Source organism: Uloborus diversus, unplaced genomic scaffold (assembly GCF_026930045.1).
Source record: "Uloborus diversus isolate 005 unplaced genomic scaffold, Udiv.v.3.1 scaffold_125, whole genome shotgun sequence".
Taxonomy (NCBI): domain Eukaryota; kingdom Metazoa; phylum Arthropoda; class Arachnida; order Araneae; family Uloboridae; genus Uloborus; species Uloborus diversus.
Window position 1 is genome coordinate 60268 of NW_026557932.1, and position 72089 is coordinate 132356.

General features: G+C 33.2%; 1 protein-coding gene and 1 long non-coding RNA gene across 2 annotated transcripts; one reads left to right on the forward strand and one right to left on the reverse strand.

Moving 5' to 3' along the window:
• Positions 1 to 8373: 8373 nt before the first annotated feature.
• LOC129232536 (uncharacterized) lies at positions 8374 to 31543 on the forward strand. The gene is made up of 3 exons (XR_008581363.1): positions 8374 to 8458; positions 12387 to 12524; positions 30541 to 31543. It is a non-coding gene; the product is annotated as an uncharacterized LOC129232536 (long non-coding RNA).
• A 29546-nt stretch (positions 31544 to 61089) lies between these two features.
• On the reverse strand, positions 61090 to 62591 carry LOC129232538 (uncharacterized). The gene is given in 2 exon segments (XM_054866674.1): positions 61090 to 61284; positions 61287 to 62591. Coding segments are annotated over 2 exon segments (1398 nt in total). The 3' UTR covers positions 61090 to 61191.
• Between the last annotated feature and the right edge of the window lie 9498 nt (positions 62592 to 72089).

Sequence of the window (72089 nt, forward strand, 5' to 3'; positions counted from 1 at the left end):
TTGATATATCACTTGTGAATGTTAGTTTGGTGTAATAAATATTACAACATGTTAAAACCCTGATTGAACACCCTGTATTATGTATAAAATATATTTTTGTTCCCAACTGTATCGGATGATAAATAACTGATCAAAAGCATCAAAAGTTTATGAAAGTTGTGTTTTTTTTTTTTTTTTTTTTACAAATGTCTAGTGAAATTTGAAACAGGGTTATTTTGTGTTCACATTATTATAATCTAGTAATAAAAATTAGAAATGGTGATATTTTTTAGAAGCATTATGTAGAAAACTAAAATCCATAAATAAATTGCCGATCTGTTGAAAAGTCAATGTATTTTCACAGAGGGATCAAGTATCCCCCCCCCTGAAGAGATCATTTATCCCTTGATGTGGGGATACATGATCCCTTTATGAAATTTTTAAAAAAAATTATTTTACCAAAACTACCCGTTTAATTTCAACTAAAAAAATACTGTCAGATACAGGAAAAAATTACCTTTGTTCACGTACTTTTGAAAAAAAATGATAATTTGCAGCAGAGAAAGAAATTGAAAACTAAAGTGGGGATCAAGTATCCCCAGTCTTCCTTACCTTGCTTAATCATTCAAAAAAGAAAAAAAAAGAAAGGAAATTAATAATACAAGGCCTGTTTTTTTTTTCAACTTCCGATCGTGCCGATAGATGGCAGAGCGAGCATCGGCCAGCAATGCACGGCAGTCGACTGCGCACCTCTCCCAATACAACCTCACTCTTTTTCGGGCGTCCGACGGCAATACCAGTTTATCTAGCGACACATAAACATGGCTACCATGATAGGATCTCCCGCCAAGTGTGAGTTGCGAAGTGTCATTCACTTCTTGCAAGCTAAAGGGTTATCCGCAGCAGAAATTCACCGTAGAATGAAAAGAGTATACGGTGAAAACTTTATGAGTGACAGTGCAGGATTGGTATAGGAAATTTAAAGATGGAACGAAGACCTCGTTGATCAAGTTGACCAAACTAAGAAGTAATCGGAGGTTTACCATTATGGACCTATCTGATTGGTTTCCTGAGATTTCAAGGTCAGCCCAATACACTATCGTACGGTTACAAGTGAGGTGACAAGTTAGGCTTCAAAAAACGCCATGAAAACCCATCTCAAATCACTGGCGGTAAACTTCTATGAAGAAGGTATTAAGAAGCTTGTACCCAGGTATGAAAAAGGCCTCAATTTAAATGGCGATTATGTTGAAATATAACTAATAATGTACCTCACTTTTGATAATAAATTTATTTAATTACTCTCACTAGTTTTCTTTTTATACCACATCGGAAGTTGATAAAAAAACAGCTCTCGTAAAAATATGAAACCGTCATCAAATTACGCAATTAAAGTAAAAAGATTGCACGTAGACATTTTTTAGTCATCAAATTAAACAAAAAGAGAAACAGATAAATTACAATATTAAATCATAATAGGAATATTTTTATACTTAAATAAAATTTACGAATTGAAAAGTTTGCATTTTTCATAAAAGCTATAACAGTGACATAACTTTTTTGCTGAAAAAAGAAACAGCCATGAACAGAGCAAGGTTCTCAATACGCAGCTACAATAAACAAACTCGATATTATACCAAATTAATAATAACTGAATACATATATTGTTTGATCTGATGTTTGCACACATAATATTGAACAATTTGATTGTTTAATCTTTTATGAAGCACTATGAACAAGTTCAAATTAAATTTTTCAATTTAGCAATAACTTTCTGAAATTAAAAAAAAAATTGCATAACAGAAAATCCTCGAAACTTTTTATAATATATTACTAAAAATATGATGAAAACAAAAATAACTTATTCATTGATTTTATAAAATTACATAAAAATAGTTACTTACAATAGAAAAAATCAATCGCTATAAATGATGCAAAAAATATGGCGCATTATGAAATATAGGTGAAAGAAGTATGAGAAATACAACATTAAATGATTTCTTGAGCAAATTAAATAATCGCAAAATATTTAAAAAAATGCTTGAAACGACGAGGGAAGGGTAAGGATCACCCACTGATTTTGGAGCAACTCGCAACATTAAACTTCAGCCTCATTTTTTTAGTAATCTACTTCAGCACTTCCGAAGAAAAAATTCAAAAGTCTCTTTGATTTCCGAATTATGTCACCACTCAAAGTGTCTTTAATCAATTTTTTACATTAATGCTCTAAATTCTTCCGAAATAATAGATTAAGTTTGAAACTTGTTTTTCTAATTTTATGAATGGTGTTAGTTTTAAACAACTCGGAAGTACAACAAGAATTTTATTTCAGAAATAGATGGAGGGGGGGGGGCACCAGGGTTGGCCGAATTGGACCCAATTGGGTTGGACTCAATGGGTTTTTTTGAAAAAACGCCTTTAAAAAAAAACATTATTTTGCCCACTTTTGGGTTTTTTTAATTTTCTGAGAATTTTTTTAAAAAAAATAATTAATTTAAATACTTTCACAATTTAAACTTCTTTCTTATTTGTTCTTCACTGCAGACAATGAACATAAAAAAATGAATTTTGAATTTGAATAGTATTTCTTAACTCTTAACGGCATTAAAAAAATACTTCAAAGATTTTAAATAAATGTATTTAACTTTTTTCATTAACTGGTCAATAAATAACTCAAATTATCTCGACCAAGTCCTGTCACGTCTGATTTTTTCAATATGTGTACAGAGGAAATGAATCTAGTTAAAAGGCTTTCATGTGAATTATTTTCTGCTAACCAACACATCACAAATCTCGAATAAACACAAGGTATATTTTTTTAGAAATAAACAGATTTTTCAAACGGTCAACAGAAAACAGAACAGGTAAAGTATTTTCATTATCTTACGAAAAAGTTGAATATTTCTAACTCTGTACACAGAAATAGAAAAACAGGCAGCATAAAATTCAAAGAAATGTCTTGATTAAGCTGGAATACATAAAAAGGGATTTAAACTATTTGAGGTTCTACAGTAGTTTTGCATAACAAAATGAAATACAATGAAATAAAATGCAAAAAAAAAACGCAGTAATTAAAAACCAACATTAGATTTTATCACTCGAGAAGTAACTTTGCCTTAACTGTTGGTAATAATGAAAATTCAAAAACCTGAAACTTCACCATACTTAAGTTTTTTTGTCTTTCATACTTTTCTTCAGAAAATGCTGAATTTTAACTAGTTTTCCAGCTTTTTTCCCCTGAAGACAATTTTTGCACTTTGTCCATATACTTACGCTACAATATGCTACAAGTACCCCACATTTTCCCTAAAAAGACAAAAAAACCCACATTTCTTTTAAAAAACCCAACTTTAGTTGGGTTTTTTTGGGTTTTATTTAAAAAAACCCAAAAACCCTGGGTCCATGGGTTTTTTTAAAAAAAACCCGGGTTTTTGCCAACCCTGGTGGGCAAATGCTCTCGGAAATACAAAAAATAGTCGTAAAAAATAGAGTTCAAAACAATCATAAACATTGAGCAGAAAAACCCTTTTAAAACTTGCACCCGAGTTTGTTTTGAAGTGCAGTGGCAGATTTAAAATATATGTAAAGTTGCAATTTCGCGAGAGGCCCCATAACCATAGGGGAACCGTAGGAATTACCAAAATGTTTACGATAAATGTTTTACAACTTCCGTGAAAGAGAAATAGGGCCCAAAAATGTTTTTCGACGGGCCCCAAACTTGTAACTCCCCTAAAGCGATACAGAAAAGACTGCATTACTCTGATTCATATTACAAATATCGAAAAATTAAAAAATTACTGTCGGTTCAACAGGAATTTAAAAAAAAAAATGATACGAAAACTGGTTTTGCCATCTCATATTTGTTTCCAAGTTCGTCTCTGATTCAGCAACATATCACCAAATGATCGCCAGTCTGAGAAGCTTTATTAGATTTGCATTGAAATATGTAATTAATAGCCACAAAAAAAATAGTAAATAGGCTTTTTAGAACACCCGATCGAAAACAAAAAGGGAAGTGCAGAACTGGAACGTACGCACACCCCACATGCGAAATTTTAACCTTTTACAGCTTACGATTTTTGAGTTATGACTTATGAGAAATACATACATCCAACCGCAAAAAAAAACGCAATAATTAACTTGTTTGCTACCTGAATGCAGCATTAAAAACTATTTCAGGAGTGACTAAAATAGAAACTCATACCGAAATTTATGTAAACAATTTTATATGAAAACAATAACTCCCTTTACTTTGTATTAAAAAATAAAACAGTAAAGGTCCTTTTTTTCCGAAAACATCGGCCAATTCCACCGGCTTTTTGATGTTTTTTAAGGCCGATGTTTCCTGCAAGCTAGCATCGGCCGCCGATGCCGATGGCTAAATTGTTGAACCATTGGGGTTGATGCATCGGTCGAGTCCTATCATAGACAAACGTAGGTAAAATTCATGGAACAGGAAAGCATCTGGAAGGTAAAGATTCACACAAGCCTCTAACCTTAAAACCTCACTCCATCGTTCACTTATCCACAGGAATCTGATAAGAATATATATCAGAATGCTTTTAGCATTATTTTTAGAACCAAGCAAAAATAAGCTTTTGAATATTTCAAAAATAATAACTACGTAAAACACTTGGACTTTGTGTGCACCTAGTGTGTGCTACGTCAAAGTACTCTGTCTTACGTGAAGTACGTCACTCTCCTAAGAAAATTTTTCAAAATTGAAAGCCTATAAACGTACTTCTACGCTATGTTAAGTGACGTAAAGAGAAGTATTCTGGGGCTTTCCTGGGAACTTTTTCGACATCACGGCTTCAAAAAAGTATAGGGAAAGTGATGAGAGATTCAGGAACTCTCCTTTCTCAATAAAAATTTTAGATTCAGTTTATCCTAGTTTAGACTTGCTTTTCCATATGAGATTCTGAGACTAAAGTACTCCCAAGCGATAATTTACTATAGACCAAGGAAATCTCCTGCCTACTTACAGCATTTAGTTGAATCTGTCACAACCAGCTGAGCTGAGTGCATGGCGAATGTTACGGTTGTCTTTTACCGATTGGGCCAACACAATACAGGATATCGACCTCTCGTATTTGTCGCACAATTTATTAAGAAAACTAGAAATTAGAGTGTCCTATAGTTACAGATGCTTTTTATTTTACAAATAATATTCAAGGTCGAGAAACACAGTTACGAATGTGAATACGAAATTGTGCTTCCATTACCTCTAGTTACTTCAGACACATGGTTTTCCATTGCAAGTATCAAGTTATTCCTGTGTCGAAAGATATTGGCTTCCAGTTTCGTATAATCTTGGTTCCCCATGTTGCATACGTTTTGCAATAGATTTAAGTTTGAACTAACCGAGGGTCACTCAATGACAGTGATTTTATTCATGTTGAAGAGAAAATTTGTTGAGTTGGGATTAGTGATGTAAAATACCCGAGCATTTATTTCTAGGGGTACATACCCAGGGTATATATCCAGGTAAATACCCAAAATGGGTATTTATTTGAAAATTTATATTCAACTAAAATACTTTTCAGCATATATTCCACTATGTATAACCAACCATATACAAAACAATAAATTTTTGCCCAAAAATTGTATTTTGATCACATATTTAAAGAATTATTGTGTGAAACAACTTAGCAATCTAATATGATATTCACATTAAATGTGTTGGATATGCCCATTCAATGTTGATAGCCAAATTTCAGAAATAAAAAGCCATTCAGGAAAAGTAAAAAAGCTTAACTAGTTACAAAAAAAAGCAAACATCAATTTTTTAAGGTCCTAGTCTTTTATAGCCTAGTAATATGTCTCTCCATGACATCAAAATTTAACGAAATGTCAATAAAAATAGTTGAAATTAGTTTTCATCATGAAGTACCAGGGAGCAAATGCAAATGAGTAAGGCAACAGAAAACAATATTTTGATTTATTTATTTTTGCTTATTAATGTGAAAACTATTTCTATATTTGTCACGTTATCACTTAAACAGCAATAAAATAACTAAATATCATCATAGTCTTAATAACTTCTCAGTTTATTCTTCCAAACATCCCTCGCGTTTTTTTTTTTTTTTTTTTTTTTTTTCATTTTGAATATGACTAGCCTAGATTGTGATTTTGAAATCCTGAAGTTCATCATTGAATTGCTTATACTTCTCCAATTATGACATTGAAAAGAAAGATTCTTTGGCTCATGATATGTTTCTTTTATAATTTCATCAAGTCTTTCAATAAAAAATATTATGAACTGTGTAATACATATGTATATATCAGTCTGACCAATTATTTCATATTAAGATTTTTTAAAATAAAATTCCCATTCACTTTTTGCATTTTTTTTTGTAAAATACCCAGTTTTTGGGTATTTACCCAGGCCTTGGGTAAATACCCAAAAAATATTTACCTACCCGCTGGGTATTTACCCGATCCACATCACTAGTTGGGATGCATCAGTAGGCGCGTATGATTTAAGACGTGAACAAAAAAGGTTTTTTTTTTGTCGACAGGTGAGATGGAGGATAAAGTAATGACTTTCAGATACTTTTGAATTCAATAGACAAGCATTTTTTGCATGAACTCTGATGACTATCAGTCCAAATATTAGAGGGCCATTTTATTCCGATGCAGGATTAGCTGGGATTCCCATCCAGTGTACTTCAGAAAGACAAAGCACCTGCTCATGTGCCTAACACATCAAATATATAATACCAATGTGATGGACTGCCTATCGCTTAGTCCAGATAAAAATCCAATGGAAAATGTGTGGGAACATCGAGCAAGAAAATTATATGAAAATGGAAACCAATAATTTTCGGCCCAGGACCTTAAAGGAGCGATAGACCAAGCATGAAATCAAAATAAACTCCCCCCCCCCCCCCCACAGGTAATGCAAAATACTTTCGATGGTAAACCACGTGTTTTAAGTAATTAAGGGTAACAGAATCACAAGTTCATAGTAACATTTAACTGTGTTTCTCAATCTTAAATATTGTGAAATCAAAAAGCAAAATGAGCTCCTACGGGAAAACAAGGGAGGCAACCGCCCTCTCACTTCCAAGAGTCAAGGATCCTGCCCCCCCCCCTAACTTTTCAGGGTGAAAAATTAGCAATTGATTGAGAAGTGTTTTTTTATCGAGTGAATTGATTTTTTTTTCACAGAAATAAAGACAAAAAAGTACAAACAAATGGACTTTTCTTATGCTAATTGATAGGAATGCAACTTTAAATTGGAAGTTTACTGTTTCAGTCCAGCCTGATTTCTAAGGCCACATTCCATACTTTTACAGATACTTTAATCGGCAAAGTCAGCTAACATCTAAACTATCGCTAATTTTACCCAAAAAAAAAATCAGCTTCAGGATGCCCCCGTCCCTGACACTCTTCACTTCTGACCCCCCCCCCCCTCCCACAATTTTTTGGCGAACCACTTGCCTCTGTGCTAAAAAGTGTCAAAATCATGGGATACCCTATTTTCTGTTTTTCTAAATAAATTCAACAAATGTTCATTTCAACAAAAAAATTTTACCTACTACTTTGGGCAAAACAGAACAATGTTTCAAAGAATATATCCAATATCAGGGGAGGAGGGGGAGCTAGGTTTTCTATAAAAGTAAATCGTCCCAAAAGAATAGCAAAGATTTTTATCAAGTAAAACAGACAACCTGGTTGGCGATATTGGGCTGCTACATTTGCAATTTATTTCCCTTTTAATAGTTTATCAGAAAACGAAAACAAATTCGACGGGGAATATTACCTTAAACTTAATTGGTAAATTTGAAAAAAAAAACTGACTTTACTGACTAAATTCTGCAAAAATTGACTTATAGTGACCAATTTTTAAAATACTGACTTTGACTGACCCGTTTTATGACCTGGACACATGCATCTTTTATACTGTCATATTTAATTAATACTTCGTTCATGAAGAAGTGTTATTGTTGAACTCGACAAAAGTCACACAATTTTAATTAAAAGATACGTAAATGATAAAAAAAAAATACATACAAGTCGGAACACCAGGAATGGACATGATTTAATCTAAGGCAAAATCTAAATGGGAACATCCAATTCGAGCTTTGAGCTTCGAATGAAATTTCGCGGCCAAAACAAACACGGGTGTCACTTCAGTTCCTTAACTGCATAAATCATCACCAAAACCTCACCAGACAAATATATTAAAATTACAGCCGGAAAAAAACTCTAGAATGCTTAAATTGAGTTTATAATTACGCTTCAAGCTTATAATGCCCTTTTTTTTTTGGTTAGGTTGGTTCCACCATTCATTGCATTTGCTGCGTGCACTAGTGTTTCATAGTTTAGCCTTGTGAATACATTTTATTTTATTTATATTGTTTCAGTTTAGCTTTGGCAACAGATTGATGTAAATAGAAAATAATTTGTGAAAACTATTGGTTTCAGAATGTCCCCGCGCCAAGTTTACACATAGTAAAAATTCTAACAAGGAGTAAGTTCATGAAATATTTAACCAAATTTAAATGTTTTTTTAAAAGTCTTAAAACACTGTAATAATAAGAGAATGACACACAATTAATTAAAGAATGTTTTATAGGCATGAAGACAACAACGCTATATTATTGTAAGCTATGAGATGCGAATCTGTTTTTTAATTAGAAATAAAATGGTGATGTTCAAAACTAAATAACACAAAAATATTAAAGGTTTGAAACAGTGCAGAGCAAAGAAAGCGTCCAGGCCCCGTTTTGAAGTAAGACAGTAATAAGACACAGAACGTGCGTAAATGAGCCCCAATGAACATGCGTAGACGTGCTCCGTCGGCAAGTTTGGATTTATTTTTTACATGCAACAAAATATAATATGTTTTCTGTCCATACAAATACACTTCTCAAAAAAGGATAAAATTCTGCTAATTTTCGTATATTTATTTGTTCTTAACTGTGTATTATTTATCCACAATAAGCTTCAAAACGTTCAACACAAAATTGACTCAACTTGGTAGAAAAAGTTTTTCCATCTGCATGCTAAACCGAAGCTCGATGGATGCTCAAAAACTTGTGAGAATATTTGCTAGGGAGTAGCATCAATTTGGTACGACTGTCGGATCTCCAGTTATGACTCGTTTGGGAAAAAGGGCACTGCGTATAGGTGTAAATGTCCCCCAGTCTACCCTGCAATAGATGATAATATTTCATCAGAAGAAAAAAAATGTATATTTAAAACTCCTTTAGTTTTAGAGTAGTTTTTCTAGTCTTGGCTGTAGTGTCATTTCATGATCAAAAATTACATTATCCCTAATCTCCCCTTGGAAAATGGTGATCTTTTTTTCTAAAATTTATCAAGCTGCTATATTCTGATTGTTTATTTTAAATTTCGAATGAGTTATATTACAAACATAAATTGAAAACAAAAATTGCACTAGTTCTTAAACAAAAGCACTTAAGTTTTATTCATCAAACTAACATTATTCTTCAAATACTTAAAATACACCACCAGCTCAGTTATTCCATCCGAGGACTGCAGTTTCGTGCTTTTTAGCACTCATCAGTCCGGAATAGGAATCAGATGAGCTGGCGGAGAAAATCCTCTTAACAAGAAGTTTTGTATACTCTTACTACAAAATACCATGCCTTGCCATCAATCATTGAGTTGAACCGCACCATTGCTGCGGTCACTCATCTGGTGTGCTAATTCTACATTAGTTACCAGTTTGTTTGGCTCTCTTGGCTCCCTTAAGAGGATTTTCGCCGCCAGCTCATGTGATTCCTATTCCGGGCCGATGAGTGCTAAAAAGCACGAAACTGCAATCCTCGGATGGAATAACTGAGCTGGTGGTGTATTTTAAGTATTTCTGCCTTAGCCCTGGCTTAGGGCGGTAACTTACTACAAAATATTATTCTTCAATTTATGATTTTTAAAGGAATGTATTAAAAATATTATGCTAAAATTATTTTTCTTATATCAGCTTCTAAATATTACATTTAATAGTCCTTTGAGTTATAAGTGGAACTGAAATTACTTTGGCAGTGTTGCAAGTTTCTTTTCATAACTTTACCAACTGTTACAGAAGGGAGTTTTTATATAATGGAGTTATTAGCGATTTACTCACATAAAATATTTTTTAAAATGAACATTTCAGAGAAAAATATATGAAATATTCATTAATTACCTCTAATTAATTCTTATATTTATGCATTAATAGTAGTATAGTAACTACAAATTGGTTAGATTAGACCCCTTTAGCTTTAGCACACTTTTGGATAGTTTAAGACTCTTTTGGATGATAAACTTCCTGCTCTGTCCAAAACCCTGGTCTTGATTACATTATTTTGTTAAAATGTAGAGTATGCAACTAGACACTTTCTTTGCCAGAACTATTTAATTTACTGTTTGATAAGAATATTATTTTGTTTTGAGTTGGTGTGTTGTTTGGACTAACCAAAAATAAAACAATGCTAATCAAACAATAAAAAGTAAATTAAATAAGTTATGGCAAAAAAAATATATATCTTGTTGCGCAAGCCCAGATCTATAAATACTACCCCCTCCCCCTGCAACAAAATCTGTAGAACCCCTCCACAGAGGCCAGCAGTGCATATTCGCAACGTTATAAGTCTCAGTATTATTCTTTTTTTTTTCTTCAATTTCTTGGACGGTTAGACCCCTTAAGGATGTGAGCCGCATAAAGACATGGAGGGCTGCTTAAGGACATGAGCTGCGTACCTGCACTGCAGGTACACAGATCCGGGCGTGATGTTGCAAACTCTACATTTGGACAAAATGCTGTGAAATGGCCTTTTAGCAAGTAAACATGCAATTCATGAACTGAACTGGTTTATTTACAACATCACTTTTGATTCAAATCCTAATTTTATATAATATTTGATTCATTCTTCTGCAATGTGGAATTTTGCAAACCTGAATTTTTAATTTTTGAATTTTTCAGGAATGATGCAGTTTGGCATTTTTTCGAAAGACAAAATATGTATCTTGGGAAAACTACACTAGTTTATAAAACATGTACATTTATTTTGCAGATAATGATGCTTTAGTTTGTAAAAAAGACACAAAGTGTCATTACCATCCCATGTTAAAAAATCATGTAGAAATTACAAAAAAAAAAAATAGTGGTTTTAATTCTACAATTAAGTACTAGCAATAGCCTGTGACGGAAAATAAAAAAACAAATAGGGTAAATGCTCCAGTAGTCAGCCTTTTAAGAGATCAGTTGTTAAGTTTTGTTAACCTATAAATTTCAGCTATCAATACAACAACAAAAACAATGTAAAACTTTAGGCTGTACCTTTCTGATAATTCAGATATTCACTTACTTGTTTCTGGAATAATACTTTTATTTTAAAAACCAAGCTATTGTTACTATGAGAAAATGCTCCAGTAGTCGGCCATAGAAACCTAGTAGTCGGCCGTTTCATTTTCGTTACTCTTATGAAGTGAATAAATTTGAACAAAATTGAATGCTTATATTTTGTTGCCATTTTAATTTTTCCTAAATATGACAAATTATATTTACCTAACTATTATTTACTCATTTCAATAGCAAAACACTAGAACAGCCGGAAATAACTTCTGGAGGGGGGCGTTTTTATCAAAACTACCTTCTGGGGGATTTTTTTTTTTTTTTGATTAAGAATACCTTTTGGGGGGGGGGATGATCAAAAATACCCTTGTGAGGGTTTTGTTTTTGATCAAAAATACCTTCTGAACGGGTTTTTTGATCAAAAATACCTTCAGGAGGGTTGTTTTTTTTAGTCAAAAATACCTTCTGAAAGGGTTTTTTTTTATCAAGAATACCTTCTAAAGGTTTTGTTTAGCAAAAATATCTTCTGGGTGGGTTTTTTTTGATCAAAAATACCTTCTGGATGTTTTTTTAGAATCAAAAATACCTTCTGAAGGGAATAATTTGATTGAAAGAGTCCTTTCGTTTGCATAAACTACTGTATTAGAATTTGCATTTATGTTAAAACCAATGCCTTTGAGGGGTGCTTTAACTTCCCATCCCCCATAATACTGTGACACTGCCAGGGGAAACAAGCGTAAACTTAAGTCAACCATTTGCTAATTTTTCAATGTGCAGCCAAGAATTCCTTCCAATTTTTTTAAAAATTGAACTTAGTGTAGATTAATTGAAATGTTACATGGTCGTGCATTTACGCAGGGGTTGCTATACACCTAGAAAAGAGGGAAAACATTGAATTGTCAATAACCTGGACCTGGCCATGATATAACTCCGTAATTTTATTGATTTAAAATAGAAAAATCATACAAAAAGCATTCTAAATCAAAAGCAAATTAATGTAGCAGTTTGCTACTTTTTGTTTCTGTCTGTCTGTCTTTGCATTAATTATTATTAATTCATAATTATTTAATCCTCTTTAATGCCATTGTTTCACTTGCAGATATTTCAAATGGGAGATTTCGGGATGAATGAAAAAAATCATCATCTGCCTTCCTGATGTATTCTCACTGTTTTGCTGCCAAGTTTCGGCATCTTCAGTTTTGTGGTTTGATGTAGCATTACTGCAGGCCAGAGAATGGTAACTCTTTCTCTCTCCTTAACTGTTTTTATATGCTGGGATTGTTTGTGATTCAGTCCTAGCTACGAACCCCTTACTCAGAAGCATTTTGTAATTAAGGTCTGTTTCATCTCAATTAAATGTTTGATCTCACATTAAGCTCTCTCGGCTTAGATTGCTTCATTTCTTCTTGGTCTGGTGTTAGGTTTTCACCACAAGTGTTCAGCTGACGTATTTCATATTGCCTTTTCCATTTGCCTTGTTAGCTTATGCTAGCTGTAACTTCTGAAGAGCATTCTTAAAAATTTTTAAGAACTGTAATTAGAAACTTACATAAACAATTATAAAAAAATTCAAACATCTTCAAATATTGTAAATCAACAGAAAAAAAATAACTGCATTATTTAAGTAGTAATAGCGAGCTCCCTACTAGCATGGAGTGATATCTGAGTGGTCTCATTCTGCGCTAAATGTCACTCCAGATAGTTTTCTCATTCCGTGGGAGAGAGTTAGTTTTCCGCTAAACTCATAAACCTTGTTCAAACAGAGCCAGCAATAACAATTTAATTTTTACATTAACAATAAAATTAAAAAATATTTAGCAAAGTTTTGTATTCCAAAACAAATGAAAACATTTATTATGAAAAAAAATTTTGTATTTTTTGGCGGGCCCCTGAGCTAGGGGTCCCCAAAGCCCTCGCTTCTCCGACTTACACTTAAATTATGCCCTGCTAAAAGCTATATCAGCAGAGTAAATTTCGAGGCTTTTTGGTTCATAAATTGATTTAATATTATGTAAATGCTGCTGGTATGGCAAATAATAAGAAATGGTAAACCATCATTACTTTACTGTGTCAAGATCAAAAGAGTTCTTTGAAGGAAAAATTAAGGATAACAACAACGTTTTATTGCACAAAACTTGCAGATTACTGCACACATGTGTTTCAATTTTGCAAAGAACACTTTTTTCCAGTGCAAACGAAGTGTACGGATGAAAAGACATAGGACAAAAGCCGAAAGTAACTTGAAGGGTTTTTCCTTGATCTGGCTGTATCTTAACTGACTGAATTCAAGTTAATTATTCTCGTATTTTTCAAAGCAGCCTTTAAAACAATTGGCAGTGATCTATAGGACAGGGGCAAATACAAACTACCATACTCAATGTGGACAGAGAATTGTCGACTGTTTAGGGGAGTGGACTCCCCTTGTATCCGCCCCCCCCCCCCTACGGACACATCAGCCTGTGCTACATTTGCAAGTTTAATCCTCATTTGTGATGTTGTAGAAAAAAATCTTCACTTCTAAATGTGTTTTTTTCTTTCCTTTAAAATTATTTATATGTAAAAACACCATCTTCATTTATATTTGAAGTAATAACTCAACAGTTTGAAACTATTGTAACTAAATAGACTACTTTAGAAGAGAAAAGCAGCGCGCTAGAACAAAGAACGCAGTTGAGAGCAGTGAACAACACAAAGGAAGGGCAAGCTAGGGGCGGCAGAGCATGTGTGATGTGCACGCTGCATAAACATTTGAAGGCCATTTCGCAATTGCCTAGGTCATTCAACTAACTGTACATTACGTATTTATTTCTCTAGAGTCTCATTGTAACCATTCGTAGTTTCAAATGAGAGACAATTATAAATTGTCATTCCATTTTCGCCAGTTTGGTGAAAAATCTGGCTGAATATTTAGAATTCAAAGTCAAATGGGCAGCTAAAGATTTTATTCGATTTTTCGCTGACATTTTCCAGACATAGGCTTACATATATCTCAATTTCATTGTTTTTTACTCCTGATGTCCAGTGTTATAGGTAATTGACCGATTAATGCAAGAAAAAGCGTAGTGCGCTTCATATCAGTTGTTTTAAATAGCTTCCATTTGTTGTCCTTGCAAAAATGTAAATGAAAGGCACCCCATGGTTTTTTTTACATTAAAGTTAATGGTTTGATCAATTTGTCATACTTATACAAATAAATACAAATACAAAAGTGACGACCAGCAACAGGCTCTGGGCATAGCATAGCTGCCAAGTGCTCCGTTTTTCCCGGAGTTTCTCCGATTTTTATTGCGTACTCCGAAAATCCGATTTTTTCAAAAAAACTCCGATTTTTTGACTTTACTTGTACACTTTTCGATTTTTGAGGACAAAGAAGAAATTTCCCTATCCTCGAAGGCAGGAATTGTGCGCAAACTCAACAAATGAGAAGACAATTTGATGCTTTGGAAGCTTAGTGTCAGGATAAACACTGAGGGGGAGCGTCGATTGGAGATCGTCGTTTCTTCATCGAGCATTTCAGCTACGTGTAAAACGTAGCCGCCGTGTTTGGTCATTCACAAGATGGAAGTTAGTAGACGATGCTTAAGCGCCTTCGTTTTCAAAGACAAAGTAGAATTGGGTGTTTCTTTTAACTGCAAACTAATGAAAATAAGCAAAATGTGCTGCAAAAAAAAAATTTTTTTTTTTGGTTATTTTAAATAATTTTATTGAGAAATATGAAAACAGTTATACCATTTAAAATTTCATTTTATCCTTATTGCTTTGGACACGAATGTGCTAAAAATTCGCAATTAAATTGTAGTTTCATGGGGATTTTTTATTTTTAAATTGTTTTCATGCAATACATTCAAAATTTTATATCTGAATTTTTGACTTAGTCGCCATATTTGGTCATTTGCGAGATTTTAGTACACAAGACTCTTAAGTGGCTAAGTTTTCAAAATCGGAATTGGATGTTTATTGCAATGCAAACTATTGAAAATAATACAAATTTTTTCTTTTTTGGAAAATTCTAAATTTTTTTTCTTGAAAAATGCAAAAATTTTTTTCTTCAGAATATTATTTTATCTTCATTGGTTTAGACTCTAATGTGCTAAAAACTCGCTATTTCGTCTAAATTTTAGTTCTTTTAAGGCTCATTAATTATTTATAATTACTTTTAATGCAACAAACTCAAAAACCTATTGTCATGAATTTTTCGCGTTGTTGCCATGTTTTGTCATTTGAAACATGGAAGTAGACAAGACTATTAATAGTTTAAGTTCCCGAAAACAGAATTAGTTGTTTGTCTCAATGCAAACTATTAAAAATAACAAAAGGCAAAAAGTTATGTTTTTTTTTTAAAAATAATTTTCTTGAAGGGGAAATTTTATCTATTTGATCCTTATTGCCTTGTAGGCTTTGCTATAAACTGAAACTATTTCATGTAAATTGAAGGTTCCTGCTGACTTCTCATTTTTTTTTTAAATTTTTTTAAAATTATTTCTTTTTAAATAAATGGGAAACTTATTTTAACTTAAATTTTCCATGTGCAAAAAAGGTATTGAATATCTCTCTTTAAATCCTATTCATCTATTATTTTTTTAGGGAAGTTGTAAAAACTGCCTCCCCCACTCCAGTTCGTATTTCAAAACTTGGCGACATTGGTGGCTACTAAGTTTTTGGAGTCTAGTGGCCACTGGCCACTTTCAAAATTTCAGAGTCTTGACCTTTACTATGAAGTTGCTTTATTTCCAAATATAAGAAATAATTGTGTTTTTTAATCTTCAATATGTTCTTATGCAATGCATTTTCAATACATGTAGGATATGTATAAAAGCATATTTTTAAAAAAGATTGCAGTTTTATTAAATTAAACAGTAATCATGTTTTTTTTTTTTAACTTTTCAATATGTATCTACGTAATGTTGCTTTTTTAATGTAAAATAATTTTGTTTTAAACTTGGTTGTAGTTTCGTGGAAAATCTAACGTGAAAATTCAGAAAAAGTGCTTAGAATTTATGGAAACTTATGGTACAGACGGAAGGTTTAGCGCAGGCCACGATTTCATGCTCCTATTTTAACCCTCAGTGCTCCTATTTTTTCCCTTAAGTGCTCCCATTTTTTGTATCTTGAGGTTGGCAGCTATGATATGTTTTTAAGAGTGATTTTAATCATTTCTTAAAATTCTTATGTTAACTGGTTTCTGGAAGTAAAGTATTTTTTAAAAAATTTCTGATATCTTTCCTTGTAGAAAAATTTAATATACTGTTTTGTAGTTTTTTTTTTTTTTTCCAAAAAAAAAAAATGACTTGATATGTTTTTTTTTTACCATTTTGTTAAAAAAGTAGCATCTTTTTAAAATATATCTTTAGTTCATCAACTTTACACAACTTAAAACGTTTAAAATACCGCATTTTATACAAACATACAATGGATTTTAAGTAGAGCAAAGAAAGGAAACCATTATCATTGGTAACGTAAATCAGGGAAATTTGATGAACATAATCAGGGAAAAGTCAGGGAACTCTTTTTCACAGTTCCTGTCGCCACCCTCTCTTAATTTTCGGCGTAGTCGCCATGTTTGGTCATTCCCAAGATGTTGGTACGGAAGACTTGGTAAGTGCCTACGTTTTCGTAAACATAATTAGATGTTTATTGCAATGGAAACTGCTGAAAATTATGCCATTTTTTCAGATAATTCTTAATTATTGTCTCAAAAAATGTAGAATTTTATCTTCAGAATGTTATCTTATCTTCATTGCTTTAGAGGCTGATGTGCTAAAAACTGACCGTTTCATCTAAGTTGTAGTTTATAAGGATTTTGAATTTTTCTCTACTTTTTTGTAACAAATTCAAAAATCTATTTAGAATCATGCATTCTTCGCGCTGACGCCATGTTTGGTCATTTGCAAGATGGAAATAGACGAGACTATTACTTCCCTAAGTTTCCAAAAACAGAATTTGATGTTTACCTCAATACAAACTATGGAAGATTATATATAATGTACAATAAATCATGCTTCTTTTTAAATGATTTTCATAAAAAATGTCAATTTTTACCTGCACAATTGTATTTGCTTTGGAAGCTTTGCTACAAACTGAAACATTTAGCTAAAATACAGTTTCCTGCCAACTTCTCACATTTGCTAATTTATTTATTGATTCATTTTCTCAAAAAAAAAAAGAAAAATCAAAAGCCTATTTTAATTTAAATTTTCCACATTTAAATAAATATATATTGAATAATTGCTTTTCATAGTTCGCAGAATTCTATTTATTTTTATGGAAGTAGTGAAAACTGTTCCCCCCCCCTTTTTTTTATACTTTAAAATGCGGCGACAGTGGTGGCCACTAAGTTTTTCAGGTCTAGTAGCCACTGGCCAGTTGGAAAATTTCTGAGTCTTGAACGTGTATTTTATGAAAACTTAAAATAATTAAAACTGATAATAATGCTGCAGATTATTTTCAACTGCCCAAAAGTGTGTCGCAGACTGGCTAGAAAGTTTCTGCTTCCGGGGTTCCCATTGATTAGAATAATATTTCTGCTGCACAAAGACTTTTTTTCTGAGGATCAAAAAGTTAAAAGTAAAAATTTCCTGTATGCCTATTGAAAACAGACTGTCATTTCCATCAGCTTTCGGATCGCATTTCGACCGGCGGATCGGAATCGGTTGATGCCGGCGAATCGGAATTCGTCTATGTAATTTGTATTGCTTTGAACTGACGGACGCTTTATTAAATTTTTTACACCTTTCCAAAATGAAAATGGATTTTGAAATTTTTTTTATCTTCTCCGCATTTCCGGCCTGGGGTTCGTTATCGAGTTTAAGAATTTACGGGTTGGGGGGGGGGGGGACCTTTGGATTGCGCGGGATTTACCGATTTTCTGCGTGTTTCGCGCAATATCGAGCTCTATTTCAAACCCTGATATTCAATAATTTTTTTTAAAGATTTATAAATATGTTATAATGTTTATATAAGATGTGGTTTTGTTTTATGCTTTGCTTAAAATAAGGTTTCCATGATCATTGTACGTCTTTTTTGTGAAATACAGTAGAATACCTTTATAACGCCGACCCATATAACGCAATTCTCTATAAACCGCACAACTTTTCAGATTTAAACAATAGGTTTTTAAGTTGAAAAAATCCCTTTGATTTGCCTGGCTAGCATAAAAATTGTTAGGAAAATTAAATTTTGAAACAGTTTTTCATCTTTCCAGCTTAATTCAAATTTTTTAAATGAAAATTAATATTCACAGTAGAGAGAGAATATCAGATGACTCTTGAAAATGCAGCTGTTATGCAAACGATGAAGCTGGCAGAAGTGAAGGATAATTCACTTTCTTTTAATTGTAAATCATATTTATTTGTGAATGATTAGTTGTATAATTAGTGTTTTAAAACTCATTGCAGATAGAACTCATTCTGAAGTGCTAATATATGTATATTCTGAATATTAGTTTCAAAGTTTATGAAATGACCTATATAATGCCGAAAGCTGTATAACGCAAAAGCTCTGGTCCCAAGGTGTGCGTTATAACAGTCTTCCACTGTAATATGTTGAACTATTACTTTTTTTAACTATATTAGTCATGGTATATGAAAAAAAAACTGCAAGTTTTTATTTTGTTCTGAACTAATTTTGGAGAAAAAAGGAATATTGCAAGAGTCTAAAAATCTGTTACACACACAAAAAGAGGGATCTATACATAGTTTTTTCAGTTGAAGTGAAGATTGTATGATGCAGTAGGGGAAGGTGGAGCACCTTGGGACATGGCCCACCTTGGGACACCATAAATTTCAGCTTTAACACTAGAACCACGGAAATTTCCGTATACCTAAAACCGCGGGCAGGGGTCAATTTGACCCACAGCTTAAAATGGGTTCGTTGATGTTTAAAAGAGTCAAAGAAATATTTTTTTTTTGATGAACAAGAGTAATACTACTAAGATTATACAATATAATAGTAACAGCTCTTGCATGTATTCAAGAGCTTCCTTGCCCGAAAGCAAACGACGTTTTCTTGACATTTTTTTGCCGAGACAAAGAATGGTTTGCAACTAGCAGTATAAACGCAGCTCTGTCAGATAACAAAAGGAAGAGTATCAGTCTTATCAGTAACCTGTCTTGTTCTATGACCTTGACCCATTTAACCTTCAGTGTCTACTGTAGGTCCTTTTCATACCAATTAAGGCGCATTTTTGACTGTTACCGATTCCAAGAATCGTTTCGTTTTGCATCTACTAAGCGAAGGGTCATTCTGACCCATATCGCGGTTTCAGGTATAAGAATTAATATCTTGGAAATAAAAAATTCTGAATGGCTAATTCTTTTGCAGGTTAATATTTATACAATTTAAGAAAAAATCAAAGAGTTTCAAGTCATTCCGCTCGTAAAATCTCTGAAAAAATGGAAATGAAATTTGATTTGGGTCAAATTGACCCCTACCGTGGTTCTAGAGTTAATTTTGTAAACAAAAATTAGTTCTCTTGGACATCATCAATGACAGCAGGATTTATGCTTTACTTTGGAATTGCTCACATGAACAGTTCAAGACTAATATAATTTTCTGTGTTTTGAAAGGTTTGGAGTTGCATTAATTGGTGGTTTAATTATTAAATATTTTTTTAAACTAAGAAGTGGAATAATTTCAATCATAGCAAGTGGGAATTAAAAATTTTCCTTTCACAATAATTTTAAGGTTAAAAAATGTATTATGTAGCTAAGTATAACTTTTAAAAAGTTGATATTGTTACCGATCCGGTTCGATTTCCAACTTTCTTGAAAGAACGACACAGTTCTTGAGAAAAAAACACAAGAGATTTATTTACACTATGTACAGGAAAGACCCTTAACAACTGCTAAATTTATCATCAGCAATTAAGCAAATATCAATCGACACCGTAAACTCGACGGTTACACACGTCTTTACATCCAAATACGAAAAACAACACAGTGAAATGCCTCGCAATAAACAGAGCTAATACGCTCTCAGTACAACTTCTCAATCGAGACTGACTTTTTATGCAGCAGAGCGCAGAGGCTATTTATAAATCCTTGAAAAGTTTCCACAATGTTCCATTGAGAAGTTTCGATAACATTCTACAAATATCTCCTACTTCTTTTTATTCATTCACAAATTTTATGAATGAAAAAATAGGGGGACCGTATACTTCAGTCGAATGTCATGGGGTTGTATGTTCATTACAAGAAACTATTTATAGGTTACGTTACTACAATAATTTTAGATGAAAGACTGGAATAAACGCCCAAATTTAGCTAGATTACGACAAATTAAAAACAAAAATAATTACTATTTACAGAATTTGTAACAATATATAATAACAATCTTAAATGTGGCAGATTGGGACACTGTCCCAAGCTGCTCCACCAATGTACAGTGCAGAAAAAGCTCATTTCAAAAGTATTACAATAATAAAATAACAGAAATTGTGAGATCTAGAAATAAAAATAGGAAGTTCCCTGCTGTTGATGCGTCTGTTGTTGAAACAGCAGCAGAGAATGTTATTAGTAACGAGATTTCAATTATTTAAGATGACGCTTATCAGGATTATTGCTTGTGTCTCAAGGTGCCCCACCAAGTGGAGTATTTTGAGACGTCGTAACAACTTTTTAATTTTTTTTAATGAAAATTTAATTTGATGAAATAATGAAGTAAAATTTATTTTTATTGAAGCAAAAATTTCTAAATTGCATGTTGAGCTAAGTTTGGTGCAAATTGGTTTGAAAGTAAAATTTCTAAAAATCATTACCCAAAAAGTGTCCAAAGGTGCCCCACCTTCTCCTATAGTTACATTTAGAGCAACACAATCTAAAAATGTGAAATTAATTTATTTAAAAAAAAAATCAACTGATTTAAATCAACGTTTCCTGATTTTAAGCAGGTCCTTAGGTATGCCAAGGGGCAAATCCATAACAGTCACAATGTTTTAGAGGAATATGTTTTTCTCAAGGCATTTTCAAAATTAGCTTTATGAAGGATAAAAATTTTATTTGTTTTGAAAACTGAAAGCATTTTGCTTTTTTTTTTCCATTAGAATAAAATAGTTTTCTATTTTTAGATTGAAGTTCAATCAAGGGATTGTGTATGTGACCACAGTTTAGTAGTGCAGTCTTGGTGACTGTCATTAGCTCACATTTGAAGCTTAAAATTTGAATGAAGATGGAAGACAAGTCATATTCCTGTGAATATTGTGAAAAGACATTTCGTTATGTTTCATGCTGGAAAATCCATTTGAGGACACACACAAAAGAAAAACCATATTCATGTGAAATTTGTAAAGCGTCATTTTCTGAGAGTGGAAGTTTGATGAAGCATTTGAGGACACACACAAAAGAAAAACCATATTCTTGTGAAATTTGTAAAAATTCATTTTCTCAGAGTGGAAGTTTGATGAAGCATTTGAGGACACATACAAAAGAAAAATCATATTCATGTGAAATTTGTAAAGAGTCATTTTCTGAGAGTGGAAGTTTGAAATGCCATTTGAGGACACATACTAAAGAAAAACCGTATTCTTGTGAGATTTGTAAAAAGTCATTTTCTCACAGTGGAAGTTTGAAATGCCATTTGAGGACACATACTAAAGAAAAACCGTATTCTTGTGAGATTTGTAAAAAGTCATTTTCTCAGAGTGGACATTTAAAAATCCATTTGAGGACACATACGAAAGAAAAACCATATTCATGTGAAATTTGTAAAGAGTCATTTTCTGAGAGTGGAAATTTGAAACGCCATTTGAGGACACATACAAAAGAAAAACCATATTCATGTGAAATTTGTAAAGAGTCATTTTCTGAGAGTGGAAGTTTGAAAGTCCATTTGAGGACACATTCAAAAGAAAAACCGTATTCATGTGAAATTTGTAAAAAGTCATTTTCTCAAAATGGAAGTTTAAGGAGCCATTTGAGGACACATACAAAAGAAAAACCATATTCATGTGAAATTTGTAAAGAGTCATTTTCTGAGAGTGGAAGTTTGAAAGTCCATTTGAGGACACATACAAAAGAAAAACCGTATTCATGTGAAATTTGTAAAAAGTCATTTTCTCAAAATGGAAGTTTAAGGAGCCATTTGAGGACACATACAAAAGAAAAACCATATTCATGTGAAATTTGTAAAAAGTCATTTTCTCAGAGTGGACATTTAAAAATCCATTTAAAGGGTCATTCAAGAGAAAAACCACATTTTTGAAAAATTTAAAAAGGCATTTCCTCAGAATAGAAATTTAAAGAGCTTTTCGAGGACGCACACGAATGAAAATCGGTATTCGTGTGATGTTTGGATTCTTCACATTTGAAATACCATTCAAGGACACATGCTAAACAAAAACAATATTCTTATAATTACTGTACAAATAATTTAAATTCCAGTTACTATTTGAAAATACCTAGGAAACGAATTGACAAACAAAAAAAATAATAATTAACTAACCTTGTGATCTTTTTGGAGAATAAAAAAGTTTCAGACATTTATGAATGCTCACTAAAGGACCAGATTTGTGTTTTTCTTTTCTTATTAAATATTTTATAAGAGCACATGTTGAATAGCTGTTTCAGAATAAGCACCAACGCAATAGCACAGTGTTGTGATTTGTGTCACATCACCTTTGTCAGTTTTTTTTTACTGAAAACTGCTTTTGAGAGTGCTTTCTTCAAAGAAGCCATTATTGTTGTGATAAAATGAGCATTACTGTAAATTTAACTATGAAAGTATGTCCTTGGATTATCATAAAGAAAGATCTTGTTCCTACTGATGACTGTTACACATCATTTACTTAGTATGCGTATGAAATGGCAAATGATATCGGAGGAGATCCCAGCGGCCTTAAAGACCCTTTGCCCATTTTTCCCGAATTAAGTTCCGGCAACGCAAAAGAACCAATTTCGGAATTCCAGATCGGAGGTCCGTCAATTGTATAGTTTGTGTTTCCATTTCGTGAAGTCCAAACTCGGTTCGTCCTATGGACAATATGTGACTAACCATTTTCTTTGCCGAGATTACCCTTCCATCAACCACCAGTGGGTGCAACAGTTGACACTTCTACTTTAACGGGAGAAAAACAATATTTTGAACTTGAACTACTTTTTGATGACAATTTGATTCACACCATCATGGAAGAGTCGAACTGATACGCGCAATAACGAATTCAAAGTGAACATTTGAATTCAAAAATTGCATAAAAACTTGTTGCCTACAAAGAGGTAGCGAGTTGAAATGAAAGAATTTCTTTCACACACTCCATGTTTTGATCAGGACAGAGTAGTCTTGAAACACCATTCTTGGACAATTTTCTGACCTGTGACAGATTAATGTTGATGATAAAACAAATATTAAAATCGTTTTTTTTTTTTTTTTTGACGTGCTATTCTCAAATCTATTTCACAGGCATGCAAATAAATAAATTTGCACAAAAGCTTTCCGCAACACTGTTGGTTCATTATAGCATGATCTCCTTTCTGTGATGCCTGCATGGAGGAAAAGGAAGGTTTACAATCGATGTAAAAAATGCTAAAAATGACAAGTGGTGCAAAGTTACTCCAACAATTGTGAAGTTTACTTTCAAAACAGATTATATCCACTTTTTTAAAAAAAACTTTTTTTTTTTTGAGCAATCAGGATTGCTTATTGTTTTCACTTGACTGTTTTTGGCGTTCCTATGATTTTATTTTCCCCTCAGCACCCTCCGCAGCAACACCGTCGACCGGCTCATCAAGATGCTGCACCTCTAGCGAAAACCGTCTCCAGGTTTTTACAATATCCTACACACACACACACGCCTACACACATACACACATACCCACCCACACTCATGCCTGCACACAGACGGAAACAGGCCTACGCACACACATATACGCTTGCACACAGACACAAACACACGCACCTACACACTTACACTCACACACACACTCTCACACATACACATATATATACCTACACACTCATACATACACCTGCACACTCATACATACACCTACACACATACTCAAACATATACACACACAAACACACACCTACACACTCACATACACACAACTACCCACACACTCATGCCTGCACACAGACACAAACACACATGCCTACACTCATACACATACCCCTACACACAAACACACATACCCCCCACACACAAACACACACGCCTACATATACACATCCACTCGTCATTGTGCAAAACATAATTTTAATTCAAGATGACAATATTCAAATTAATTTTTTATTATTATTTTTTTTTTTTTTTTTTTTCAGAATCTCTAATAAGAGCCCTATCGACCCATGAATTTGTTTCTTCTCGAAGTGGTTCATATCCACTGTAAAAAAATGTGTAAACATTGGTTTTGCCACCTGAGCGGCGTATATCCATCCCCTTATTTTTTGCCAGGTCTTTCACATCAAAGTGGAACTTATCCCTTATTTGCCGGTACCCACTCATTCGCTTTCATATCAAAAGGGCACATATCCAAATTTGAATTGGCCACTTCTAGTTCAAAATTTGTTCACAAATAAAATAGAGGAGTGAGGTGCTGACTGAGCATTTCCAATCAAGCGTGATACCCGTCCGTATTAAGAAATCGCAGCACTTTGCGCCTTGTGCAAGTCTGTTATAAGTTTGGCGAGGGTGAAATGAAATTGTGATTACTAAATTAATATTAAATTAGTTTTATTACTATTGAATTGTGATTAATTAGTGATTAAATTGTGATTAATTAAAAACTTGTTATTAATTAGTGATTAAATTGTGATTAATTAAAAACTTGTTATTAAAAAAAAATTGTGATTAACTGTAATAAAAATTTTGATCTATATTAATACCTACAACTTTGTTATTTGAATCGGCTTGGGGGGTTCCATTGTTTATATTTAATTGAATCGAAAGTCCTTTTTTTCTTTTTTTTGAAATGTTCAATGAAAAGAATTAAGTATGAGGGAATAAAGTAGAGTAAAAAAAATTGTATGTTAAAAATTTTGAATATTAAGTTTCAGTTTTAAAGTTTATTTCTGTAGAAAATGTGTGTGTGTGTTTTTTTTTTTTTTTTTTTTTTTTTTTTTTTTTTTTTTTTTTTTTTTTTTTTTTTTTTTTTTTTTGCAAAAGGGATGATATTCACTGTATTAAACCAAAAGGGAATATATCCAAAACAGAATTGGCAATTTAGTTCTGATAAAATTGAGGAAAAATTCCAAGACTTATGCCAGTAGTCACTTGTTGTCCTACTAAAACATTGTGAAAAATTCGAAATTCCAACAGTTAGTTTGTGTGCGTAAAACGTTTTTTTCGTTTTGCCAAAAATATATAAAACTGGATATAATCCGTTTTGAAAGTAAGCTAGAAAATGCGTGTGTTTTTTTCAAGAGGGATGATATCCACTGTTTTTACAAAAAAGGAATGTGTCCAAATAAAAATTGGCATTTTAGGTCTGATAAAATTGAGGAAAAATTCCTGGACTTTAGACAGTAATCACTTTTGTCCTACCAAAACATTGTGAGAAATTTGAAATTCTACCAGTTATTTTTAGTGCATGTAAACTTTTTTTCGTTTTGCCAAATAAAAATTTAAAACTAGATATAATCCGTTTTGAAAGTAAACTCCTCAATTCTTGACCTTCTTTTTTTCTCATTTGAAAAATTGGTATCATTATCTTTTTCTAAAAATTGTCAAGTTTCAGAAGTTTTTATTTCATGTAGTAGCAGAACCAATTATATTTAAAAAAAACCGAAATTGTAAAAATTTTTAAAAAATAAATACTTATATTTAATCATAATTTTTTTTTTTTTTTTTTTTTTTTTTTTTTTTTTTTGAGCAATCACGATTGCTTATTGCTTTCATTTGACTATTTTTGGCATCCTATCATTTTATTTTCCCACCGCCACCTTCCGCAGCACCACCGTCGACCGGTTCCTCACGATGCTGCTCCTATAGCGAAAGCCGTCTCCAGGTTGCATCCATGTCCTACACACACGCGCATACATACACAACTACACACGCACACACACACATATACCTACACACACACATACACATGCAGACACGCATATGTACAGACACCTACACATATACACACAACTACCCATACATTCATGCCTGCACACAAACACATACGCCTGCATTCACACACTTGTGATTGCTAAAAACATAATTTGAATTCAAGAAGTCAACATTCAATATTTTTTTTTTTTTTTTTTTTTTATGGTTTAAAAAAAAAATTTTGGTTTCATGCAAAACTTATCCTAAATATATTACACATTTTAATAAGCCTCCTCTGAGTTATAAATGGAACTTTTTATAAAATATTTCAAGAGGAAAATACTCATTAATAAAAACTTATTAATATTTATATTTATACATTACAAATATTGCAGTAAATACAATTTGATTAGATTAGACCCCTTTAGCTTACTGTTGGACAATTTTAGATGGTAAAATCCACCTGTCCTGTCCAAAACCTCAACCCTGAACTTTTATTTTTCTTCAGTAGAAATTGTCCTTGGGGGCTGATCTATGTCAAACCATCTGATTCCGAGTTATCCTGAAGAAATATGTGCTATAGTTGGGGAAAACCTAACCTGGCAGCGTTAAAAAGCTACACAAATTCTGATTTCGGCATTACGACGCGCCTAGGTTAAGTTTGCCCCAACTTAAGGGTTATAATTTTTTTTTTTTTTTGAATGTAATAGAAAACAATGAACGTTTTGATACAGAGCCAAAAAATGACAATTATTTATTGACAATTATTTAAATGACATTTGATTTATAAAAAATGTACTACGCCAATGACATTAATATTCCTAAAGCTAAAGTTTGGTAGTACAGGTAAGTGTGTGGCCTAATTTTCAAAGATCAGTTTCTGATGGATGTTGCTCCGTTAAAAAAATCTTGCGCATTGACTGAATTTTAAGGTTTATTTTAGGTCCTTTCTTAAAGTTTTTAAGCATAAACAGTAAAAAATGTATACGACGATACTGTTCGTACCTTAAAAAAAATATTGTTATAGACAGTTTTATTATTAATGCAGACACACATTTTGCTTGGGAATAGGGAAAATATCGCTATAGACAGGTTTATTGTTATAGACAGTATTGTTTTACACAGGTTTCACTGTATTGTGGGGATTAAACCACAAGCGGAAACTTTTAAGATGTCTTTTAAGCAGGGTTCGAAAATATCCGATATTTTGATATATATCGGATATTTTGATATATATCCTATATTTTCAATTCGCACTAACTAAAGTCTTCAAAATAGTAAATGCATCCTCAAATCACTCTTAAATTTCTTACATTACAATTACAATATGTAGACTTAAAATGAAGGTTTCTTTCATTATTTATATCTAATGTTTCAGTTTACATTTTTATCCATTTTAATGGAGTTCATTTAGCATGAGCTGCTTTACTCATTTTTTCTTTTGTTCACTACTTTAACAATTATATGATTCAGAAATAAATAATATGAATTAGTTGGTGCACAGTCATATTTTTTTCATTTTCTGAGCAATGTTTAAAATGTAATTAGGCACTTTTAGTGTGAATTAAAATTGTTTAATTACTAATAATTTTATGCATATAAAACACAAGTAAAAAAGAATTTGTATTACTTTGTTATATTAATGATGTATTATACATTATAAAAATATAGTAAATAACTTTTTGGTTATTTTTAATAATAAATGAACAATATTACTATGATTAACCTACTTTTGTTTTGAAAATACCATAATTAAAAAAATAAATATCAAAATATCATGATATTTTCAAAATAAGTATCCGATATATATCGTGATATATATCATGATATATATTGACCAATATAAATCGGCGAACCCTGCTTCTAAGGAATTTCTTCTGAAGGTCACACTTGCCCCACGTGGCGATTTTCATCACACATTTATATTTTGATTAACTTGAGCATGAATGTTACACTGTGTTAAGGAATTTTAAAAGTACATTTTCTGTTAGAAACTGACGTGTATAGTTTTTGTACATAATTATGATTTTTAGCTAATTCAAACAAGAAAAACCAGTGAAATAAGAAGCTGAACTGAAACAATAATGTAAGAAGCAGGCACTTTATTTATTAAAAAAGAAAAAAAGAAGCAGCTACATGAAAAAGGATAAAAAAAATATGCAATGAAAAACCATGACATGATGCCTTAAAACTTGTGAATCCAAACGAGAAATAGATCTGTCTTTCTTCGGCCCAAAGTTAATTGTGGAAGAATGCAGAGAATTTCAACTATTTCTGTCCCACCGATTTTATTTTTATATATCTCTATTGATAAAGTAGCACCAGGAACATTATTTTTAGTTTTTCGAGTTACAAAGCAATCTTTTTTATAGATTGACTTGATCTCTGTTATACATATTTTGACACGGTTCAAAACTATCAAAAATATCCGATTTTTGATATGTTTCCGATATTTTCAATCAGCACAAACTACAGTCTTCGAAATAGTAAAAGCATCCTCAAATCACTCTTTATTTTCTTATATTATTAGAACAGTATGTTGGACTTAAAATTAAGGGGTTTCATTTAGTATTTATATATAATATTTCAGTTTACATTTTTATCAATTTTAACGAAATTAATTCAGCATCAGCTGTTTTTCATTTTTCTTCTGTTAGCTGCTTTTACAGAGTTATACGATTCAGAAATAAAAAACATACATTAGTTGGCGCATTGTCGTAAGACATTTCCCTTTTTCTTTTTGACCGACATTTAAAATTTAATTAGGAGGAAGTTTTAATATGAATTAAAATTGTTACATTATTACTTATAATTTTGTAAATATAAAATAAAAAGGAATATTCTACTACTTTCTTGTATTAATGATGTATTAGTATGTCATAAAAATACAGTACATAACGCTTTGGTGGTTTTTAATAATAAATGTATTACTATGATATTACTAAATAATATTCCTATGATTAATATAATTTTTATATTGAAAATACCATAGTTGAAAAAATAAATATCGAAAATATCAAAATATCATGATATTTTCAAAATAAATATCGGATATATATCAGCGAACTTTATATATTTTGATTTGCCCATTTTACAGAAGACATGGTCCAGATCTCTTTCATGATCTCCTAGAAATTTAATTTCTTAATATTTTCTGATTTCTTCAGCCACTAAAGCTTTGTGGTTAATTGCTTTTAAATTCATTTGTGTCACATAGTCATTGCTTTCGTCTAAACTCTCTGTGATCCTTCTACCAATTAAAGAATCGCAGTAACCCTGCCAAAACCAACACACTATCTGCCCTGAAAGTCTGTTAACGCACCTTCCAAAATATCCAAAATATGAAAACAAAAAATCGGGATCTTTTCCCGTTTTATCTTTTTTGAATAATTCAGAAGTGGAGCGCGGGACTCCCACCGTACATTAAGTACAAATAGTAAAGCTGTCACTGGGGTGCTGAAAATATGACTAAAATGACTTTTATGGACTGAAAACCATAAGGGCAAGTATATAAATGAAAATACAGGCGGAGCGAGCTATGCATTCAGCTGCAATGCTCAAAATAATTGACGATTATATTTACAAATTAGAAGCTGAAACAAAGGGGAGAAATTCCAACCCCATCCCCATCTTTGATGGTTTCATATGCTGATTTGAAGTGAACGCTATTACAAAAGAAGTACAGAGCTAAAAGGCTTTTGCACAGCAAAACAGCTCCCCCCTTCCCCTAGATACAACCACCAAGCCTTCAAATATAGTTTTAAGAAAGAGGGGTACCACTATTTCCTAGCTACAATCATAATTTTCGTACTTTTTAGAGAAAAAAAATCTTAAAATTTGATAGTTTTTAATTTTTATCAGCTTTAGATTCAACAAAAGTCTGGACTCGATTGTTCAATAGGGATGAAGAAGGCAAAAAACGTTGATCATAAAGCAATCTGAACTAATGAATCCAATAAATAAGCTTACTCTCAAAAATAAAAAAAGTTCTCCAAATATTCAATATTGTTTTAAGATTCATGAATATTTTATGTTTAGAAAAGATGTGATTTTGTTTTATGCTTTACTATAACATAAGGCGAAAAAATCACTTGATTTAAATCAACATTTACATCAAAATAATTTAAATCAACGTTGCCTGATTTAAAGCAGGTTTGAAGGTATGCAACGGGGCAATTCCATAACGAAAACAACATTTTCTAAGTATATGTTTTTTTCTCGGGGCATTTTTAATTTTTTTTTTTTTTTTTTTTTTTGCCATTAGAATAAAATAGTTTTATATTTTTAGACTGGAGTTCAATCAAGGGTTTGTGTATGTGACCAGAGTTAAGTAGTGAAATCTTGGTGACTGTCATTAGCTCAAGTCTGAAGCTTAAAATGGGAATGAAGATGGAAGACAAGTCATATCCCTGTGAATATTGTGAAAAGACATTTAGTTACATTTCATGCTGGAAGATACATTTGACGACACATACTGGAGAAAAACTGTATTCTTGTGAAATTTGTAAAAAGTCATTTTCTCAGAGTGCAAATTTGATAGTTCATTTGAGAATGCACACCAAAGAAAAGCCGCATTCTTGTGAAATTTGTAAACAGACATTTTCTCAGAGTGGAAGTCTGAAGAGACATTTGAGGACACATACAAAAGAAAAACCATATTTTTGTGAAATTTGTAAAAAGTCATTTTCTCAGAGTGGACATTTCAAAATCCATTTGAGGACACATACAAAAGAAAAACCATATTCTTGTGATCTTTGTAAGAAGTCATTTTCTCAGAGTGGACATTTCAAAATTCATTTGAGGACACATACTGAAGAAAAACCGTGTTCTTGTGAAATTTGTAAAAAAACATTTTCTCATAGTGAAAATCTGAAGATGCATTTGAGGACACATACAAGAGAAAAATCATACACTTGTGAAATTTGTAAAATGTCATTTTCTCAGAGTGGAAGTCTAAAAAGTCATTTGAGGACACATACAAAAGAAAAACCATATTCGTGTGAAATTTGTAAAAGGTCATTTTCTCACAGTGGAAGTTTAAAGAGTCATTTGAGGACACATACAAAAGAAAAACCATATTCATGTGAAATTTGTAAAAAGTCATTTTCTCACAGTGGAAGTTTGAAGAGGCATTTCACGATACATACTAAAGAAAAACCACATTCTGGAGAAATTTAAAAAGTCATTTTCTTTGAGTGAACATTTAAAAATTCATTTGAAAGCTCACACAAGAGAAAAACCAAATTCTTGAAAAGTTTAAAAAGGCATTTCCTCAAAATCAAAACTTAAAAGGAAAAGAGTATTCGTGAATGGTAGTAAAAAGACTTTCTTTGATACTTCACATTTGAAACACCATTCGAGGACATCTACAGCACAAAAAACATATTTTTGTGATTATTGTATGAAGAATTTCCCCATTAGTTAATATTTGAAAAGACATTAGGAAACTCAGTGTCAAAAAAAAATAATAATAAAATACATAAATAAATAATAATAATAATAATGATACCTGCTCTTCCTCGCTTCAAGCACTACAGGATGCTCAGGCGTGTTTTGTGAACGATCTTTTTATTTCCTTTTTCGAGTTGATGTCCTTAACTTAAAATGGGCTGATGCTACTCTCTAAGAGTTCATTGAATTGGGACATAATTGTAATTATTTCTCTTAATAATCCGCATATTTCCTACTTCAAAGGGTTCTCTTTTACTTTGGAACCCTTTTTATCCCCAGATCTGCAATTTATCGGGTATACATAGTAGCTAACCTCTTTATTTTAGAATATTAGAATCTTTACTTAACATAATTTAGTGATGAAATGTGGTCCAGGGCTGCTTGAACGCTGGGTTCAAGTAGCCCCATTTTATGGCAATCAGTGCACTTTTACTAAGTTATATTAGTTACTGTGTTAATTATATGGCTATAACCTTAAAACACCTATTTTATCAAGAAATGGAATTCAAACATAAAACTGTCTTTACCTTAATGATAACAGATGTTTCCATGAACTTACATGTGAAAATTTGCTGACACTAAAAACAACTGTTTCGACAACTTGCAATCATAACCTCAAAAAGGCGGGAGTAGCATAAAAATTAGCTCCAGCCTCCATGCCTAGTACTGTTACCTGTCACGGAAAAGGTTTTTTAAGTCTGTACATTGAGTTTTATATTACAAGGACGAATTTTAAACAAATTTTTCTCATGGGTTCAAGTAGCTCCAGTTTACGGCATTAATAATCAAATATTTAAAAATATGAAAATGCTTATAACTATTTGTATTTTAAATTATGGTCGCTGCAACGCGAGTCGATTAACGTGAAAGTGCTATATAGCGAGTGTTTCTCGAGTTACAAATCGCTCGCGTTAAACGAGATTCGACTGTATATGCGGATGACATTGATGCTGAATGCTTTTTGCTTGACGTGCAAAGTTTGCATGAAACGGAAAAATTTGTCATATGCATTTCTTTAACAGAAAATCGTTTTATTTGATGATCACTGGACTCTGTTTATATCACGAACATGCGTAGGGCATGTTAATAAGACTTATCGCTGCATGAAAAAATCTGGGGAAAATGAACAGAGAGTGGTTTTTACCATGCTTCTGATGAGAAACCAAGAGGCGTAAAGTTATAAAAACACGCGTAGTTGTTAAAGACTTTCGAAAGACTTCTTTTATAAATAGAAGAAAAAGAAGATATAATAAGCCGCATGCATAAAAGCAAGTGTTCATAGACGCTGCAAACCGTATTTTTAACTGCAACAGTACCCACAAATCCGTTCATTATCCGCGTTGACGTCAGATAATTTGGAATGTTTTGGTACTACTATTCGAACACGACCGTGGTCAAGCAGTTTGCAAGTTATCTAGGAAAATTAACTGTACCCGTGAACAGTTGTTGACGCGGCTTCCTCCGGTGTGGCGGCATCTTTTGTTTTTTGCGCGTTGGTTTTCTTTTCTCGTTTTCTTCTTAATAGATCTGAGAGACCACTCTTTCAGAACACCTTCTCACTATTTTTAAAGCAACTGTTCGTCATGCTTTGAAGTGTACCAGAAAGTGCAGCATCTGTCAGCACACCAGACACCAAACAATCACCTGCTCTGAACGAACAAACGATCTGGATTATTTTAGTTGAATAGGTATGAAACCTACTCTGCCAACGATGAAAGAATTCTTTTGGTTTTTTGAAACTGTATGATAACGCTTTAGTCTGTTATGGATCCAAACTTTTTTCTTTTAGCTTAATTTCAACTGAGTTGGGTGCGCCAAAGAAGGCCTTGTAGAGCAATACCCCCCCCCCCCCATTTTTCTATGTAGGATAGCAAAAGTTCATCAGATACTGATTTTATATTTATCAGAAAGCATAACTGACAATAACATGTTATCAACAAACAGTTTTTCTTGTGATATTATTACCCTTGAAAAGACTTGTAGACTAGCCCACTCCACATTGTGCAGGAGTGCCTTAAAAAACACAAAGTAACAACTAATCTGTGCTCCGAATATGGATGCACATCTTTCTTCTCTCCACTGAGATGAATATAGAGTTTTTATTAATGTGTTTGAGTTTATTGAATGTGTTTTAAAATGTTTTACATTGACAATAAAAAAAACAACTTTTTTTAATTTAATAGTATTTTTGAGCATCTTTACAGAGTTGTCCTTATAGGGGAACCTTGTCCCTAATAAGCCCAATTCGCCACTTTTTGTTAAACTGCTGACAGACATAATTTAAACTTAAATTTTCACAGGAACTGTTTTTTTTTTCTTGTTTTTACTTCCTTTTACAAAAAAAAAGGAAGTATTGTATTCGCGAAAAAATCCCCCCCCCCCTCCCAGAATCGGCCTTAATTTCCATTTTTCTCAACCCCGAATGAATGTTGAGTTTATTTTTCAACCAGACCACACGTAGATATATGCCTAGGAATCTACAGACACCCAAAATATCCATTTTGACGATCCCCGAGTTAATTACATCTAATTTTCTCGTGACCTCTGCATGTACGTGTATATTTGCGTATGTATGTTGCATAACTCAAGAACGAAATGTCCTAGAAAGTTAAAATTTGGTACTTAGACTCTTAGTAGGGTCTAGTTGTGCACCTCCTCTTTAGGTTGCATTCGGGTGTTTCTAAAGGTGTCTTTTGCCCTTTTTGGGGGGGGGGGGGAATCATTGTTAATTTTGATGTAAACTCAATTGGTGTTATAATTTGGTGGACACTTGGCGATATATCACCAGTCTTTTGGTCGCCAAGTTTTGTCGCCAATTTGGTGACAAATTTGGTTATTTATTTTTTTTTTTTAAATCTAGTTTCAATTTGGCCACTGTTGGTGATATTTAGAGAGTAAACTATTGAATCACATTAAAACTGCCAATAATGAGAAAATGACATTAAATTGGAGTAAAAGGAAGTCATGTGATACACACATCAGCTTGTTTATGAGTCATTTGGTGGTTGTAAATGAGGAGGATATTAGGCCGCTGATTCTTAAGTAGGCTTTATTCGACCTTATACAAATGATATAAATTAATTTTCATTAGCTGTTCTGGAGCCACAGGGAAATTGTTAGCAGACCACAGACTGAAAAAGCCCTTGTTTATTTTATTAAAAGAAATATTTTTAGTGGTGGCATGTTTATGAAACAGATGAATATAAACATCAGTTTTAATGCATTTATAGCAATCCTGAAAAATGAACATTTGTTTAAAAATGTAGCATGTATATGCCTCTATTATGAAATATCATATAATGAAATTCAAAGTTGGCATTAACAAAGAAAAATGTTACATGGAAATAATATTGAGTTTGTTGAGCCATTTGTAAATTTAAAGTTGAGCTTTTTTATTTTGGTTCGGGTTTTTGTCCATTATAACTGTTTATCAATGTGTCTAAGCTGGCCCCTTACGTTTCATATCAGATCAACTATAAAGGCTTTTGAGTCGATATTTTGTCAGTTTTTTTTTTAAATTTATGTGTTGTTATTTTTGTCCTCTCAACGGGATAAAAATTTGAAATTCCAGGATGTTTATTTTTACCTTTTCGAGTTATTAGCTTTTGTGAAGCAAAAACTGGGTTCAGGGTTTGTGATGCAATCAAGAAAGAACATTTTAACCTTGTTTATAGAATACTGAGTATATTTTAATTCTTTAAAGAAGAGTTGACAACCTGGAGTTAATTCCATGGTTATTAGTGACAGTTAAATCCTTTTCAGCTGCGATGCTGCAGAAGTTGTTAATATGCTAGGCTCAGATCTGATCTCCCCCCCCCCCCCGGCCAGTAAGCCTTCCGAATTCTCCTTCTGAACAAACTTTTTTTCCCCTTTTATTTTTCTTCTTTTTTGTATGAAAACACTAATGTACTTATAGAAAAATTAATTTAACATTCTGTACATTGACAGTTGATTGAATTCAGAATGTTTTTTTGTAGTTGAATGGAAATATTCATAACATAGCACAGTGGTTTTATTTGTATTATACTTATAAATTTTGATTTTGAAAAAAAAGAAATTTATTTTAATAAAAACACATTACCCACCATCAGGGGCGGACTGACTGACTTTGGCCCAGTCGGCAAAAGAATATTTTGCCCCACTTCTGTAAATTAGTCGAGCAAAGACATTAAACTAATACTGTTCCTATTTTTTTTTTAAGTTCCTAAATCAAGATTTAAAGTTCTAAAATAGAAAATTGTGAAACATAAAATATAGCTAACGTTGACACATTTTTTTTTATGTGCCTTGAAAGGATACTTATAGTTATAAGCCTGAAAAGGCACATCTTTAGGCTTCTATACTGACAACATAGGAAGGACACGAGGAGAGAGATGAGGAACCAGGTAAACCCCTCCGGAAATTTTTTGAAAATGGTTGATCTATATAGGCCTAAGAAAAGAATCGGGACATGGGGTTCTAGTTCTTTTCCAAGCGATATTTTCAAAATTGATGCCAAAAAAGGCAATTTTACAATTTTCGGTAGCGTTAAAGGAGAAGGAAAAAACGGGGGTTCCCCCACAATTTTGTTTTCTTAACTTTTTTTTTTAAAAAATTGAAATCCATTTTAGTCTATCTTTGTTTACAATAGAATGTCGGGGGCTCTTCCCAGAAATTCTCCGAAGTGGGAAGTTTTAGAAATTCAATTTTAGGCTACCCTTAGTAAAATTAATGGAACAGCATAGGGAGCTCTTTACAAAAACGTTTAGAGTTTAAACTATTAAAAAATGCAAAACTAACTTTAGTCACGTTTCAGATAGTAGGAGGGTCAGTGATTTCATTTGGAAGTATTTAAAAACTGAAGTATACTTGACCCAATTTTAAACTACATTTCGTTACTATAGGGAATATGGCAACTCTCCTTCTAAAATTTCCGACACTGAAATTTTAAAAATATAATCTTATAATATGTTTGGAAACATGGAAAGGAAAAGCATATGTAGTTGCTTCTTGGACAACTTATTGGCCACAATGTCACATTTGATTCTGAATTGTGATAATATTGTAAATTAAACTGTGCTTTGGTTAACAATTGATTATTTTTTCCATGCATTTTTTACTGTCTGTCAATAGTTTCTTTTTTTTTTTTTTTTTGTCATTTTGGGAGTTTTTGCCAGTTTCTGCCGAAAATGTGGCAGAAAGTGGTTTTTGCTGTGCCGGTTTTAACCGGTTTCTACCAGTGTTTTTAACCGCCCCGGCATAAACTTGGCAGCCCTGATTCCTATTGCATTTATTTTATTATGTGTGTTATCTGTTGTATGTTATGAGTACATGTAATGCATAATATTAATGTAAATTTGCTATTATGTCGGACAGCCGAGCTTGCCCGAAGTTCATAGTTTAGAGCCGAACGCTCTACCAAAAAAATTTTATCAATTTAACAGAACAACTAAGTCCAGTGCTTTTAAGCTTTATTAAAAAAAACACACAGGTTGATTTAAATTTTTTTTCTTGCCGAAAGCGACGTAAACAATTGGAAAATTGTATTAGAACTTTGCTTTAAAAAAAAATGCATAAAAACTACAGGCTGCATCAAGGTTTTGCAACAGCAAGGGGCGTTTCCGAAAACTTGATTTCCAGACCGCAAGTTTATTTTTCGCCATTAGCCGGCCTGATAAGTTTTAAAATAAGGGGGGGGGGGATTTCTTCAAGAGATAAGAAAGATTTCACATGCTGACAGAAAAATAATCCACTGAAATAATATATAAGATAAGATATTGAAGAGAAGTGTTTTTATTTTTTAAAATTTTTACAATTTGTTATCGCAGGCTGCTTGAACCGTTATGGCTTAGATGGCAGCACGTGTTCATCATTTAACAGCACGTTTAAAATACAAAATAATTTGAACTAAGTTCTTTTATAAGCGTAGCTTTTCGGATGTAGTAAAAATGTGATAAGCAATTTTTTTTTTTTTTTTTTTTTTTTTTTGTAAAAAGAAGTAAAACTACCTATTTTACCCTTCAAATTGAGGTAGTAATTTTTTTATTTGTACAAAGAGTCAAAAACTCATTAGAAGAATCTATATTTCAATATATGATTTATTATTTTTTTCAGAACAAAAAAACAATTCCATTGTAGTGTGAAATCTTAAACCCGATACTTATATTTTCGCTTACATTATGCTTTAATTTTCTTATCAGAGCCAAAGCTTTAAAAAAAAAAGCCTTGCAATTCAGAATCAATTTAGCTCCATGTTGCTTCAAGTTTTCATAACAGTAAGGAGCGTTTCCATCTCATCTATTCCCTCATATTTGTTATTCATTGTTATTAAGTTTTCATGTAATGCGCGATGTTTCTCTAATTTTTTGGATGCAGGTTGTCCGGACATGGGCCCGAACACTCATTCTCCTGGTTACCATTCGAACGCTCTGCCGATCAAGCTGTTCAGCTCTGTCGGTTACAGTGCAAGTTAAATTTATGAATTTAAACGAAAACCTCATTCTGGTTCTTTAAAACAGGTGTTTTTGACAGAAAAACACATTTTTAGACCGTGGGTCTATTTTTCATCAGTAGCCTGCACGATAAGCTTTAAAATAAGGTGTAAATCAAAGAAATCGATCAAGAATTGAGGAAAATCTCGCGTAGAAACAAAAGACAGGCTACCGAAGCTTTTCTTGCATTTTACTTTATTGTACTTCATTTTGTTATGCAAAACTACTGTAGAACCTCAAGTAGTTAAAAAAAATTTTTTTTACTGAATTCCAGCTCAATCAAGACATTTCTTTGAATTTTATGTTGCCTGTTTTTCTATTTCTGTGTACAGAGTAAGACATATTAAACTTTTTCATAAGATAATGAAAATACTGTACGTCCAATTCTGTTTTCTGTCCGACCATTTGAGAAACCTGTTAATTTCTAAAAAATATACCTTGTGTTTATTCGAGATTTGTGACGTGTTGGTTAGCAGAAAATAATTCACATGAAAGCCTTTTAACCAGATTAGTTTCCTCGTTACAATCTACAAATATTGAGAAAATCAGACGTGATAGGACTTAGTCAAGATAATTTGAGTTATTTATTGACCAGTTAAAGAAAAAAGTTAAATACATTTATTTAAAATCTTTGAAGTATTTTTTAAATGCCGTTAAGAGGTAAGAAATACTATTAAAGTTCAAAATTCATTTTTTATGTTCATTGTCTGTGGTGAAGAACAAATAAAAAAGAAGTTTAAATTGTGAAAGTATTTTAATTAATTTATTTTTTTTTAAAAAACTTCTCAAAAAATCCATGGGGTTAAATTCGGCTAACTGACATAAATGCACTAATGAGTAGCTAATTAACTAGGGACAAACATGATATAATATTCACATTCAATTGATAGTGGCAGAGAAACTGAATGCTACACACCAACTGAAAAATTTATTTTGAGCACTTAATAACAATCAATTGTTATTAAGTGCTCAAGTTGTTATTAAGTGTTTCATAGTCAAGTTCACCAGCTCTCGAGGTATCTAAGACTCTGTACCGGGTGGCATTGACCTTGAGCAGCTTGAGTTGGTTGTAAAATTTACCTGTGCTCTCACAATTTTCCCCAATTCGACTTGTGCCAAAGTACCCAGCTCTCCCCTACTTTGAAATGCTGTCTCATCCACATCATTGAACGTCATCACCATCTGCCAGCAGTTTGCCTCATAGGAAGTGCTTCGCTAGACCAAACAGATGGAAAAAGCACGGGAACAGGTCTTGGCAGTGAGATGGATGGTGTAGTACTAGAGCCAGAGGCGCATTTGAATGTGAAGCCGCCCCGGGCTTTTGAAACTGGCTGCCCTCTAGTTGTGTTAATTTACAGAGTTGGGCGGAAAAAATTAAGATTTATTTTTAATACTAAAATCTGATTTTTTTAAAAATTTGAATCAGCTTTTTTTAAAATTTAAACAGGGTTCGTACGCCCTTGAAAAACCTTGAAAAGTGCTTGAAAAAAAAAAGTTCATTTTCAAGTGCTTGAAAACCTTGAAAAAGTTTTAAAAACTTGAAAACCTTGAAAAAGTTTTAAAACCTTGAAAAAGTTTTAAAACCTTGAAAAAGTTTCTTGGTGCTTAAATTCTTTCAAAAATCATCGGATTGTGCTTAAAACTTTTAATAAAGTATTTTACTAATGCTATTTTTTGAACATGCGTTCGATTTGCACCATCGCGAAAAATCGCTTCCCTGTTTGGGATTTCAATCCTTTTCCATCTTGTAAATATTTTGAAGTTTTTTACAATCGGAAGCTATTTTGACGTATAGTACCTCAGATTAGTTTATTTTTTGTTTAATTTCTATGTCTAAAAAAGGAATTATTTTGTAAACCATAACAACATTGAATTTTCCCGAATTTCGCGAAAAATTTCTCTGTTTTTTGAAATTTCAATCTTTTTACATCCTGCTAATATTTAAATATTTTGGCTAATCGATTGTGATTTTCGCATATACTACCTCAGATTAGCATATTTTATGTTTAATTTTAGTAAAATATTAACAAATTTATTTTATGGAAAACATGCCAACGTTGAACTAACTTAGACTTCGCGGAAAATTGCTTCTCGTGTTTGAAATTTGAATCTTTTTGCATCTTTGCAAATATTTAAATATTTTGGCTAATCAGATGTTATTTTCATACATGCTACCTTAGATTATGTTTAATTTCATGATGTATTTTATGTTTAATTTTAGTAAAAAATTAATGAATTTATTTTATGGAAAACATGCCAGCATTGAGTTTAATTCATGACAATTTGCTTCTCTTGTTTGAGGTTTCAACCCTTTTGCATCTTGTAAATATTTTTATATTTTTTGGCAACTAGAAATTATTTTGACACATGCTACATAAGATTAGCTTGTTTATATTATTTTTAATAAGTAAAAAGTTAATTATTTTTGTTTTGTTTAATTACATATATACTTGCTTAATTTTGCAATTTTGATTTTAATTTTATCATTAGCTAATTCTTGGTTATTTCAGATTTTTTTGAAAAAAATTTTAATTTAAGCGATTGAGCACTTAACATTTTGACTTAAAAGTTTTTATTTTAATGATAAAGTTGAGTTATACAATTTTGTAAAATTGAATTTATAAGTACATCATATTTTTTATGTCTACTAAAATAATTAAGGTATATAACATGGGTGATTGTGTTTTGGTTATTCACTGGAAATCCAGTAGAGTTTGTTATGTTTTCACCTCCCTACTTCCAATTTTCCTTCTTTACCTCAAATATTCAAAATTACTACTTTTGTTGGGTTGTGGGGCATTTGGAACAGCTTACCAGAAGAGGCTGTGATTAGCAAAGGGGTAGATAGCTTAAGGAAGGTCATTGATATTCATTGGGGTCAAATAAATTGACTAGGACCAACCTAGTTAGGCCCTTTGCTTGTTGCTGGTTATCAACAGGCAAAGGGCATATCTGTGCAATATTTTAACTTCATAAATTATTTTAACATAAGAAATGAATTCTATATGTTTCAAAAGCAGTTGCTGTACACATGTATATTTAAGTAATAGGGGTCTTAGTTTTAAAAATTATCCTCCCCCCCTCCCCGATTAGCTCGGTGGAACGTACAGGTGATTTTGTATAAAATTGATTGATTGATTTATGCTTTGATACCCATAAATAATTATCAAAAGTCTAATACAATTAAACTTTGCAACCGGAAATTACCTTCTGGGTTGTGTTTTTGATCCTAACCGCCCTTATATGTGTATGAACCACTATCAATCAAAACCTCCTCTAGCAGTTCCATTGAATTTAGGCATTGTGGTTTCTTCTGATAAAAATTAATATTACTCAGGAAAGGTTCTTTTTTTTAATTTATTTTTTTTAAATAAATATTAACTTGCATATTCTATAAAATATACTTCTTTGAATGTTAAGATTTCAAAATTAAACCTCGTAGGACCTGCTCCTCTTTATGACCAAGTTTTTCAGACATTTGCAGAAAAACTTTCAACACAGTGGATCTTTTTTTTATCAGAGTCTGTTGTTGTAGAAAAGGCAATTTTGTTTTCTTTACTTTTTTATATTATTACCTATTATTTATATGTTTGCATTGAATGAAATCTTCATACAATATTTTTAGTACAAATTTATGATATTGCCTTGAAAAAATTTTTTTTTGCCTTGAAAAGTACTTGAAAAGTGCTTGAATTTTTTTCTCCCTTAAGGGTATGAACCCTGTTAAATATCTTTTTTAATGAAATCTGGTCAAAATAAAATTTGAAATGCAATAATAATAATCAACATTAAACTAACAAAATTATAATCGCTAATTCTAATCAATAATAATTATCATCTTGAAGCATTTCATTATAGTACTTCATTTACTTTTAATTGACGATATTTTTATTTAATTATTTTTTTTATTCCCTAAGATTATTCATAAAAATGTCAAACTTTAAAAATAACAGAAGTTTCTGAAGTTTTAGATATGGCTAAATGTAATGCAATAATAATAATGTACTCTTATACAGTTAGCAAATTACAATTTAAAATTAATTTGAGCTGCGAAACAGGCGATTATATTTGCAGTTAGTATGTAAATATAAAATTGGTTGGTCATCCTATGAAAGAACTCGTGACTAAAAAAAAAGTTTTTTTGGTTTAAAAAAAGGTACGGGGAAAAGTGCTGCCGCCCTGGGCTATAGCCCAGTGAGCCCATACGTAAATACGGCACGGACTAGAGCCATCTTGAACTGATGGCGACGACGTTCAACATGAAGTCTAACTCTAGATGAGACAGCAGCCCAAAGACTTAAATGCAGCTGGAATGCAGGCTATGATAAAACAACAGGGTGGGTGCATCAACATTACTTAAGATAATGTGGAAAAATAAAAATTGTTTCCAATTGGAAAATTATTTTTTACTATGTGTTATGACTTGTTTAATGACTACACTTGTCAATTTGCCCCGTAACTCAACAAATTAAATACTGTGTTTTGATTATGAATGTAAATAATTTTATTAAAATAAGTTTTTCTATTGTTGATTAAAATTAAATACTTTAAGAAGCTTTCTTTTTTGTGTGTAGGTGCTTTTTCGTGCCCAGTTCGGCTCTTTAAACCGGTCATCGCAACATAGACATCGGGAGATTCAGCTCCGATGCAAGTGATTTTCAAACGTTGAAGAGCTTTCGGTATAGTTATGCTGAGCATTCTTTATATAGTCTGAGCATTCTTTTGAAACAGGACATTCATTGTTACACTTCTTTGCACTGTGAAATAATATTTTACTATTTTATACCAGAATTTTTTTAAATTTTGAATCCAAAAATACACGTTGAACATGGCCTGTGTATAAACACCTCTCACACAAGGTCCATTAAAATACAGGATACGAAAGTCATATATGTTTTTATGAAAACTTGCCACATAGGGCATAAATTTAGAGTCATCGTGGAAGAGGTGCCTTTGACAATAAACGTTTTCATTTATTTGTTGATAAAAATCCGTAACCTTGATGATTATTCTCAAATGGACAGCAAAAGATATGTTATTCATTTTTTCGTTTTAGAGACGTTTGCTGTACTAAGTGAAATTTGGCAGTTTAGAAGTTGAACTGAAAAAAATAAGACACAGCATATAGTGTTTTGTAATGAAATGGTTTATTATATAACTTACGCCAGATTCTCTCTTTGAGCTACTGCTTTATGTGAAAAATCATCTTCAAATTATTTGGACATGTCGGATCCTATGAAAACAAACTCAAATGTGCATGAAACATTGTGCACTGAAGGAAAAACATATGCTTGTGACTACTGTAAAAAGACATTTTCTCATAAAGGACATTGGAAGAGCCATTTGTTGTTACATTTACACACTAATGAAAAACCATATTCTTGTGAGTATTGTAAAAAGACATTTTCTTTTAATTCAAGTTTAAAAACACATTTGAGGATACACAATAATGAAAAACCATATTCTTGTGAGCATTGTAAAAAGGCATTTTCTGATAGTTCGTCTTTGAGAAAGCATTTGAGGATACACACAAATGAAAAACCATATTCTTGTGAGTTTTGTAAAAAGACATTTTCTCAGGCGTCACATATGAAAACACATTTGAGGATACACACTAATGAAAAACCATATTCTTGTGAGTTTTGTAAAATGACATTTTCTCAGGCGTCACATATGAAAACACATTTGAGGATACACACTAAGGAAAAACCATATTCTTGTGAGTATTGTAAAAAGGCATTTTCTTATAGTTGGTCTTTGAGAATGCACTTGAGGATACACACAAATGAAAAACCATACTCTTGTGAGTATTGTAAAAAGACATTTTCTGATAGTTCGTCTTTGAAAACCCATTTGAGGATACACACTAACGAAAAACCATATTCTTGTGAGTATTGTAAAAAGGCATTTTCTGTTAGAACAAGTTTGAAAACACATTTGAGGATACACACTAATGAAAAACCATATTCTTGTGATTATTGTAACAAAGCATTTTCTGATAGTTCTACTTTGAAAAAACACTTGAGGATACACACTAATGAAAAACCATATTCTTGTGAATATTGTAAAAAGACATTTTTTGAGAGTTCCTCTTTGAGAAAGCATTTGAGGATACATACTAATGAAAAACCTTATTCTTGTGAGTATTGTAAAAAGGCATTTTCTTTTAGATCAAGTTTGAAAACCCATTTGAGGATACACACTAATGAAAAACCGTATTCTTGTGAGTATTGTAAAAAGGCATTTTCTTATAGTTCGTCTTTGAGAAAGCATTTGAGGATACACACTAATGCAAAACCATATTCTTGTGAGTATTGTAAAAAGACATTTTCTCAGATTGGAAAATTGAAAACACATTTGAGGATACACTCTAATGAAAAACCGTATTCTTGTGAGTTTTGTAAAAAGACATTTTCTCAGGCGATACATATGAAAACACATTTGAGGATGCACACGAATGAAAAACCATATTCTTGCGATCAGGGTTACTAGACATTTTCTCTGAGTTAAAGTTTAAAAACACATTTGATGATACATACTAAAGAAAAACCGTATTCTTGTCATCGGTGCTCGCCAATGTTGCTGATTCTAACATTGCGATGCATGGGCAGTAAAATATCGTGATAGTATTTTGATGCATTGTGATGTTTCGGTAGATTTTCTGTTCAGGTGTGTCGTCGACGGTGAGGGGGGGGGGGCATGCCGCTTTGGGCTCTATTGAATTTTTTAGAAGTGTTTGGAGTTTTCTTATTCTTTGTTTTGTTGAGGAGGTGGGGGGGGGGGCACTCCTGAATAAATATAAATAATATAAATTTTCACAGAAAATCATTTCTGTAACACCAGTAACAATTTATTTCTTAGTTTTTTTTTTTTTTTGTAGAAGTTGCCTCCCCCCCTCTTCCTCTTGTAATTATGAAGTAACAGTACGTGTGTGTGAGATGATTATGAACTGAATATGATATTTTTGATTCTATGAATATGTTTTGAATGTAAGTACGAAAAAATTAAAAATACAATTATTTCAAACAAGCATAGTATTTTAAAAAATAAAATTGTAGGCTTTGTTAGTTTGCATTAGGTTGATGAAATCATGACTTCAATAAAGTGTTTAAAACATTAAATTCTTTTGATTTTTTAAATCTTCATTTCGTAGTTTTAGAGAATGTGATTGTGAATTTTAAGTATGTTTTCAGTAAGTTACCGCCCTAATAGCCAGCTCTAAGGCAGAAGAAATACGCGAAAAATACACTGCCAGCTCAGTCATTCCATCCCAGGACTGCAGTTTCGTGCCTGTTAGCAGTCATCAACTCGGGATATAAAGTAAGTGAGCTGAAGGTGGAAAACCTCTTAAAGGGGCCAAGAGTGCCAAACAAACTGGTAGCCAGTGGCGGATCTAGAACTCAAATAAGGGGGGGGGGATTAACCTCGGTCCATGTGGCGAGTCACTGTATTAGAGATTCTCTTTCGTCGTTTTTGCGAGTACTTTCAACCTGGGGGGGGGGGTATCGCTCTTAGAGGGACAGACACCCCTGTTTTAAACAGTGAAATTTTCTCTACAAGGGGTCCCTCTCCCAAAATATTTATTACTTTTAATACGTTCTTTTACTACTGAAGTCTGAAATGCACCTCAGTTGGATCTAAAGCTAAAGCTGCAAATTACCGCCCCATGGCCAGAGCTAAGAGGGAATTGCAAGCAAACACCAAAAGCGTCAGTTACAGCATACAGAGATAGTGCTCCAGCATTGTGCTTATGAGTCTGGAGTAACTATAAAACCATGCTCTGGCAAAAACTTTACAAAAGCTGAGTAGATTATCACATTCCTAGATAAAAATACTTTTGCATAACAGGAAGAGGTGTGCAAATATGGTATGGCTCCCAATCGAAAAAGTGAAGATAAAAGCTAGGGTATAAACATTATACAGCAGCTATTGCTAGAGAAATGTATAGTAAAAAGAAGTGGATCCGTGAGGGGGGTCTGAACCCCCCCCCCTCCCCAAATTTTCGGAACGTTTTGGTGGTACAGTTAGATGAGATGGGGTTGACGTTACTTCCCAAGTATTTTTCCTTACTAAAGTCAATTTCAAGCTTTCTTTAGCAATATTAGAGGTTCGAATGATCTTTCCAGAAATTTGCACAAATAAAAGGTTAAAAACGTAACTTTATGTTATCTGTGATAACGGTAAGGTGATGGGGAAGGTCCAGAGGCTCCCTCGGAAGTATTTTGCTGTAGAATTCGGGAAAACACGATTGTAGGCTATCTTTGAGGATATTACAAGAGAATAATTTGGTGATTTGCTTTGGAAATTTTTCAAAATTGGAGTCTTTAATCAGTTTTACCTCAGTTCTGGTGAATTTACCTTACTAGGCGGCTTTCCCCCGGAAGTTTTTCGAGATTGAACAGTCATATTTAAGGCTATAAGTGGTAACGTTTAGGATTGTTCGGAGGCCCTCTCTGTAAAAGTTTCGTCAGTAAAGTCTTAAAGACGCAATTTTAATTGATGCTTAGTTAAGTTTAGGAAATGGAAAGTTTTGGATGCTCTTTATGTAAATATTTTAACAACTAAGTTTTCAAAAGGCTGCCCCTAGAAGTTTTGAACCCTAAAGTTCGAATAAAACCCAATTGTTCGCCTCCGGCAACATTAGGGAGATCTCCTAACGTCACTAAAGTTATGTCAGGTCTTTATTCTGGCTTTTTTTCAAATTTGAGGCCTTAAAGATATGACTTAAAGTTTAGGTTTGGGAAAGATAGAGGAAAGAGGACTCCTGCTTCCTCTTGACTCTATCGGCCTCCTTCTCTCACGAAATCTCTTTCAAGAGGTCACTTTTAGTTTGTTTTTAAAGAAGGAAGGTGCAGGGATTCTCTCGACGAATTTTTTAAAACGAAGTTTAAAGCTGTCTTTGCTGATACTGGGGCGGGGGGGGGGGGGGTGCTAGGGAGGATCGTTCGGAAAATTATCAAAGTTGAAGTCTAAAGTGCATTTTTTGGTTACGTTTAAAGACTTGAAGAGTCTAGAGAAGAATTTAGGTATCTTCTTCGGCTACATTTGGAGACTGAGGTTTCAAAGACTCAATTTATTCTATCTTTTATAGTAATACAAGCTGTGTTATTGAATAAAAATACAGTTAGTGTGCACAAAATCAACAGGAGAGAGTGACATAAAATGAAACAGTAACGGCACGTATATGTAACAATAATAAAATGCAGCACTACAATAGTACTGTATAGTAGATTAGGAAAAGAGTAAGTGTTCGGAGAACTTTCGAAATCAAAGTCTTTAAAACGCATTTAAGGCTCTCTTGGGTGATGCTAGGAGACGCACTGGGATTCGGGGGCTGTCTTCTGAAATTTTTCAACATTGAAGTTTTGAAAACACAATTTTAATTTGCATTTTGATGGAATGGGTTGTTTCCAAAGAAAATGTTTCAAGCTTGAAGGCCTGAAAATGAATGTTTTTAGTCACGTTAAGAGAACGGAGAGTTTGAATACTTTTTCTTCAAAATTTCAACATTAAAGCTAAAAAAGCAAAATTAAGCTTTTTATATGGTAATACTAGGGGAAGGAGATTCGATAGCCATTCTCCGTCCTAAAAACATGTTTTAATGCTCACTTAGCAACGATAAATATCGATAGGAGAAGTTTCACACAAGAAGTAGTTTGAAATTGAAATAAAATTTCATTCTATTTTTGTCCAAAAAAGGGGTAAAGATTATGTAAATTGAAAAAAAAAAGCTAGAAAATTTCCTCCAAAATATTCGGAAACTGTACTAAAAATGCAATTTTATGTAATCTTTGATGACATTAGGAGGAAGCAGGGGCTCACCCAACAAAATTTTCCGAAGTTAGTGGCCTAAAAAGTTTTAGGCTCTCTTTCTAAAAGTGTTGCAGTACTTAAAATCTCCGAAAATTCGGTTTTATTCAGAGTAAGTTCTGAATTCATTGGTGAGGAGGGGGGGGGGCTAGAGCCCCATTAACCTCATATGGAAGTAAAATATAGAAATGTGTTAATTTGAAACTAATAACTTCAGATTAAAAAACTGATAGTATTAGGACGAAGATATTTCCTGCAAGCCTTCCCATGCTTTGCAATCTATTGTAAGTTTTTACCAAATGGGAGAAGGAGCTACAGTTCCTTCAGCTCCCCCCCCTCCCTCCATACCACCATTAATACGCTTCAGTGTATGTATTTATTTAAACATAATGCATACTTACATTTGCAAACGTATTGAAGTATTTGAAATTTCGGTTTTGTTTAGAGTTATTTCTGACTTCATGGAGAGAGGGTGGGGGATATAGCCCCTTTAACCTGGGAACTAAGTTAAATATGTATGGTAGATTTAATTTGAAAGTAGTAATAATTTTCAGATTAAAAAAAAAAACGATTGCAGAACGAAACTATTTCCTCCTAGCCGTTCCATTCCATTGCAGATCACAATTTAATCTCCTAGCCCCCACCCCCTCTATTAATATGCCAGTATATATAGTAGTAACATTTAAATGTGATGCATATTTAAATTCACAAATGTATTGCAGTGCAAAAAGTCTCTGAAATTTTGATTTTATCTAGTGTAAGTTTGGACCTCATTGAGGGGGGGGGGGATCTATAGCTCCCTTAGCTGGTAGTTAATATAGAACTGCTGGTAGTCCACTGCTGGTAGTTAATATAGAATTCGCACTGACTTGATATAATATAGAATTAGCACTTGTTTTTCGGCCTTTGTCCTGGCTACAGGGCGGTAACTTACTGAAAATACCATGCCTCGCCTTTGATATTGTTGATCCATTGTTTTGCTTTGGTCACTCGTCTGGTCAGAGTGGTCAGAAAGGTCAATTCTATATTAGCCACCAGTTTGTTTGGCACTCTTGCAGGGTTGTTTGGTTTAAACCGTGGTTTTAACCAAGCGGTTAAAAAAAAAAAACATGTGTTTTTTTTTTCAAAATGTTGTTTTTGAAAAAAAAAAATTTTGTTTCCCAAAAAATGTTTTCATAAATTTTACTTATAATTGCTAAGAGTAAAATCTAATTAATGCAAAGTAACTAGGAAAGCTTTATAGATATATTACAGATTTAATAAATTTAGCAACTTATATTTTTTAAGGTAATGCAAGTTTTCTAAATAGTTTTTATTTTGTTTTTTTCTTTTTTTAAATCTATGCAGCTTTCCTATTAGGTACCTAAATATAAGCAGACCAACTAATTTTTCTAAAATTACATGGAAAAAAAATCCAAGTAGCTCTTTTTTTATTTTAATTATCGTTATTTTTCAGTCTTTTACATTTCAAAATAGTCCAAAAAGCATATTTCAACCAAAACTTCATGTACTACCTCATTTGCTTGATTACTTAAGGTTTATTGAAATAGATTATGTACCATTGAAACAATGCATAGTGTAAAAATATCTCATTACTAGAATACAGTCGAGTTCCGACTTACGCGAGGGATGCGTTCCAAGACTCCTCGCGTAAGTCGAAATATCGCGTTGTAGAAAAGGATATGTATACACGTTTTTTTGAACCATACCAAATCCTTTTAGACATATACACTCAAGAGCCAAAACATTATGACCACCTGTCAATAACGAGTTGGCCCACCTTTGGCGCGCAACACAGCTTCAACCCGCCTTGGCATGGATGCCACAAGTCCTTTGTAGATGGTCGGAGACAGATTGTGCCAGATGTTTAAGCAATTGTTACGCAAATCCGAGATATTGCGAGTTGGTGGTCTTTGAACTCTGAGCTGCCGTCCCATGACATGCCAAATGTGTTCTATGAGATTGAGTTCCCGTGAGTTAGGCGGTCAGGACATTAACTGGAATTCAGCATCATATTCCTCGAACCACTCCAACACAATTTTAGCCTTGTGACACGGGCCGTTGTCCTATTGGAACATTCCCTTTCCAGCTGGAAAAACAGAGGCCATGTAAGGGTGCAACTGGTCCGCAATGATGTTCAGATACCCCGTCACATTCAAGGTCTGCTGTACCACAACCATGGGTCCCAGAGACGCCCAAGAGAACGTCCCCCAAAGCATAATATCGCCACCACCGGCCTGTGTATGACCTACTGTACATTGAGGGAGCAACTGTTCGCCCGGAAGACAGCGTATCCTGACACGGCCAACGCCGTGATGCATGACAAAACGTGATTCATCTGACCAGGCAACTCTCTCCCACTGATCCCTGGACCAGTCGCGATGTTCCCGGGTTCAGCGCAGGCGCAGTTGGCGGTGACGCTTGGTCAGCAAAGGCACACGAGTGGGACGTTTGCTGCGTAGCCCTATATCCAACAGTGTCCGCTGAACAGTGTGCTCAGATACTATTCTACTTGACCCTGCATTGTATTGGGATGTCAGTTGAGCCACTGTCTGGCTCCGGTTTTGCTTCACCATACGAGACAGTCTCCGACGACCTTTTTCTTCGATAGCGTGTGGACGTCCAATACCATATCGTCTATTGCTGGTTTCACCGTCATTCATCCACTTTGCGTAAGTACTAACAACTGTAGGTCGCGAACAATAGACGAGTCGTGTAGTTTCTGAAATACTTGTTCCGAGCCTTCGAGCCATTACAATCTGCCCTCTATCAAAGTCGCTTAGATCCGCAGCCTTTCCCATCACACACAGAAGTAAGTGAAAGAATGAGTCTTCAGACTCTCCAGCAGCAATTAAATACCACTTCCATCTGATCACGTGCCTTCCACGTCATCCAGGCGAGTTCATCGCAAGATATAGGGGTGGTCATAATGTGTTGGCTCTTGAGTGTATAAACACCCCTCAAACTGATTTATAGCATTCCTCAACTATACATTAAAGTTTCTTATAATTAAGAACTGTACTCATACTGTACTTTAAAAAATAAGAGCTGCTTCTTCCAACATGAAAACTGTTGAGATGCACAAAATAAATGATCAATGGCAGGGAAAGAAATAAATTAAAACTACATGGTACGTACGTCACTTATACTTATTGTCCTGCTACCGTCGACGTACTTTTTAGTTGTAGAATATATCAAGCATATCTTAAGCTTTTTTCTTTTCTTGCCAGAAACTTTCCTTTTCTTCCCGTCTTTACAAACTTTAGATGAAGCAGTGAACTAAGGTGCCATTTTATTTCATCACCTTTAGAAAGAAACAAAGACGCCGAGTGGTTACTTGATGCACTAACAAAACGATGCGTGGACTAGTATGGTGAAGGGAACTTCTGCTACCAGAATCATTATAGGGATAAAATATATTAACGAAATCAATATTTAGGACCCAATACACGAAACCAATACTTCCTTCCAAAAAAATTCGTATTGCGAACGAGGAATTCACGTTAGCCCTAAAATTCGTTACTCGGGAAAAACTCGCGTTATAAGCCATTTCGCGTAAGTCGAATCGCGTTGTAGCGGGAGTCGACTGTATTCAAATGACAAGAGAAAAAAAAACTAAAGAAGTCCAAGAACAATTAGAGTAGGCATAAAATTGCGCGTATACCTGAACACTTTTTGCATTCCCGATAGACGATACAGTCTGAACAAGAAAAGAAAATGTATAAAATTATGAAAACAGAAAACATTCATGTAACTACCCAGACAGCACGAAAAGTCCTTTGGACGTCCATTTTATGTCCTGAACGTCCAAATCTAGTCCGTTGTAAAAATCGATGAAATTTGGCGATCCTTAGACACGTCTCGCAGGACGTCCCAAGGACAAACTCTTTTTTAGGCCTAAGGATTACTTAAAGTGATCCTTATCTTTTCAGGACGTACCACGGACTTTTTTTTTTTTTAGATGACCTGGGGACTTATTTCTAAGGATATCCCGAGTCTCAACAAAATCAATCATTTTTAGGACATTCATCTCAAGTTGAAGGGAAAATTTTATTTTATTAGTTTTATCACTTTTTGTTCAATTTAGCCCTTGAAAAGGTTATACGAGACTCAGGTATCAACACTAGAGGCACAATCCTGCAGAGAACTATACAGATATTGGCATACGCGGACGATATCGACATCGTTGGGCGAAGAAAACAGGATGTGATCGAGGCATTTGTTGCCCTTGAGAGCGCTGCCAAGGAATTGGGCTTGACTGTAAACGAGGAAAAAACTAAGTTTTTGGTTGCGAGCACTAGAATACAAGATGTGCAGCCGCTTAATATTAGAAACTATACTTTTGAAGGAGTCACCCAGTTTAAATACTTGGGTGCACTTATTACCAGTAAGAATGAGTTTAAAGTTGAAATCGGAAATCGAATTTTGATGGCAAATAGATGCTACTTTGGCTTAAAGAGCCAATTAAAATCTAAGCTCCTTTCCATTAATACAAAAATAAACCTATACAAAACCCTCATAACGTGAGACATGGGCAATTAATAAAACAGAGGAAAATAGACTTCTCATTTTTGAAAGAAAGATCCTTCGGGCAATTTTTGGAGCAGTAAAAGAAAATGACACTTGGAGAAGTTTATATAACTTTGAAGTATACCGTAAGTACCGACAACCCAACATCTTAAGAGTAATTAAAGCCAATAGAATCAGATGGCTGGGGCATGTATTTAGGCGTGCAAATCTGGACCCGGTTAAAAAGCTTACTTTTTCAAGGATTGAGGGTACAAGGAGAAGGGGAAGACCAGCAACAAGGTGGCTGGATAGTGTTGAGAAGGACCTTAAAATTTTGGGAGTGAACAGGTGGAGAAACCTGGCAACGTGTCGTACCGCCTGGAGGAAGCAGACGGAGAAAGCCTTGGCCTGCACCAGGCTGTTGTGCTGATGAAGAAGAAGAAGTTTTATCACTAAAATTTTCTAAAAATCCTAATGAACTATGAGGTACAAAACTTAAAACGAGTTACGAAAATAACATTTAAATTAAATAAACGTAAAAATTTATTTTTTTTTTTAGTTTATTATTTTTTTTTTATTTTATTTTATTTTATAATTATTTATTTATTTATTTATTTTTATTTTGTTTTATTTATTTATTTTTTGAGGAAAAGAAGTTTTTTGAAAAAATACAATTTTTTTAAAGTCACAATTAATTATGAAATAGGAAGCTCAAATTAGCAAAAGAACTCATTTTAAAAAGAAATAAATACAAAACACGCTTGTTTTTCCAATGTGCTCTGATAAAAGAAATTTGATGCCAAATTTTCGCCTTTCAAAAAACTTTTTTTATCCCAATAAAATAAAAAAAAGTCTCATTTATTAATGGTGAAAAAATCAACAAACATTATTTTTTTATGAATCTTCATTATTAAAATATATTAAAAGAGTAAATTCATTTAAGTTTGTACTGAGGCTTTTAATTAAAATGATTTTTTTTTCTTGGATAAAAAAATTGTATACCTAAATGCATTAAACTAGGAGAAATAATGTCAACAATGAAAAACATAGTGATTTTCATAAAACCTACTTGTCCTGTTTCTATAATTGTTGTCACTGATACATTAGGTAAATAAATTACATGATTTGTAACTTTTTAAAAAATCTTTAAACAATATATGTGTTGATGTTTTGATTTTTAAAGCTGTATAATGTACTTTAGACTTAAATGATTCATTTTTAGATACGTCAAAATACTTTCCCATGTTTAAGAATGCATGATTTTAATTTTACTTTTCTATTCATAGTATATAGCTATGATTATGAGATAATTATTTTGCAAGAATTTGTTCTTGGTATTTGTTATTAATAATGTCTGCACTATCACAGTAAATTATTTCTTTGATTATTTATACAAAGACCCATTTACTGATTGTATTTTTTATAACAGTTAAAGATTTTCAAACAATATTCTCCTATAGAAATCTCCAAGTATGAGGAAATAAAATTACAAGATTTTACTCTTAATTATTTAATTAATTACAAAGAAATTAGTTACAGATATAAACATTAAATACCCCTTAACAATTAACTCATAAAATCTTCATGATTTTCCTAAAATAAAAATTTTTTTCTTACAAATAGTGATGAAAACCAAATAAACCTGGTTTAAACCAAAAAAACCTGATTTAAACCAAAAAAATAAAAACGTTTTTTCGGTCTTACGTTTTGAGGGTGCAAAACTAGGATGGTGCAAAATTTCGAAGGTGAAAATGTTTTGAGTCTTACCCCTTTCCCTCCCATTTGGTTTCGATACAGTATTAAATAAACAGAACAAAATTTAATAACATCTGAATAATATTACTGGTAAACAAAGGTTTTGTTACATGAAACATTTATAGGATCCCTAAAGGTAATTTTTGACGCTGATTTCAAATATCTACGTAGATTTTTTCCACCACCCACAGTTTTTGTGTGATTATAGGTTTTAAGGTATTTATTTTTCCCAAGTTTTGCTATAACACGTAATGATAAAAACTAATTGACTGGTAAGCAAATACTTCGTTAAAATGAAACATTCATGGTTTTGCTAAGGTAATTTTTGACGCTGATTTGAAATATTTAATCAGTTTTTCCATCACCAACGCAAGCGGAACATTTGAAAATCAAATAAAATATTTTTATTTATTTATTTATTTATTTATTTCGGAATCGGAAGACAATTTATATTTGTTCAAGCAGTTTTATTTATTTATTTATTTATTTCAAGTTTATAGTTGTCCACGTGAAGTTTTGGACCAGGGGCGTAGCTAAGGGGGGGGGGTTGGGGACAAACCCCCCCCCCCCCGAAAAGTTAGTCTCAAAAAAAAAAGAGAAAAAGAAGAGAGAAGAGAAAGAAAAAAAAAGAAGAAAAGGAAAAAATTCCAAGCGATTATACATACTTTATATATATATATATATATATATATATATATATATATATATATATATATATATATATATATATATATATATATATATATATATATATATAAAAGAAGTAACCCCCCCCCGAAAGTCGGGTCTAGCTACGCCACTGTTTTGGACGCGAAGTATTGTCTAGCGAAGTTTTGACCCTTTAACCATGGACTAGTTCTCAAGATCTCCAGATCTTAATCCTATTGAACATGTTTGGGATGGTAAAGTAAGACAGATAACGTTAGAAGAAGCACAAATTTGCAAATTACAGCAGACACGTGTTTCGGCGTTACAGGGAACGCCTTTTTCAATGCAAAAAATAATGAGCATATATGGATGAAAAGGCATCCGACATCATGTTTGGGATGGTCTAGGAAGAGTTTATCCACGGTGTAACACCCTCTAAGGAAGAATTGGCCTTGTTGCCCCAATCATTTATTGCAGGGGTGCCCCCTAATCGCGAAGTCCCCCTCCAAAAAAAAAAGAGAAAAATACCCGTCAAAACCACCCTCCCCTAAAAATTTCAATGGCGCTGTCTGTGCCATGACCCTTCCTAGGTGGGCACCCCTGCGAATTGGCACCGTCATAAACAGTATGAAAGCTCGTTGTGAAGCTAGTATAGCAGTGCAAGGTGTTTTATTTATCTGTAAATAAATAATGCTTCACATAGATCGACGACTGCGTACAATGCGCCTTGCCTCCGGACAGGCACGGGAAAGATTTACATCACAAGTGAAAAAAACACCCAGGGCACCTGCGGGAATCGAACTCGCAACCTCCGGCGTAGAAGACGAAGCTTCTACCACAGCGCCACGCCACGGAGGCCTCCACTCCAAATCAGGCAGTCTTTTCCCGAGATGAATGCCCACTTAAAATAATTTTCCACGTTGTTATGTTTCTATGTTATTTCTCCCATTTTGCAGATTTTATGTTTGTGCCCTTTTGACTTTGAATCCAGAAGTGTTCGAAGATAGTGTTGAAGAGGAGGAGCTGTTCCTTGTCATACTCCGTTGCGAGCATGGAGGCGGACGCCAGATATTGAGATGAATTTAAACTTAACTGTGACCGATCGTCATTGTTGACTTGGCGCGCCTTTTTTGTCGTGAGCGTTTTTGTCCTGTTTTTAATTTCATCAAATCTTCCTATTTAGCTTCATTGCTAACTCTTTAAGTCGCTACCATTCGTGTTTAGTGTTCTAAGTTCCGGCTTTTGTATTCAATGCAAAACCCCGTTAGTTGGAGTGTTGAAGTTTATCCTTCGAATGTTGGCAGAAGGTAATGGATCAGTAATCTACCGAACATTTCTCAACAGCATCGGCATTTTGATACCAATGAGGAAGTGATCGTGAGTATCTAATTAATCTTTTCGGGAAATAAAAGTACCAAATTTTTATGTGCATACCTTCTAAAGTGTTTTGGGGCTGTCCATAAAAAATGAGACTTTTTAAAAACGTATTTGAACCCTTTCTCCCTTTACCACACCGTGTCATTCTGCCGTGGGATGGGAAAAGGTCGTATCTGCAGAAATCAGTTTTTTAGGTGTTTAAAGAAACTTGTTTTGGATCTCCTACCAGGGGAATTGTTGAAATTCGGAGGGTATTTCGATAATTGGGAATCTGGCGATCTTTCTTCATTGGCGTCAATTTTTGGCTCCAGCGCCTGCGCGAGAGGTATTTTTCTTTGCAAATAAAAAAAAGAGATCGGAAACATCTATTCACATCGGGTTACTATAAATCGGCAGGGTTACCAAAAATAAAATTATTTACTCCAAAACATGAGACGACCGCGCCAGATTCCCAATTATCGAACTATCCCCGAAATTTGACTTTTTTGCACTCTTAAGGTAAACAGGTAAACTGCAACAGATGACCAAAATGCAAAAGAATTAAAAAAAGAAAAAATTAATTTGAATTTGACATCTTGAATTCAATTTATGATTTTCACAATCACGAATGTGTGTATGTAGGCATGTGTGTTTGTGTGTAGAGGGTAGTGTATGTGTGTGTAGGCATGTGTGTTTGTGTCTGTGTGCTGGCATAAGTGTGTGTGTAGTTGTGTGTATGAATGTGTGTGTGGGGGGGGATATGTTTATGTGTGTGTAGGCATATATGTTTGTGTATGTGTGCAGGCATGAATGTGTTGGTAGTTGTGTGTATGTTTGTGTGTGTGTGTGTTTAGGTGTCTGTATGTATGCATGAATGTGTGAGTAGTTGTGTGTGTGTATGTGTAGGTGTCTGTATGTATGCGTGTGTATAGGGGTATGTGTGTGTGTGTATGCGTGTGTATAGGGGTATGTGTGTGTGTGTATGTATGCGTATGTGTGTGTAGTTGTGTATGTATGCGCATGTGTGTAGGACATGGATGCAACCTGGAGATGGCTTTCGCTAGAGGAGCAGCATTGTGAGGAGCCGGTGGACAGTGATGCTGCAGAGGGTGCTGGGGGGAAAATAAAATGATGGGACCTCAAAACAGTCAAATGAGAACAATAAGCAATCGTGATTGCTCAAAAAAACGAAATATGCAGCATAGGCTGTATTTTATTTCCCCCACCGCAGTTCACTTCACCCTTCCCTCTCCTTGTCACACGAGGCTATTTGGTTATAAAAAAAATTTGAATTTTTGGCATTTTGAATTCAAATTATGTTTTTCGCAATCACGAACGTGTGTGTATGTATGCGCGTGTGTGTTTGTGTAGGCGCATGTTGTGTATGCAGTGCTGTGTGTAGACGTTTGTGTGTATGGTATGTGTGCGCAGTGCTGCGTGTGTACGTGTGCGCATGTGTGTATGTCTGTGAGTTTGTATGCGTGTGTATGTGTGTAGGGCATAGATGCAACCTGGAGACGGTTTTTGCTAGAGGAGCAGCATCGTGAGGAGCAGGTCGACGGGGATGCTGCAGAGGGTGCTGGCGGGAAAATAAAAAGATAGCACATCAAAACAGTCAAATGAGAACAATAAGCAATCATGATTGCTCAAAAAAAAAAACATATATCTATTTCAACCAAATGTGAGATCAATCTTGTTTTCGCCTCCTTCGCTTTTGTCCAGAGTTCGATTTTTGAGTTTCAAAACCTGTTTTAGACATGACATGTGTAAAACCTGACAAAAAAAAAACTCAAATGCCTGTGATAACTCAAAAAGTGACATTTTCCTCATGTGCAGTGACTAAATTGATCATTTTTAAAAGAGCATTTTGTTTCTTAACCGCATCAATAAAAATAATTAGATATTAAATTAATAAATTCGATTAAAAAATATATGGAGTAAAATAAATTTTAATTGATGCAAAAAGGTCTAAATAGTGTGTTCAACTAAGTTTGGTGAAAATTGGTTTGAAAATAAAATTTCTAAAAATCATTATCTAAAAAGTATCCCAAGGTGCCCCACCTTCTCTATATTTTGTTTTCATTTTCCTTTTAATTCATATCTTATGCCATAAACAGGGCTAAGGAGAGGTTTTGTCAGCCCAGTCAGAAGCAACCAAATTTACTAGGGGCCGACCTTGGCTCTCGTCCCGTTTCCCTTAACAATCTATTATACTATATTGTCAAAACATTTATTCAAACTTTTATTGTTTGTTTTGCAGCTATTGATTTTTATTCCACTTTTTAAGGAAATTGTTAAATCCAGGGTTGGGTTTTGAACTGTCCAAAACTGGTTTAGGACAGGACAGGTGGTTTTTACCTTCCAAAACTCTTAAACTGTCCAAAAGCATGCTAAAGCTTAAGGGGTGTAATCTAATTAATTTTTATTTACTGCAAAATTTGTAATGCATAAATATAGATATTAATAAGATTTAATTAATGAGTATTTCATATTATTTTTCTAAAATTTTCATTTAAAAAATATTTTACTTAAAAAAAATTGCCAATATAACCAGGGCCGGACTGGGTGATCGACAGGGCGCGGGAAAGCTGAGTTGAAGGGCGCCGACTGAGCCTCCATAATATCTAAGAAATTAAGATTTAGTGCGACCATTTTAAAAGGATAAAAAATCATTGAGAAGCAAATAAAGCCCTTTTTTGTTGCTGAAAATGTCTAAACGAGAAGTCACATTTTTTGCAAGTTCAAAAATAGTAGAAGAGACCTCCCCCCAAAGAGTTTTGGTACATCCCCTTAAATATTAATGATTACCCCCTAGAAAGAGACTCCCCTAAAAAAAGAGACGAAAGACCACCAAAATACACCCTGAAAATTCGAATAACGTCGCGGAGGCGGTTGGGGGGAATAATTTTTAATTTCGAAGAATGAGAAGTTTTGCTAAATGTTTCTCAACAGAAACTTTTTCCGAAAATTCATTGCTTGTTCGTCTTTTTTCTGAAATGCATCATTCACTAGTTCAATAGCATTAAGTAACAACACCTCTTGCAGTGATACTTTTTTTTGTGTTGTCGATTGAATTTTTTTCACTGGTATCTGCTGTTGTTTTAAAACATGACGCTATCATTTTATTACGTGAATTTGTCGATTCTTTAAGCAGACGAGGTTTTCTCCGTGCGATCAATATTCATGCTCAGGTTTTTTTTTTTTTCGTTTTATCCCTGCATATGGTAGTTTGTCATTTTCGACAAAATGCTTCTGCAATTTAAAATTAAAAAGAGATGTATGTACATGACAATTCAAACTGTTGTCCGTTTTCAAAGACTGTTTTAAAATATTTTTTCCACTTTATTGTGCTAAAGTTCAAAACTCAAAAAGAATAAATTAAAAATATCATTTCATAAGTAAATTTTTTTCTTTGGATTGTTAAAAATCTTTGCATCTCTGCAGGGTGCTCTTTTAAAGCATTTTAGTTATGCAATAATTTCTAGAGTAGGAGCGAGTGGTAATGAATATCAGGCCATTACTAGTTTCTATAAATGTACTTTAAAAAAAAAAAGGTATGTTTTTGGATGAATAGCAATACAAAAAAGGAATTCAGTCATGAAGGGGAAACTTGATTTTACAAATTGGGTAAATCAAGAAATATTATAATTTATCAAAAATGAAAATTAATAAAGAGTAATTAAGATGAAGAATTTAGTGCAGATATAACATGAGACATGACGTTAGTCATTAATTGATTTCAGTCCTCAAAATCAAAGGATTATTCGAATTATGTTTACGCATTTGTTTTGTACTTATAGTATTGCTTGTTTTGTTTTTTTGCATCTCACATCTCAAATGTCAAATTTGATACGAATTATGCATTTGTAAAGAAATTGGCTTATGTATGCTATAAAGTAACTGCTACCATGAAAATGAGTTAAAATATCATGTTTTTTTTTCTTAATGTTTGCAAGACATATTTTTTATAAATAAAACATAAGTAATATCTAGAGTAAATGAAAAATTATCATATAAGCTTTGTGCTACAATATGATTAAGGTGAAAAAACAACGTAAATAAAGCACAAATATTCGAGAAAATACAGCATATAGCTATTTCAAGGCTACAATGGAGCCTCTTCATCAGTGCAAAAAGCTCACCAACACAACCAGAAGTTGCGAGAGAACTGACAAAAAACCAGGTGGACACCGGTATTTATACCATAGAGAGCCAACCAATAAGAATACAGGAACATGACAACAAACAACCAATCAGCGAACAGCATGTACGCTCCCGGGCTCAAAGCAAGGCAAGAGACATCCAATCAGAAGCCAGGAGACAAAAAGAGTGCGAGACACCAAAGAAACAGGAAAGGCAATTATAGAAATTGCTTCCAAATATCATGAAAAAATGGAGTGCTGGAAAAATCATTGACAAGAGAATGAGAATTTTTCCAAATATGGTAAGCTTCCCAGAAATCGAGGTCATAAACCGAAGAACATTTACAAATAATCTTTGCAGATGAAAAATCAAAACAGTGACCAGAAGTCCAGCAATGCTGAGCGATGGAAGAACGAGCAAGTTCTTTATGTTTAACATAGTTATCGTGCTCTTTCAGACGGTGCTTGAGAGCACGTTTAGTCTGTCCAACGTACCCAAGTCCACACTTGCAGGAGATGCTATAAATGCCCCAGTTGCTATGGCAATCAATGGGGTCCTTTAAGTTTGTAAATTTTATCTTATTAACTGGAGAAAAAGCTGTATCGAGACCGAAATTCTTCAAAATCTTTGCAACTTGATGACTAACTTTTGGATAATAAGGCAAAACAATAGTATACGAAGCACTAGAAGCAGAAACCTTTTCAGAATGAGAGGGCTTAATTAACTTATTATAAATTGAATCAATGATGCTAGGAGAATAACTACGATCGAAAGCCACTGCTTTAAGATAAGAAAGCTCAGCATTTAAAGAATTGGAGGAAGAACAGATGTTCAAAGCACGGAACACAAAAGCCTTGAATGAGGCCAACTTTTGGTTTGGAGGATGAGAAGAACATTTGTGAGGAGGTAGTGTAACAGCAAAAGGCTTACGAAACACCGAAGTCATAAATTCATCATTACTTTTAGTAATAAAGACGTCCAAAAATGAAAGAGAACTATCAGTTTCCATTTCAATAGTGAATTGGATGCAAGGATCGATAGAATTTAAAGTAGAAAGTAAAAATTCATTATCAACATGGTTTTGGTCAAGCAAAACAAAGCAATCGTCAACGTACCGAACATAGAACGGAAACGTTATGGTTTCAAAAAGTTTAGTCTCAAAATAGTGCATATAAATGTAACTTAAAATAGGACTCAAAGGATTACCCATTGCTAAACCTTCAGACATTCGAAAATAAGTACCATTGAACACAAAAGTATTCTGTTCAAGACAAACACGAGTAAGTGAAACGAGTTCCTCAATCTCAAAACTAGAAAAATGATGCTCTTGGAGTCTCAATTTAAGACAATCCAATGCCCCAATAACCGGTACATTAGTGAAAAGTGATTTCACGTCAAAAGAAGCCATCGTTAAACCATGAGGCTTAAAATAACGTAACTTCTGAACAAAATGAACAGAATTTCTGACAGTAAAAGAGTTGCTAATTAAAAGAGAAGAGAAGATAGAGACTAAATACTTAGCAAGTTTATATGAAGCAGTACCAATGTTTGAAACAATAGGCCTAAGCGGAATGTCGGGTTTATGGACCTTTGGTAGAGCATAAAATCTGGCACAATGTGCAACAGAAGGAGTTAAAGACCTTTTTGAAGACTCACTGATGATAGGAGAAGATTTCACAACATTTTTAATAAGATTAATCTCTCTAATACTAGGGTCTTTGTGAAGTGTCACATAAGGACCAACCGCAATGAGCTCATTACATTTATCTAAATATGAACTTTTGTCAAGAATAACAATTTGGCCACCTTTATCAGCCTTAGTAACAACTAGATCAGGATCAGAACACAAAACTTTGATGGAAGAATTAGCATGCTTGCTAAAAGTATTTGAAGTCCATTTGGAATTGAAATCCACAGTATTGGCAATGATATGCCTAATAGAGTCCTTTTGAGAAGCAGTGAGAGCACTAAATCTAAAGGCTTTCTCAATTGGAGCAACCAACTTAGGAAAAGAAGGTTTTGAACCAGAAGCAAAATTGTTATTAAGTTTAAGAGCATTAAGCTGATCTGAAGTCAAGTGTTTGGAAGAAAGATTAAGAACAGCATTCTGATTCACCTGAGGGAAAACATCAGAAGCATTATCAGCATAATTTACGAAAAGAGATTCCAACTTCTTACGATGAATAGACCTATGCATAGAAGTAGACTGAAGAACCCTGTTCCAACTTTTACTGTCAATCAAATCAAAGTTAGAGATGGAATTAGAGAGCTTGAGATGTAAATTAAACAACTCATTTTCAATAATAGAAATTTTCCTACGAGTTTCCTGAATAAGAGCTCTTAACAGAGCTAACTTGGAGAGGAAAAGCACTTTGTTAATTTTAGGAGATGAAGAAAGATTACATTTCAAAGAAATAAACTTGGGAATAATTCTCTTTCGTTTACAACAACAAAGAAAGGACAAATGATCCAAAAACCTATACTTCTTCAGCCTAAGACTACAAAACCTATTCACATCAGACATAATAAATGCAAAAAAATATGATCAAAGGCCCGTTTAAACCGAAGTTAAATGAAAAATTATCATATAAGCTTTGTGCTACAATATGATTAAGGTGAAAAAACAACGTAAATAAAGCACAAATATTCGAGAAAATACAGCATATAGATATTTCAAGGCTACAATGGAGCCTCTTCATCAGTGCAAAAAGCTCACCAACACAACCAGAAGTTGCGAGAGAACTGACAAAAAACCAGGTGGACACCGGTATTTATACCAAAGAGAGCCAACCAATAAGAATACAGGAACATGACAGCAAACAACCAATCAGCGAACAGCATGTACGCTCGCTGGTATAAATACCGGTGTCCACCTGGTTTTTTGTCAGTTCTCTCGCAACTTCTGGTTGTGTTGGTGAGCTTTTTGCACTGATGAAGAGGCTCCATTGTAGCCTTGAAATAGCTATATGCTGTATTTTCTCGAATATTTGTGCTTTATTTACGTTGTTTTTTCACCTTAATCATAATATCTAGAGTCCTTAAAATCTATTTTTAAAGTCTGATTTTTTTTTCAAATCCTATATTTATTTATTTATTTATTAGTAACATGATCATGTCATAGCAAATATCTTGGGGAAAAATACAACCAATCGAATTCTATCTCATCCAGTGCACCTGATCGCCTTTTTGCAATACGTAATAAATAATATCATTTTAATAACACTGAAACTATTGGGAAAAGCTTGAAATTAAATTATTTGAGAAATCATTTTTTATGTATAGATATACATTTAAAATTACTATTATTGTTTGTGACCATTATAAGGAATAAATGAATTGATTTGATTAATCAATAAAACTTTTGCAAGAAAACTCAAAGATTTCAGTTTAAAAGAAGAACAAATAAATTTCTTGACCATGTCCAATTTCCCCTTGCCTCCTTTTTTCATTTAAGAATTCCTTATTTTTTTTTTTTAAAGTAAAATTAAAATTACAAGTTTTTTGTTAGCATAAGAAAACGAGGGTTTTTCGTAATGATATTTTTTCCTCCACATTCTTAAATCAGGATAAATTCTGAGAATTCATTTCAGAAATTCTCGCTGTCCAAAGTGTTATATTTTTAAAGTATATATATAGCAAAAACGAACATTTTAAACGTTTCTATTCATTTTCATGGCATTGTTGTCTTAAAGTTTCGAGAACTTTTTGAGTGTCAGATTTTGTTTTTGAAAACTGGGGCGACCGACCTAGACAGAGCCGTCATAAAAACTACCAATCATATTAAAAACAGAGGGACGATGAAAAAAAAAAATAGTTCAAGGTCAGGCTTGATCTTAGTAGTTTTTACTTTTTAAAATAATAGTTTTCATTGATAACACAAGACCTTTCAACTTATCTGAGTACCTTGTTTTTTTAACCATATGTATTGTCGAAAATTTTGCAATATCATTTGTCATTTCGCAGCACACAGATCATAAAATGCCATTAATTATGAATCATAGATTGTAATTCTATAATTTAAGATTATACATGAAGGAAAATATTTTCGCAATAAAAAGAAAATGAAAACTGAAACGAGTAACCTACTGTTGAAAAGATCCTTGACTTAATATATCCAATTTTGCTGCCGCTTCAAAATTACTTGTTCACTAATGCAAAAATCTGATCCAAATGACTCTTCGATTCATGTAAGTAACGGCAATTGGACCGCTGTAATCAAACTGCATAAAATTTATGATAGTTGTCCTCCCTTGTCCAACAGAAATCCACTGCTACGAATCCCCCAGGACCCAAGCATCGCAGATCCTTATCGATATAAAGCATCTTAAAAGGCGTTATTTAAAGCCATAAAACAAGTGTGGTCTACATGTAAGCTCCCTTTTTTCTGCTTACCAAATGATAATTAGTCAAAAGCTCTTGCACAGTACAAGAATGCTTCGAAAGATCCTCATAAAATGCTTTAATGGTTAGAATCTTTAGCTTTTATTCTGTGAAAAAAAAGTGCTGTTTATTTTTTAGGCTTTATACTATCCTGATATGTAAAAACTAACTGCAGATAGAAAACGAATAAGGTTACTTCGATATTTCTCACATTACATTTCTAATATAGTCTTTCTTGACTCTTATTGATGTTTGTAATACCAGTAGCGTACCTAGCATGGGTGACACTCGGAGCGGTAATTAGTGATGTGTCACCCCTCCCCAACTCTCCCTCTAAACGCAAAAAAAAAAAAAGTTTTTAAATTCTATGTAAACATGAAAATATTACAATTTTCAGAAACAACTGTATTTGTGAAAAACAAAATTTTATGTGGGATAATATACATAAGGCAAATAAAAACTATGAATGCTTTTTATGTAACTTACCCAAGACGCATGTGTGCGTCGAGAGATCAAAAAAGTAAGGGGGTCTGTGAAATTGTTGGCCTTGTAATTACTTTGAACTTATTTTACACACATGGAAAGCTAATGGGTTTTAGTTTTTTGTTATAAGAAGTCACTACTAGGTCTAAGTATTGACAATATGAACCTAATTCTGAGTATAGTAGTACGTATTGATTCCATGGTGTGGGGTGGGGGGCCTATCCCCTGTAAAAGTTTCAAATTAGAATTCTTAAAAATGCATTTCAGCTTCATTTTTATCAGAAACTTGTAATTCCACTTTGGGTATCAACCCCCCCCCCCCCCCAGACAGTCAAACCTGAGGCAGACCCAACCCCCCTTCGCGACGTCACAAGCTTTGCGTTTTACTTATTCAGGGTGGCGACAGATCAGGGAGATCAGGGAAATATCAGGGAATTTTGAAAAAATAACAAAAAATCAGAGAAAATTTATTTTATGAAAAAATTTTTTTTTTTTTGCTTTACAAAATTAAGTACTCTAATTCCCTACGCATTTTCTGCCAATGATCTGTTAAAAAAAAAAAAGTAAAATTAATGAGGTGTGATTATACACTGCCGCATATTTGTGCATCTTTTTTCCTCAACGTCAAAGTATTGAATCTTACTTATTAACCAAAGGATGAACTTCCTAAGATTGCTTCTGTGTCTGTTAGGTTGTTTCTTTTACCTAGCTTGAAATTTCCTTTTACGCTTTCAATGCTACGTAAAATAAAAAACCATACAGGCAAAGAGGAAGCCTTCATTAATGCCTTAGCTTCTTTGCCTTTATTCCGTTGTCTTGAAGTGACTAGCGTACTGTAATCACGATCTCAAGAAGAAATCTTTGGTTTTTGAATTAATACTATAAAAGCTTAAAAGTTATCACTTCTTTGCATTTTCAATTTAATTGCTAAAACTGAACTTTCAATAAAAAGAACTTTGTTTTTTGCTGTTATACTATTTGTTGCCACCACAGATTATAAAGGTTTTCTTTTCTTCAGACTTAAGTGATTCTTTAATTTTATAACCAAGTTGTATTCTTTTATATGTTTTGAAATTAATTAATTGCTTTTTTTTTTCTTTTTTTTTTTCTTGCATTTCAAAGTTTTTTGTTACAAAAGCAATCTAAGATTTTTTTTTTCATTACATACTGAAATGATTTTAAATAGAGTTAACTTGTGTACTTAAGTATTTTTTTTCTAATTGTTAAAATGCTGTATTCATTCATTAAAACCTATGTTCTTGATTAGAGAAAAGCTCCCTATGAATGGATGTCAAATGGTTTCATCTGTTTTGCATAAATATTCTATTCTTTCACTATTACTTGTTATTCTTGCAACAATTATTATACTGTTTGAAAACTTAGTTCAAAATGACTTTAATTACTTTTTAGTTCTATCTTAAATACACATATGTTTTCAAGAGTAAATTTAATAGTTTCTTAAAATTCTCATGCTAAGTGGCTTCTGGAAGTGAAGTATTTTTTTTTTAAATTTTCTATAATCTTTCCATTGTAGAAAAATTTAATGTACTGTTTTGTAGGTTACCCCCCCCCCCCCCCCAAGATTGACTTGATATATTTTTTTAACCATTTTATTAAAAAAAAAAGTAACATCTTTTGAAAATATATCTTTAGTTCAACAAGTTTACACAGCTTAAAACGTTAAAAATACTGCATTTCATACAGATATACAATGGATTTCAAGTAGAGCAAAGAAAGAAAACCATTATCATTGGTAACGTAAATCAGGGAAATTTGGTGAACTTGATCAGGGAAATCAGGGAAAAGTCAGGGAACTTTTTTTCACTGTTCCTGTCGCCACCCTGTTATTAACACCATCGTTATACATTCCTTCTTCAAACTCAAACTTCGTTCCGCTCATAATGAATTGCATTGTTTCATTGATGCAAAGTTTATCAATAATAACCTTCACAAGTCAACAGGATAGCGAGGGGTGGGGGACGCGGTATCGAGCTTCATCTGAGGGAAAACACAGATTAAAAAACTTCCCAAAATGATATAAAGGCAGCATAAAATGTAATAATATTATGATTTTATGCAGGAATTCAAATAGTAATATTTTTAAGGTAGTATTGTAGCTTACATAAGGGCGACAACCCCCCACCGCCAGGGCAATGACGAACCTCCTCCAGATGCTACGCAGCGCTCCCCCTCCTGAGAACTTGACCCCCAAAATGAGATTTAAAAAATCTCTTAAGTTAACTCCTAACAATTTCAATGCCGAAGGTTATGCCATGACCCCCTTCCTTTGTACACACATCTGGCTAAAAAGACAGTGAAAGGGTTGAATCCAACTAAAAAAACTGGAATATGTTTTGAACGCAAAGATCTTGAACTTGTAATGATTTTAATTGGCAAAACTTAGTTTAAAATCGAAAAATGTTTTATCTTTAAAATTTTTCGGTATCTTTATTGTGTTTAGTCCAGTAATTCCCCAAATGTGCCCAGGGGAGCCCTGCAGTCCTCCTAGGACCACATCGAAAATTAACTATTTTTTCTCAATTAATTTAGACTTATTATTTGTGAAACTTTTTTTTTTTCCCAGAGCCTCTGCAGGATAAATAAGGGCTATTCAATGCAGATACTTGACTTGTATTTATTTTTGACTGCCAGTTACAAGTCATACTTTTATTTTGAGAAGGGCGCCATGCGAATATCTTAGTTCCAAAAAGGGCGCCATGACTCTAAAATCTAGGAATCACCGTGCAGTCTTGTCCAAAAAGTTATTTTGTGAAGTGACAAAAAATACGACATCTGACTTCTGTCATCGTGTTCATCCATCCACTAAATTATTGCTTTTATGCGGCTTATTTCGACATTACACTATTTTTAATGCGCAGATTTCAAAAATTAACATTATTTGTCTTCTTGCTTCATGATCGTTAGCAGAACAGGGAGTCATGCTACCCGCTCTTTTACAGCAACTTAAGTACAGTCAATAAATCAAACCATTCTCGTATTCTGGACCATAGATATGTGCTGTCACTTTCACCCTCACATCCCTTTTTTATTGGGGAAACACCATGGGTCCGCTTTTGTCCTCAGAATTGAAACTTGGAGCAAAAGATAAGCCACAAACGATGGGGCAGCAGGCCTGGGAGGGCCTGCCGTTTACGAAACGAGAGGGGACTAATTGCCTTTATTGGGGGCAATAAAAGGGAACGTTTATATAAATAAGACCATTGCTTTTGTATGTGAAAATATTCACATGCAAAATCACTTCTTTGTTCCACATAATTTATTTCCATTTTGCTAAAACATTGTTTCGAAAAATAAGAAAAGAACAGGAGGGCGCCTTTCGAGAGGGCGCACCGGGAAAAGTCCCGGTCAAGTCTATGGCCAGTCCGGGCCTGAATATAACTCTGTTAGATAAAAGCATCCTTATGTAACAGTTGCAGGGCCATATACATAGGAGGGGCTCTTAGGGTTCACCCCCCCCCCCTGAAAAGTTCGGTTTGACATTTAAATGTTCGTTTATGTTTAAAAATTTCCAAAAAATATCGTCCCAATGCTCAAATTTCTTTAATATGCATATTAATTTCATAAATCGCTTTCATAAAAGACAAGACTTGTGAGCATTGGCGCAACTTTCTTTATATTTCGTGAGCTCCGCATGAAAGTTTTCAAACCCTCCTCGAAATTATTTTCTGGTTATACGGCCCTGAACAGTTGATAGAGTTATGAAAGGAAATTCGAGACAGCTAATTTCAGTTCCATTTGTTATTAAATGCACAATATTTAGGTCCAAAAAAAAAAAAACCTTAATTTTTTAATGGTTTTTGCAAATAAGTTTTACATGATGTTTTAACAAAAATTATTTTTTAAATCATAGTTTAAAGTCTAAGGAGTTAATGATTTAACACTTATGTTATAAAACTTCAGGGTTTGTACGCCCTTGAAAAACCTTCAAAAGTACTTGAAAAAAAAAAGTTTGTTTTCAAGTGCTTAAAAACCTTGAAAAAGCTTAAATTCTTTCAAAAATCATTGGATTGTGCTTAATTTTTTTTTAAGTATTTGACCAATGCAATTTTCAGAACATGTATTCGATTTGCAACATCGTGAAAAATTGCTTCCGTGTTTGGGATTTCAATCCTTTTGCATCTTGTAGATATTTTGAAGTTTTTTGAGATTGGAAGTTATTTTGACATGTGGTGCCTCACATTAGTTTATTTTTTGTTCAGTTTCAATATTTAATGAAGGGTTTATTTCGGACGACATTGAACTTGCTCGGATTTCGCCGAAAATTGCTCATGTGTTTGAAATTTCAATCTTTTTGCATCCTGCAAATATTAAAATATTTTGGGTATTCGATTGTTATTTTCGCATATGCTACCTCAGATTAGCATATTTTATGTTTAATTTTAATAAAAAATAAATGAGTTTTTTTATGGGAAACTTGCCAAATTTGAACTTAATTTGTGAAAGTTTGCTTATTGAGGTTTCAACCCTTTGCATCTTTTAAATATTTTTATATTTTTCGCAATTAGAAATTATTTTGTCACATGCTACATCAGATTAGCGTTTTATATTATTTTAAATAACTAAAAAAGTAATTACTTTTGTTTTGTTAACACTTAATTAAAGTCAAAATTACAAAATTAAATAGCATTATCTAATTTTCAGTTATTACAGATTTTTTGAATAAAATTTAAATTCAAACAATCGAGCACCTAAACCCTTTAACTTTAAGTTTGTATTTTGTATAAAAAGCCTGAATTATATAATTTTATAAAGTTAAATTTATAAGTACATCACATATTCTTTGTCTACCAAACAGGGCTAGAAAGATCTTTCAAATTTTACATGCCCTGCCGGGCATGTTTGTCTAAAAGTTACATGCCCAGTTTTCCTTATTGTATATCAATTTGAACTTGTCGTACAGCATTGATCAAATGAATTATTTTTATATCAATCATTAAAAAAAAATAGTTTGAAGAAATAGTACATAATAAGCCGTCATTGAATTTAAAAAAATTTAAATTATATAACGGGAGGGATGGCTTCCACGCAAACCAGAAACAGAAACCATCTTAGCAGTAGGGCTTGAAATAAATTTTGAGCTCCAAGTAAGGATACAGTAATTTTTCGATAAAATACGAAATAATTATATTTTAAGAAAAAATATTTGATTAAAAAATTACATGCCCGGCCGGGCATGTCAGGGTAAAAGATTCATGCCCTATAGAAATTTTTACATGCCTCGGGCATGTTGGGCGGAATAATTTTTGAGCCCTGCTACCAAAATAATTACGGTATGTAACAGGGGTAATTGTGTTTTGGTTATTCACTGGAAGTTCAGTAGTGTGTGTTATGCTTTCATCTCCCTACTTCCGATTTCCCCCCTTTACTTCAAATGTTCAACTTTTGTTGGGTTGTATTCTCTTGGAACAAGTGTTTTAATTATTTTTCCTAAGTCATTTTTACTTTCTTTTATATCTGATACGCATAGAAGGATCTTTGATTCGATAAAATTCTCGAGTTCTGATTTTCGGTGTGTGCTGAATGGCTGAATCCATTTTTGAGGATTTCTGAAAAATATCTGTCACAAATCTTTTTTGGCTATGAAGCTTCCATTTTGGAAAACTTCCAGGTGTGCGCTCCCACTGTAACACTTGAATAACACCCTCTTTATCATCAAGAGTCACCTAAAAGTGTAGTTCCAGAACTGCAATTTTGAAAAAATTATAGGAGAGAGCCCCTGACCCCGGGGGGGGAATGACACCAAAATTTACCTTCTGCTAACATTATCAAGATCTATCAAAACTGTTTTTAAAGCTACAAGTTTGAAAAATTAAGTGAAGCGCCCTTCTCCCTTCCTCCACTCTTGTCAACAGTATTAATGTCTTAAAATTGATTTTCAGGGCTTCAATTACAAGAAAATGCCGGGAGAGCTTCGGAAAACTTCTTCTTAACGTCACAAAGGTCGGCTACAATTGTAATTTCAGAGGATCAGTTTCTGAAATCTGCCTGTCCCCCAACCATAGATAGCCTAAAATAGCGTTTTTAAGACTTGAATCGCGAAAACTTTCTGGGGGCCAGCTCCCGAATCTCCTTTTTCCCTAACATTATCATAGACAGTCTAAAACTGCGTTTTTAGAACTACAATTTTGAAAACCTATCGGAGGAGAGCCCCCGATCCCTCCCCCCTTCCTAACACAACAGTAGACTGTCTACAATTGCATTTTTGAAGTTTCAATTTTTGAAAAATTACTGAGAAGGGGCCACCAAACCTTTTATCCCCCTAACATCACCAGAGATTGTCTAAAACTGGTTTTAAAACTGCAATTTTGAAAATTTTACGGGGAGAAACCCCCGTACCCCCTAACTATGTGGCTATTATATTTCTGTTTCAAGATTCATATTGTATACGTGTAGTAGTAACACCATCCCAATCCAGAAAGTTGAACCGATTCTCCCTGTAATTACTCATATGTTTGAAAAAAAAAGTAATAATAAATAAGGTGTGGCAGAACTGAAGGTCTCCAAAACTTGTTTACTCAAAGTCCATGTCGTAAATTTTCGGAAAGCAAGGCGGAACAAACTAACAAAATTTCAGCTCTAATGGTATTTGTTGGCTCTCCCCCCCCCCCCCCCCCGCCCATGACTCCGACTAGAAACCGTTCTAATTTAGTTAACGATCTTACTTCAATTCCCTATTTTTCTTCTGTGTGGACTCCTTTGTTAAAATTGGTTTAGTTTCTCTATTATTTTTATGTATACGTCTTACATTTCTTACTTTTACTTTTTTCATTTTTTGCTTTCTTATTTCGTTTTGTGATTAACTAATTCCAAT